The 69,954-nt window shown below is 47.0% G+C and overlaps 1 protein-coding gene and 1 non-coding gene across 2 annotated transcripts; both read right to left on the bottom strand.

Moving 5' to 3' along the window:
- Window positions 1-12,941: 12,941 nt before the first annotated feature.
- On the bottom strand, window positions 12,942-46,156 carry HSPA9 (heat shock protein family A (Hsp70) member 9). Its single transcript, XM_075009440.1, has 17 exons — window positions 45,976-46,156; window positions 43,764-43,822; window positions 40,855-40,942; window positions 40,568-40,749; window positions 38,279-38,403; window positions 35,049-35,122; window positions 34,839-34,945; window positions 33,402-33,564; window positions 32,587-32,679; window positions 29,412-29,621; window positions 24,772-24,999; window positions 23,287-23,391; window positions 22,060-22,177; window positions 18,637-18,731; window positions 16,240-16,332; window positions 14,522-14,662; window positions 12,942-13,674 (listed from the first exon to the last, which is right to left on the bottom strand). Exons 1-17 carry the CDS (start codon window positions 46,054-46,056, stop codon window positions 13,612-13,614), a joined length of 2,025 nt encoding a protein of 674 aa, XP_074865541.1. The 5' UTR covers window positions 46,057-46,156; the 3' UTR covers window positions 12,942-13,611.
- LOC142021418 (small nucleolar RNA SNORD63) lies at window positions 23,707-23,777 on the bottom strand. Its single transcript, XR_012647684.1, has one exon. It is a non-coding gene; the product is annotated as a small nucleolar RNA SNORD63 (small nucleolar RNA).
- Window positions 46,157-69,954: the final 23,798 nt, after the last annotated feature.

Raw genomic sequence — 69,954 nt, 5'->3', positions numbered from 1 at the left:
CAGTGGAAATCAGCCAGCGGGGAGGCGTATAAGTACCTTTGAGTGGCTGGAGGTGCACACACAATTCTAACACAGAACCATGTTCTGAATCACACTGCTTCAACAGCCTGCTGCCACAGGCACAGCACTCCTTCCTAGAACGTCGTTTTACTCTCATTAGACACTACCTCGTATCATTAGTCTTTCCCAGCAGCTTCAGCATGAAAACCAGAGTGCTTGTTGCTTCTTGGTCTGTGTGGCGCTAGTCTCCCTTGCCTGAAGCCATGTTAGTCAAGATCGGAGGGGTAGCCGTGTTAGTCTGGATCTGTAACAGCAACGAAGGGTCCTGTGGCACCTTATAGACTAACAGAAAAGTTTTGAGCATGAGCTTTCGTGAGCACAGACTCACTTCAGTCAAGATGGAGCCCTGTGCTTTGTGTGGTTGTATCCTGTGGTTGGCCAGTGGGATGGATCATTCTATTCTGTTCATTCTCTCTGAAGCACCTGGTGCTGGCCACTGTCAGAAGTCAGCATACTGGGGTAGATGGACCATTGTTCTCACCAAGTATGCCTGTTCTTGTGTTTATAAGCATCCCCAGAAGTGTGCCCCTGACTCTTTGGCACTCGGTCACTGTTACTTGGAGAACAGCTAGTAAAGGGGCAGGAACTGTAATCTGACAGGGACATAGCTGCACCAAGTTTCCTATCTGGAAATGATTACATGCAATAGCTAGAAAAACATTATCCTGGCACCACACATTCATTAAGAGTAGGCGGAACTTACTACAATCATTTAGTTTGATACTGCATCATACAGGTCGGAGGCTTCATTCAACAATTCAGCTGTACTGTAGGAGTAAGAGGAATATGCAGCAAGGTCTATATTTTCCAGCAGCACATTTCAACCGATGCACACCCTGAGTGACCAGCAAAAGGCTGTCCTAGTCAAGCTTCCTTGTACAGGACTGTCCCTTAAATTTGTTAAGTGAATGAGCATAGCAAGAGGAAACTTGGTTTTGCAGTTAAGACACTGGCATGGGTGTCAGGAAATGTTTCAGTTCCTGCCTCTATCATGCACAAACTGCACAACCTTTCACAAATCTCTGCCATTCTTCGCCAAAGAATGAATGGACACAAATCAGACATTAGGAATCTGAATGCACATAAACCACTTGGTAGGACACAGTACTGATGACTGAACGGCCTGTGTTTAAAAACAAAGAGATTTTTAACACCAGATTACAAAGGGAGACATCTGAATTGGAATTCATTTTCAAGTTTGATACCTATCACGTGGACGCAACAAAGATCTCAATTATCTTACACATTACAAGGCCACTTTCCCCACCTTTGATGTTCACAGAGCAGGCAGACATCCTACTTAATTTAATAGACACTTGCAGAGGTTGTTTTTTCCCCCTCTCCCGGACATACCTTCCCCCATCTAGCTGATTCCTCAAGTTTTTCTTCTAACAGAATTTTTTTCTCCTGACAGTTCTTTTTCTCTCAGCTATTCTCCGGCTCTGAAGATGTGGGTCTTTCCCACAAGCTCACCACCTGGTAAATAATATTGTCAATCTTTAAGGTGCTGCAGGACTGCTTTTGCTTGTTTGCTTTCACAAATCAGGCTACGTCTTCCCTGGAAACCTGTCCCACCACTAGCAGAACCAGTGAAAAAGCACTGGTGTTTGTACTACCCTTGCAGCATACTTGTTACCACACAATCTGCTTTGGGAGACAGATGGTTGCAGTTTTGACCCACATCCATCATGACGCTGTGCTACACTATGGCAAGCACAGTGCTCAGAGGCTATGTCTACACAAGAGGATTTTGTTGGCAAAACAGCTGTTTTGCTGGGAAACCCCCAGAGCGTCCAGTTTCCCAAAGGTGTTCTGTCAACAGAAGGGCACACTTTTGTCAACAGCTCTACGCTTGTTCGCAAGAGGAATAATGCCTCTGGTGACAAAAAGCCAGTCTGCATGTTTGGGGCTCCCTCTATTGACAGACAGGGCTTCTGGGATGCCACGCAGCCCAGTCTGCTGTGCTTCCAGTTGGCTGGTTTGCCAAGAGAGCAGCCGAGCAGTCCAGCCACTCTCTGTCACAGAGCAGACAGCTCTGCGATCTGCTTGGCAGGCTGGCCGTGATCTGGCGACAGAAGTTTTGCTGGAAGGCAAGTTCCTTTAATCTGGACATAGCCAGAGAGTTCTTATTCCGCACTTCCTATTACAGCTCCCAGGCGCAGTGGCTTTGAGAGAGTCTTGGAGAACTCAGGCTGTGTCAAGATTAGAGCGACTTGTCGCCAATGCCTCCTCTGCGAGATGTGCCACACTGGACCCAAAGATGCCCTGGCAGTTGGGAGTGGGCACTCCATAATGGCAGCCACTTCTCTGGCCTCCTTCAAGTCCTCTCTCTTACAATGCTGCGCTGCTGAGAGGCCTACAGAGCACTGGGCAATGTCTGGGCAGTCAGGAAACAGAGACCACTGCTGGCCAGGATCAAATCATTGCTCCCCTCTGTGTGTTGTATCCAGGACCCCATGCTGCTCAGGGGCAGTAGGAGCAGGATGTGGCAGCAAAGTGGGACATTGTGCATGGACCAGGGCATCATCCGGTTGAGTGCTGAAGTTCGCCTGTGGTAGGCGTCTCCCGAACGGCCCACTCATTTTCTCAGCGGCGTGGGGGTGGGGGGGGGGCGACGATGCTGCACCCAGGTTCTGCGTCTGTTGTGTATGACACATTGTCTGTCTCTCACAGCACAGGAGCAGCTTTTCCAGGCTACATCACAGCCTCCACTTACCAGCCAGTCCTGCTGAAGTCTGACATGCAGTTCCCAGCTAACCACCGCTCTTTACAGTTATTTCTAGTGTTCTCAAATGTGCTATTTTTAAGGTGAAATTTCTTGGGCCAAGGAAGTGTGTGGAGTCCCTATCACCGAGGGTTTTAAAGATAAGGTTGGACAAACACCTGTCACAGATAGTCTAGTATTAGTTAGTCCTGTCTTGGGTGTAGGGGCCTGGACTATATGACCTACTGAGGTCCCTTATGGTTCTGCATGTTCGGTCCACCACACATCTAAGTCCATTCCAGCTACCCATCGGGGGATTTACTGCTTTCACTCAAGCAGCTTGTGCATTCATGGCAGGTAGCCTGGCTTGGCCACCAGCGACTGCATGTGGGGGCAGCGGTTACACGTGTTGGAAAGCCATTTCCGGCACCACCTCCTTCTCAGGCTGAGTTGTGTCTTGCTGCGTTTGAGCTGAGCCCCACAATGGGGCGCACACAGGTATGGAGCACAGTGTGGGGAGAGTGTACACAGCAGCGCATCCTGTGCCATCCCACAAGCATGAAAAGAAGGAGCCGTGAATGCTACTAGCCTATCACCAAGTGGGGGGCCTGATCCACCCAGGGCCTCCTGGTTTCTCCAGGAATGTGAAGCCCAGCAGAACCCAGGCTGCAGTGCAACCCACAGGCCGGTTTGAGGAGATGCTCCAGAACTGTCGTGCCTGCTAACCAGCCGCTCTGCTCACATGGCAGCCCACAGAGTCCGTCTCCAGGGCAGCCAGCGGCAGGACTTGCAGCCCCTGTAGCCGCTGGGAGGAATGGCAAGATGGACCTGGCAGAAGAGCCTAGTGGGCTTCCTCACATGCCTGGCTGCAAGTGTTCCATGGTCTAACCCTTCTTACACACAGGGCAGTGTCCTCTGCCTAATTCCATCCCCCTTTGCTGCACGACAATAGCCCCAGCACAGGTGCATTGCAACCGAAGGCTGCATCTGGCACAAACGCACGCATTTGATCCTGAATCGGCTCCCAGCACTAGCTCGGGTCAATGCAAGGGGAAGATAAATCATGGGACCTTCTGGCGGCCTTCCAAGCAGCTGAGTGCCTAAAACAGGACAAGTATCACAAAGGGAGCCGTGTTAGTCTGTATCTTCGAGAACAAGAAGAAGTCATGTGGCACCTTAGACTAACAGATATTTTGGAGCATCAGCCTTCATGGGCAAAGACCCAGTCTATAAAGTGCCACAGGACTTCGTTGTTGTTCTAGAACAGGACAGTGCCCCGGCCAGCACAAAGTGCTCTGAGTCCATCTCTGGGCCCACCGGACAGCCCACTCCACCCTCACCCTTTTAAAGCTGCCCTTTTTGTTGGCTAGCTCTTTTATTTCTCCAGGGTGGGTCCTTCCACTGGCAGCTAAGTAGGAGTAGAGCTGAGAGATAAGAGACTGTCTTAGCCAGAAGACAGACACGTTGCAGCCAGTTCTGGAGTGGAACACAGCAGTTGGTTACCAGGGCACAGCCACACCAAGCAACTTCTTGGTGCAAGATGTGAAGCCACTTGGGGAAGGAGGGAGGCAGGATGTAATTACCCACTCTGGAAAACACCAATGTATTTACTGATAATGCTCCCTCTAATATTTTTCCATCTATGGGCAGAATGCATTTTGTTACATGCACCAAACCAAATCTGATGTTGGTCAACAGGGAGAAATGTAGAGTCCTACACTAGGGACGGAAGAATCCCAAGCATTGTTATAGGCTGGTGACCGACTGGCTAAGCAGCAGTACAGTAGAAAGGAACCTAGGGGTTACGGTGGATGAAAGGCTGGATATGAGTAAACAGTGTGCCTTTACTCATGAAGACTAATGATATATTAGGATGCATTAGGAGGAGCATTTTGAGCAGATCTAGAGAAGTGGTTGTTCCCCTCTACTTGGCACTGGTGAGGCCACATCTGGAATATTGTGTCCAGTTTTGGGCCCCCCGGTATAAAAAGGGTGTGGATGTGCTGGGGCCGGTTCAGCGGAGGGCAACAAAAATGATTATGGGGCTGGAGCACATCACTGTGAGAAGAAGCTGAGGGATTTGGGCTTGTTTAGTTTACAGAAGAGGAGACTGAGGGGTGATTTAAAGAGCAGCCTTCAACTTCCTGAAGGGGAGCTCTAAAGAGGATGGAGAGAAACTGTTCTCAGTGGTCTCAGATGAAGGTACAGAGGGAGAGCTGTAGGTTGGATACTAGGAAAAACTACTTCACTAGGAGGGTGGTGAAGCATTGGAATGCGTTGCCTAGAGAGGTGGTGGATATGCCCTCCCTAGAGGTTTTTAAGTCCTAGCTTGACAAGGTCCTGGCTGGGATGGCCTAGTTGGGGTTGATCCTGTTTGAAGCAGGGGGCTGGACTAGATGACCTCCTGAGGTCCCTTCCAGAACCTCGGATTCTATAATTCTATGACTGTGGATGTGCACCGCCAATAGAAAAACATGCTGCTGGCTGCGGGTAGCTGAGGATGCTCTGCTAATCAGCTGGGTGGCCACCCAAGCGCTCAGCTTACAGGGAACACTGCTACTGACCCTCTCCCTCCTTCCAATTTTCTTTTATGCAAAACCCTTCCATTTCTCCAGCTGGGCAACGGGCTGGGGACCCCGAGCAGGGGCTATTATTTATAACTGTCAGCTGACGTGGAGGAGTTCTGTGGGCGCTTTTGTAAATAAATGAATATTTTAAAATGACAGCCAGGCATTGGTAGGCCCAATCCAGAAAAGTATGTGTGTAATGTAAGCTCCAAGCAGTCCCCATGGCGTCCTGTGAGTCCAGTTATGTTCTTATTTATGGTTTGCTAGAAGGAAGCTTTCAGTTCTAGAAGTGCCTGGGTCCTGATTCCCTGGTATAAAACAGGAGTGAGTCTGCTCAAGCCCAGACAATTGGCAGCATCACTTGAACCAGGAAAAACGAAATAAACCTTCCATAGATGATAGTCAACGCCTGGGTGTTTCCTGGGTGCGTAATTACATCCTGCCTCCCTCGTTTCCACAAGAGGAGTCAATAGAGCACTGTACTGTCTTGTTCACTTCTTGCTCTAAGCAGTTGCTGTGTACTGGTGAACAATTGTCATGTCCCACCCCAGAGCTGACCGCATTTTTAAGGGTGGGAGAAAGCGATCCCTCTATCTATGGAGTTATCCAACTGCTTAAGGACCCAAGTCTGGTGCGTGGAGCTCTTAGAGCTGTCAATGGAGGCAGGGAGTTGTCCAAGTTTTCCTGCTGAGGGATGGACCATATTAAATTAATTACTTTGCTGTTAAAACTGCAAATATAAAGTGGAAACAGAGTGGAGATTATTTTCACTAGGTTCTACCCCCGATCTAAAAAAAATTGCCTTTCCTGAGACAGGTCAGCACACCGGCCATTCTTCAGCGAAGGCTTTCATCATAGCTAGGAGATCGGGAAGGGCCACCAGAATTTTCTGCATCTGCAATGTGTTTTGTCTGCTTCTGTGCCTATAACCTACACAGTAGCTTTGCATGTAAGAAATCATTTCAGCCAGCAAGATTAAGGCAGCACAGGTTGAACCTCTCTAATCCGGCATCCTTAGGACCTGACCACCACTGGAAGAGAGAATTTGCCAGACCATGGGAGATCATTATCGTCTAGCCACATTACCGACAGTTCCATTGCTTACGGGGCTCTTAGAAGACATTTGGGGTAAATCACAGCTAAATACCAGCACAGAACACTGAGAGCCAGGACTGGTGGCTGGAAACAAACTTCATGGGACCACAGGACACTTGGCCAAACCAATGATAAGTGGTCGTCCAGCTAACTAAACTTATGCCGGATTACAGATGTTGCCAGATGAGAGAGTTGCACCCGGTAAGGAGACTTTAACTGATGGTACACCCACTTCCAGAAAGACCTGCACTGCAGCCAGTTAACAGCACTTCTCAGTGGACAAAGCGGCTACTCGCAATATCACCCTCTGGTGATGGAAAGACAGTATTACTGCTTGGTCTCCTCCCTGGCAAAGGGGAGCTGGAAAAATCCCATCCAACCACATCTGCTTGCTTAGTGTTCCTTATCCTACCAGAATGAGTGAGGCACGTCATAGTGAGTGGCACACCAGGCGTTCTTCCCCGGATTGGCATGTGGCTGTCTCCCAGGCACCACACAGCCTTGGAGTGGGGAGGAGCTGCTCTTTCTGCAGCACACCTCAGACGGGAACTTCAAGGGTTCCGCCCTCCCTCCGCCTGCCTTCTATTTATTTATTTGGAGTTTAGCTGCAGTCGCTCACTGTGACTTTAAACCTGGGGAAAAATAAATCAAGGTTCAAGTGATCCCTTTGCAGAGTGCAGGATGCTAAGGCTGCATTCTCTGTCTTCCTGAAGGTCAAAGTAATGTACTAACCTTGCCCAGATTGGCTGGTGTATTTTGTTTGCTCATGTGTCCGCAGATCTCTGTGCCAGAAAATATTTGTATTAGTTAGCTTAAAAGCAAGCCACGGACTCGTTGTCAACTGTACAAGGGAGGTGCAGGTGGTTGCAGATGTATGCATCTCTGAGCATGCAATGGTAGGGCTGCAGTGACTCCCATCCATAGTCTGAAGCACCCGAGCCCCCAGCACAGCACGACCCAGGGGACTCCTTCAATGGTGAACAGGGAATTTGAGGGGAATGAAGTGCTCAGCAGAGCACTCAGGAAATGGGGGAAGAGGGCAGGTGCTTTCCCTCAGTCAGTGTGACTGGGGGCAGGCAGTGTGGGTGGGGAAGTCAGGGAGAGCCTCAGCGAAACAGTAGAGACAGAGAGGCACAAATAAAGCCTCCTATATTCCTCATGCTCCTAAGGAGATGGCAGGCAGGAGCCAATGTCCTGCAGTGGCAGAGTTTGGGGGCGAAGGCCCCAGCACAACCTGCTCTGACATGGCTTCTCTGGTGCTCAGAAACAACCAGCCGGAAGCTGTAGGCTGAGAGAAGTAGCTTCTTGCATTTCAAATTCCTCTTACTTTGCCTCCTCTGGTGTGAGGGGAAAGTTGGCTGACCAAACCTATCACCCTTACCTCGAGCTGAATAAATCATTGCCTTGATGAATATGTGAGGAAAGCGGGTTGTGTTACCAGTCTGTGAGCAGAACGCATTTGCTCAGACCAGGGGTCTCCAGGGCCACTTGCCTCTCTTTAAGGGCTTCTTTGCGGTTCCCAATGCTGTAATTGCAAAATTAATAACAAAAGCAGAAAACAACCCTCCTGATTGCTTCTGATAATTGATGAAAGCCCCAAAATGAACAACTGCTCTCTACACAGCAAACAATAAGTGATCTCGAAATGTTGGATAACTCCCCCTACCGTCCTCCAGGGAGAGAGAAGGTTCAGGAGTGAAAGTCAGGAAGACAGTGGTACTAACACACACAAAGTATGAGGAAATAAGTTAAAAGTTGGTGAGCGTCTGGCAGTAAACATGTATCACGTTACAAACCATTGTGTGCTCTGTTCTTAAAACGGGTTGCAAAAAGTAAGGGGTGACGTCACTTATGAAGGACCATCTCGTATTCACATCCATTGCAGCTCTCGAATTATTGAATTTTTAAGCGAATTGGAAAAAAAAATGGCTCTTTTTGCTATTTTGGTTTCTGACTCCTAGCTCAGATTAATTCATTCTTGGAAAATAGTCACCAAATAATTAATTCTCGGCAATGATTCACCAAATAATTCTGGGACTCCAGACTGCTGGTGAGCAATTGTGTGCAAGCACTGGCCAGTCACCACTCAAAATCCCAGCAGCACTGGTGACTTTTGCCTGGCTGTGCAGCTCAAATGGTGCACGTTGATTCCGCAGCTAGATGAGGCAAAGCTAAAGACTGAGGTTTATAAAATTTGCTCCCTGAGGACCTTCTTGGCTAATCACTGAAACCGGTTTGTTTCCACAATCAGTCCTCACCTGCTAGTAACTTCTTGCCTGGCTTAGTCTCCTCTACTGGCTTCCACGGGCACTGGTGTCTTCCTCTTGCTGACTCAGGGCTCTGCAGAAATCTGCCTGTCAGCAGATATCTGCCAGCCCTTCTCTGTCCCAGCAGTTCCTTTTCTCTGCAGGCCAGATTGGCTCACCTGACCCACCAATCACACAGCCTTCATTTTCCTCACCTGGGCAGGTGAATTAAGCACGTGGCAGGTGGAACAAGGCCCAGCTGTTCTTGCAGCACAAACGTGAAGAGAGTCACAAACCTCACTTGAACAGCTGCTGGTAGACCGTTTTCCCACAATGTTCATCCAGCCGTACGTAGTGCTTCCACCCTGCTTGACGTTTTCAACCTAGCCTACAGCCCTTCTCGTTCATGCCGTTATTCCTGGGCATTTTGCCTCTAACGAGTCCCTCAAATGAACACATGGCACTGCTGCCCAAAGCCACACAGCAGCAGAAGCAGAACGCAGCAGTACAGGCCCTCAAGCCCTGTCACGAAAACGTAGTCCTGACCTTACTCTTTGTCATCATCAACCACCACGGGCTCAGCGCCCATTGGTGCCTGATGCCACCCTCACTATTCCCCTCCATCTTTCCCTGTCCAGTGCAGAGTAGCTCAGTTTCTGTAGACTAGCTCCGCACCAAGCTACTATGTCATCTCCCCATTGTCTGTGGGGGCTGCCTCTCCTATTCGAACCATCCATTCTGCCAGAATTTGTACCTGTCTGAGGCAGTTGGACGAGAGCCATTCATTAACTCAGTGACTGAATGTCATTTCCCAGGTTGGTTCATCAGCCATAAGCCCAGTGACTTAAAACTTATTTTTAAACCGATGTGAAGCAGTGGCTCTGTATGTTAACAAGATGTTTATGATGCAGTAACTCCAGGCAGGGAGCCCTGGTGTGAGACACTGTGGTTTCTCTGACTCCTGTCCTGGTTTCCATGCTTGTTCTCTCTCCCTCTAGTAGCTGGGTAGGTAGGGTAGGTTTAACCTAAATTGGCATCTACACGTCTAGCGTATGGATGTAGATTATGGTACATTTACCAAACTGTAAATGTATTGTGATACACTCACAGAAGGGCTTGTTTGTCACAGCAAGCGCTTGAGGGGTAAGAATTCTGTTCCCAAACCCAGCAGCTAAATCTACCTGCCATGCAAATGCTGGTGGCCAGACTAAAGCCCGCTGCCCAGGAGATGCTGCCTCTGTTTCTCCAGCACCTGCAGGTCCAGGGAGCTGGACAGACAAGATTCTTTAGCTGCCTGCTGCTAGTTCCACCTAGTTCTTTGTCTACAGCATAAGCCAGAGAGCAGGGGAGTTTTCCCTTGAATGCCAGCCCCTCTGAGGAGCACGCGCATGAGGACTGATGTGCAGTTTACAAGGGAGCAGTGCAAGTTGTGGGCACTTTCCATCTCCTTAATGAAAATCAAGTACAACGAGGAGGGCAAGGCTCTGCTTTCACTCTCAGCCCTGTAAATCCAGCTGCATTCCATGGGAGCTGCACAGATACGCTTGAGTGTAACTCTGAGCAGACTCCAGCGTGGCATTTGAAGTGACGCAGGAGGCCCTGGTGCAACCATTCCTCCTCCCGGCGCTGTTCTTTTGTGGTCTGAAGCTAAGAGCAGCCCGCTGCTGTCTGTGCAGCCTGCGATGACCATGTAAGCTCAGAGCAGCATAGCTCCAGCCATGGCTCAACTCACACAGGCTCAGATCCCTCAGTCTGCCAGGGGACAGTGTGTTCAGATGAGAAGTGAGATGGACAACTTCAGTGAGGGCAAAAATCCCAGCTTTGGCAAACCTGGCCCTACAAGCATCAGTTTGGTCTGAGGAGAGCCAGAAGAGCATGATGTTAGAAGACAGCAGGAGCCCATCCATAGTACTTTGGTGACCTCCATGCCGTGAAGTTTGCCAGAGGGACAGATGGGAAGCCTGGAATGCATTGTCTGTCCAGTGAATCCTTCATCCTTTTCATCTGACCTAACAAATTTGCTAGTCTAAGATGCCACAGGACAGTTATTTGTGAAGCAACAGATTAACACAGCTACTTCTCTGAGTTTATTTTAACAACCCAACAGAGAATGTAAAATAAGCCCCCCTGCTGACATGTCTCCCAAGATCACTTCGCTGAAGCAGCTGGTCTCTAGGACAAGAGCACAAGTGGTCATTGGCTTAGCTGCAATGCTTGCCAGCTCAGCTGTTTTTCTGTAGCGGGAGTTGTTCTCACCCTGAAAGAAAAATCCCTTGATTCCATTGTGGTTTTTAATTTAGTTTCTAAAGAAAAGGCCTCAGCATTAAAAAATAGCATCTTTCCAGCACAGCACATGCAAGCAACCAGGAGCACTACAGTAAAAGAAAAGTTTAGTTCAGTAAGTAAACATCAGTCTTGATCAATCATTAAAATCCTTAACAGCTGCTTAGGAGCAGTGTCTTCTTCACATGCTTTTGTGTGATGGTCTGATTAACTGCAGACTAGACCCAGAGCAGGAGATTGCATGTGGAGCTCTCGAGTTCTGTTCCTGAGTGTGCCACAAACTGCGTAATATTGTGGGCGATTGCCTGTGGGGTGACAGCAAAGAGCAAAATCCATCAGATTTTATTTGAACCATTGATGTGTTCCAGCCCAGGATGTTTGGCTCAAACATGTGTCACTGGATTATTTCAGGCAAAAGGTGTAGATCAAATCTAGCCGGCAGGACTACATGTAAATTCCCTTTAACATTAGAACCCACCGAATTTCACAGACACCCTGGGCTTGAAAATACAGTAAGGACATTCTCAATTCTTGAGAGGAACCTGCTAAAATCTGTCTAGGCTTTTATGCAAGACCATGTGGAGACGAGAGCAGAGTGGCATATTGGCACACCTAGATCACCAAGCTCCAAAGGAAGGCGCTAGAACTTCACAGCAGACCTCTGTCTGCTCATATTGCCAAAGCCACCAGCATGCAAGGCCAGAGGTAGGGGCAGGAGCTGGGAAGTGGAGTAACTGAATGAGCAGGTTTTGCTGTTAAAGGAAAACAAAAGCATTGAGCTTTGTAGAGCAGATAGAGGCTAGCAGCAAGGGATGGAGGACACTAACCTAGACTCTACAGCTGAGTGGGAAATTTGATAATTGTCAACCACAGAGCACAGGCAACCTTAGGGGAAAACCAAGTGGCTGTGATACATGTTCTGATCAGTATCAACAGGTGCAGGAGGAGACAGAATGAGAGGATTTTGCAAGTGGGATGAAAATAGAAATTAGGGCTGCCACAGAAGTGAAACCACTGGTGGGCACTTAAAGCAGCAGCCTGGGAGTGGATAGATGGGATAGGTAATCACTACTTTGGGGCAGTTAACACAGCTCATGAGAGGAAGCAGTCGATAAGACAATTGTTGGTTGTGCGCCTGTTTACAGAAACTGGACTTTTGACTAAGTTTCACTAGATAAAAGCTTCTCTCATTCTCTCACTTTGCATTCAGCGTCCTCCTCTGAGCAATTCCAAGACTGCACCTCCACCAGACATTAACCTGAACAGTCAAAGGCAACTAAGTGTGTTATAATGTAGCAACAATGGGTAGGAACCAACAACTGATAACCTAGGCCCGTGAGAGTGTGGCAGGACTGGCCCTCCATCTCAGTGAGCTGCAAGACTGTTGTAACAAAGGCGATCTCCTGGCACCGGGTAGTTTTGTTAACTGTGCTTGCACACCTACAATTTACAGCATTGTCATGGCATGCAATAGTGACTGAACTGTATGCGCTCCTTCTGCAGCCAATCAGCATGCACCTCACTTCACGTGGCCCTTGCTTTAAGTGTGTCACTTCTGTAATAGTCAGGGAAAAAGCCAGCAGAATCTGGACACCCTGGGCATGAACCACACATGGAACCCCAATGGGCCCCACGTGGCCCCTGTAAGTTGCCCACCTCTGGTATAAACCCTGAATCTTCTTAACACCAGCTAACTGCATGCCTGAAGAAAGGTCTGTAATTGTGCATTATTGGGACTGGCTCCAGAAGAGTGTGCCAATGTCTGTCTCTGAGCAGGACGCTGACTGTACAAAGCACCATCTGAGCCAGCAGGACAATCCCTATGTTTCAAGAAGCACGTGCAAGCACCAGGCACATGTACCTCAACACAGTGCAGAGGTTTCTAGTGTGCGCCAGCAGCAGGTGTGCCCACCATGCCGACTCCCTAGAAGGCAACTAACCAAAAACTCAAGGGAAGTCAGAGGCTTTTCCATTTTTATTTAAAAAAAAAAAAAAAATCCAGAATTGACATAGTAAGAACAATTTTATTATCAGGGAAGTTGTTTTACCCTATGCAGAGAACAGACAGGGTGTGGAGCAGAAAGCTTAGACAAACATCACATGTAACTTCCATGTAGTCGTATTTATGAGGAATCAAGTTACAGTCAAATTAAAGTAACCCATTCTCTTGCAGTACAAGAATACTAAGCTAGCTGCAGATTTCATGTTCTCTAGCAATGTAGCTGGCCCTACCACTGAACCCAGGCCTGTTACGGATCAGTTCACGAGCAGCTGGGCCCTGCAAAGAGGATACATCAGGAATCCCATTCCCACCCCAGAATCTGTGACATGGTTTCAAACCTTTTAAAAACAAATGTAGTATTCCAATGCGTCAAATATCAGGAGTAAATGAGGGAATCCTCTGGCCACTCAGCCGACAATACCACAGGGCTGAATATTTAGAACTTTGCCTTGCATGAATTAACTTCCATGAAATGATGATTCATCTAGTAGACACATCACTAAATTTATACATTAAAGAAATTATATATAGAATACTGCAAAAACACAGTAAGACTGAATTCTGCTCATTTCTGCTCAGGAAGAGATCCCTTTGCTCCCAAGCTTCAGAATCTTCACCTTCTTCCTGTTGCAGTCTGTGTGCAAAAGTGACATTCTACTGTTTCTCTTCCTTTTGATCCCCAGAAGTCCCACCAGACCCCTCTCTCTCTGACGCCATCTGTGGAAAAAGACACCATCTGTTACAGAACACAATACCCACAGAGACATCCTGCCAGCTTGGAAGCGGCTACCCAGGTTTTGCCTGGATTGACAGCAAGGTAATGTTTGCCATCATTGAATGGCTTTTAATAATTACATTTGAACATCTGGACATGGTATCATTTCTACCCTCACTGAAAGGTACTCACTCATAGTTCTGCTTGAAGGTTTGCCTGCTGCCCATCTATCTTGACGTACAACAGTTAAGTACAGCTTCTAACCTATCTGAGCTCTCTCATGACTGCTTCTACAATGTAAATTTATCAGAACAAAAAAGGATTCCCTCCCCACTTCTGCCCCTCTGCCCTCATTCACTCACCTTGATCATTTTTATGATTTGTCAACCTTGATTCTCTGTGCCTTAAATATTGAGTCTGTTCTGGTATGGCTATGGTCTGAAGTGGGTCTGTCCCACAAGAGCTCATCACCTAATTATTTTGTTAGTCTTTAAGGTGTTACTGGACTGCTTTTTTGTTTTGATAGTATACAGACTAGCACAGCTCTCTCTGTTACTAAGGTAACTTTATATTAGAAGTAAAACAACCTGTGACAGATCAGTAGTAGGTACAAAATACTACATTATCTGGTGGCTCAGACTTCAGAACTCCAGCGACTGGCTGGACAGCTCCTGACATTGTGCTAGATGTTCAAAAGATGTCACTATGCAACAGCTGCCTTGTAGGGGAAGCTGACATCTGGCTTCAGCTCCCCAGAATCAGACAAGCCTCTAAGGGCTAGTTTGGATGAGCTGCTCACTCCCCTCCTTGTACAAGTACCCATGTTATCCCCAAGGCCTGTACACCCACCTTTTTGTATGCCATTTCGAAGAGTTTGAGGGATGCCTGCTGCAGGCTCAGCGCTGCCTGTCTGATGTTTTCTCCCGTTTCGGTATCTTTACGAGCCAGCAGCTCTCTCATTTTGGCAATCTCTTCCCTCAGTTTGTTGCACTGTGAACAAGGTACAAACCGCTGTTACTTTGCACTTTGTCCACTAACACAGAGCTCTTCCTTCTGCAGCACGCACACCCTCCCCCCCTCACATCAAAAAGCAGAGGATTTAAGACCCATATTAAAAACCCGCAGTGCCTAGCAATTTGTCTGGTTTCTAATGGCATGTATCCCTCATCACCAAGCACACCACAGCCAGCACTAGCTGCTCACCTTGTGGGCAGCCTCAGCAGAGAGGCCAAAGATTGAAAGGACCATGAAGACAGCACTGCTCCCTTTGCCCAAGAGCTGGCCTCACTGGCCGGTGACACTGCAAATAAGCAAGCCACCTTGTGCTACCCACCTCTGGTGGGTGAGAGGCATGACCACGCAAACAAAAGCTGTACGGTCCCATCCTGCCATCTGTCAAACCCTCCACACTGCAGCACACCTCCGTCAGACCAGCACTGCATTCAAGGCAGGACTGGCAATGTGAGGTTACCAGGGACAGCTGCACTGACTGAGCTGCCAGGCTTTGGGACACTCCCTCAGCCATTGCGAGAGGCTGAACGGGGGTAGCGCTGTCACTCCTTCACTTTCAGCCTCACAGGTTGGAAGGAAAGCTACGTTCTTGAAGCCTCACAACAGATTCCCCTTGCTCTTTGCACTGCCCCCTGCACCCAGTACAACAGAAGACTGAACTGGATGCACTTCCCGGGCAACTGTGGTTCAAAGGCGAAGTATCATTCACTTGCCTTCTCTGTCCCTACTACCAGGGAAACAAGTTCTACCCTCACTGGGGTACCCAAGCAGCTGGGGCAGCCACATGTTTTAGAGAAAAGCCCAGCAGCAACCTGAATAGAATGATCACATCTTTAGCTAATCTAAGGTCTGTGCCAAGAATCTCCACCCCCCGGCCCAGCCCGTAACCCACAATTATCCTATGTTTGAAGTGGATGTTTTATTACTTTTTCAGCTTATGAACTGTTTTAAAATGCAGCTTTTGAAGTTAAGGCTACAGAGATGAAGCAGCCACTAACATATTAAAACCCCTCTGACTAAGCATCCAACTCACACAAGGTAAAAAGATGGAAACAGAGTGACTGCAACCCGAGCTCCTGGGTGCTGTCCATGTGAGGTCACCCACTGTTCTGAGACTCAGGATGGAACAGAAGCTCTCTCTTCTTGCTTATTAACCTCACAGGCAGAGAAAACTTGTTTCATACGTTGCATCTTTAAAGAAGAGTCCTTGGGAAATCTGACATTACAAAGCTTTTTCTGATCAAGCGTACAGTTACTGAAAAGCTTTTCACATTATCATCTGCATAGATCACTGACACCTTGATGACAGTTGTAACTCAGGATTTGAAGCTAACTCTCTGCTTCAAGAAAATATCCTCCCATACAGCCCAGGGCTGTGCCTGTCATTCACTGCTAAGGATCCTTTTTGTACCCTGGAGGTCTGCTTCTTTATGAGGTCTTACCTACCTGCTATTTTAAAGAGGTAAGAACCCCTGAGAGATTACAGCCTAACCAAGTCCTCATTCCAGAGGGAAGTTACTGGAGCCCAATTAGCAAAGCCATCAGAAAATACTCACCTCATCTGCTGGCAGCTGATCCTTATACTCCTCCATCTTGGATTCTGTATCATGGATGATCCCTTCTGCCATGTTCACAGCTTCGATGCGTTCCTGGGCAAATTGACAGCTAGGTAAAAGTCTGTGCAATACAACACTTATAGCTACACAACTCAGCTGCAGTGGCCAAGGACAGGATGGCCTAGCAGAACAGCAACGGGAAGAACTCAGACAAGGCCTGCTGACTTCCCTCCCTCATGTTAAGCAAACAAGTCACTTATGGGTCCCTCTGTTTCGAAATCCAAATGAGCCATCTCAACTCTCACATCCCAGGAAACCCCCAGATGGTGAGACTAACCACATAGCATTTTCTGTGCATGGACTGTCCCAAGTGCTGGTAGCACCAACTAGGGTAAGCAATGTGGTCTGTTTCAGTATTTTGGGCAAGAAACATCGAGCCTCAGCTTTCCAAGCCAGCTATGGAGTTTCTCAGCAGCCAGATACTAGGAGCAACATGGTATATTGTGCATTCTGGGCATTCAGGCGTCCTTCAGATTTGTGGTGACCCAATGCTTTCTGCAACATTTCAATTGCTTTTGCTCATCAGGTTGGTTGGTCAAGAAATACGAGTCCCTACCAGATCTCCTGGTTTCAAGGTAACTAGCATGGGACCTCATGCAGTTCTGCCTTATTACAGGGCTGATGAACCATGGCCCATTGCTCAAATGCATTAATCCACATCACCCTGATGGCAGCCTCAAGCAGAGCAGGTCTGGATGTTTCCCCCATTTGGAAGAACACCCCCTAAGGCTCAAAAGGGCAATGGAGTTAACAAAACTTCTAACCACCCTCCTCTGTGGTTCAAAGTTCATAGTACCTCTACTCCCACCCCCCGCACTGGAGCAGATACATTCTGCAGAGAGGCCAAGAGCTGGAAAGGGTAACCAGAGCATGAACCACCCTCATCCATGTATGTGGGTCACTCCATTCTGTGGGCTAAGTACATAGACAACAGAACACACCTATGGCTGTCGGCAGAGCATGCTCTCTGTGGAGGGGCAGCTGCTCCAATGCAGCACTGCCACCTGGGACACTCGAAACCAACCAACTAGCTCAGTGGGTTAGGAACACAAAGTGACAAGACAAGGAGCTGTGGGGGGGGGGGGGGGGATTTTCAGCACTCTTTACACAAGCCCTATGTAGTCCCAAATCCAGCCACTATATGAATACAATGAGTTAGGCAAATAGCTGGGACCTGTAAATACTTTTTTTAGCCCATGCAGCACCCAAAAGCCAAGAACCTCAGGGTTTTGTAAGTATGAAGCAGAAGAGAAACCATCTCCTTTCACAGCATGCTGCTCCAATAGTCTAGCCTTTGTCTGTAGCAGAACCTCACCCTTCTGAGGATTAAGATTTACAAACATTGCCAAAACTAGACCACTAGCTCTGCATAGATGAGACCAGTGTAAAGCACTCATGTCAATTTCTGCAGTCTCTAAACATATTCCAGTGTCATATCCTACAGTATCATCTGCTCAGATCAATGTTCTATATTTAGAAGAGCATTTCATTAAATTTTACCCTCATTGAATCAATTAGTTCCTACCATTAACCCTATGAACATTACAGATTGGATCATTTGCATGCAGAATGCGTCACTCCTTTTTGACGAAGTGAGTAGGGACTCAGGTCATATTCCCTAGAGGGAATGGGGAACTCGTACGCACACAAAGCACAAATACCAAGACACAGACGAGAGCCAGCACTCAAGATGCAGGCGACCAGGATTTTAACTTGTGTGCTGTAATCGCACATTAAAAGGGGATTACATGTCACAGGAATTAGGACCAAAGTTTCAATGAGTTCTGTGAAAAAAGATTAAGCAGCTGCCTGCTGAATTTGCAATAAAAGCTGCAGCACTGCATTATTTCACAAGAAACTGGAAGTGAAAGATCTAGCTTCGTTATACAACATCAAATAAACGTAAACAAACAGCATCTGATGAAAAGTAGATCCAGCCAGATTTTTAAACTTCAGTTCACAGAATAGTAACACGTAGAGGAATTTGTATATGTATAACAATTCAATCCTTTTTATTCAGTCTAGAAAATAATTTTTAAAAATACTTTGCATGTAAATGTAAGGCCAAATATTGAATCAGTAAGCTTGGTATTTATAGAACTATTTTGGAGTTAAAGCCAACTGCATGTAGAAATCTAGCTGTAGCAGGACAAAGTTATCTAGGCAGCTAAATGTCCATGTGGACATGCAAACATAAGTGACCTATGACCACAAGCTGCCCCTTAAACATCCAGTCAGACACTCTCAGTAGAGGGCAGTTTCACAACATGGAACAGATTTCTGATTGTCTTGTAAACTAGGTACTGATATTGACTACAACATTCACCATCTTGTTACCTTTTTTCGCCTATCCTCCTCTGCGTACTTCTCTGCATTCTTCACCATGTTCTCAATGTCATCTTTGCTGAGGCCACCAGAAGACTGGATCACAACTGCATTGGAAAATAAAGTACAGTATTAAAGAAAGCTGCTTTGCATTTTAATTGCTTCCCCTACAGCAGAGGATGAAAGATGTGTCCTTTTGGTGAGTAAGTGCCTACACTAATGCTCTAGCTGCCCCAGCTAGTTTATAGTGCCAGGGATCATTTCTTCAGACTAGAGTTGCTAGCACCAAACATGTATGTGAGCCAATGCCAGAGGGACACCACAGATAATGTTCAGTATAAACATAAACTAAGTGCCAATCCCCTATGACATTCACTCCCAGTGCTGCATTTAATAATTGGTAGGTAAAAATCCACCTGCTCTCAAACACAGAGTGAAGACTGGCTGATGGGCACAGCATTCAGCTCTTCAGCTGAAACCAACCCTCGTGCACCTTCAAAGAGGCACAATGACTGCAGCTTCGTACAGAGTGGCCAACGGTTTATCATTCTGGTTGACGTATCTCTGTACTGAGGGTTACTAGGAAGTACAAGGACAGAAGCGTGCTAGGACAGGCTTGACCTAATAGACAAGACAACAGTCTGGCAACTCAGACAAAAGCTCTGTTTCCAGCTGCACCAGAAACCTCTTTGGTAACTATCTGCAAGTCACTTCAGACTGTTCTTCAGTTACTCCATGTGGAAAGTGAGCCAGGGTAAATGGCCCTCAGGCTAAGGGGGTATTCTGACTCAGAATGCAGGAGTCTTTATCAGGTCATGGAGTTTCCTTTCACTTCTGGAAAGCAGCCCAGAGCAATTCAGCCACAAGCTCCAATGCTGTTCCCAGACAAGCTCTCACTGAAAGCAATGGAGGGGGAGACCTGCAGCTAGCTTCAAACAAAAGCCACGTTTTCCCTGCTGCTGCCCTGTGAAAACTGCCTTGTTTAAGCCCCTGTGCCACTCTCCATATTTCAAGTGAGATGGCAAAATACAACTTCAAAGGAAAGCAAGAGGCAGGCACTATAGATATTTCACAACCCTTCAGGGAGGGAGCCAATTTTAGGTCATCATCTCATTAAGCACTTAAAATTGTTCAGAGCATTCAAGGGGTCAGCAAATCTAAACCCTAAACGTAACGGCACATAGTCTGTCTTGAACTTCAGAGACAACTGTGCCAGAACTTTATAATGAGACCATGGTCACAACCTTCATTATACACTACAGATAGCCAAAAAGTTGGGATGAGAACTCGTCCAAGAAGAAGTGTCTAAGCTAGAAAAGTGCCCCTTAGCTGTTGAATGCCTGCACCCAGCCAATACAAGGCAACAAAGAGGGGATGTTTCCACTCCAAAAATCAAGTTGGCATCAATGGTATTTGCTGCCAGTTACAGTAGCAGCACTGAGCCCAAAAATATCCATGAACTTAAAGCAAGTTTCTAATTAGGTTTGCATCAGATATAGCTTGCAAATAATTCCTTCAGAAATTCCATATGCTAGAATGAAGGGCAAATAAGCCATTTTTGCATGAGACAAAAAAGCAGAAGTCAAATTACCGTGATACAAAAGTGCTAAGGACAATTTCTCTTCAAGCTTTGCAGACATCCAGCAATCCACTTTGGCTGGGAGAACACATTCAAAGTTACAGGAGCCTACAGACTTTGTAATCCTTAATGGTTACAGCAGCAAGGGTACATCTAATATTTGACTGGTTAACTAAACAGCGATATCTTTAGCTCCCCAAACTCCTTGCAGTTTAAAGACATCATTTCTAAGGTATCTGGATCAGCTGGTTATCAGGAGAATCTGCTATAAGCCAGTGGATTTTAAAATCCTTGCTGCAGAGCAGCTAGGAGTAAAGTACAACCCCAGTATTGTGTTTGTTCGATCAGATGGTACTTGCGCCACATTTTCAAGTGCCTGGCACTCTGATGCCACAACTAGACAATAAGTTGCTAGGACTATTAGCATTTGACAGTAGCTTCTCTAAAGGACAGTGTGCCAAGGAAGCTCCAGCCTGGTCCAGGATCCCAGTTACAGATCAAGCCCCTGCCCTTCTTGCAAGCCAAAAGAAAGAAATGGACAGCCTCTGCCCCTTGAAGGTGCAAGGGGACTTTTCTCCTGCCTGTATCAGTGCACTCTGTGGAGCAAGACAGACTGCTTTCAATGCAACTTCCTATGCTGATGTGAGGACTTAAAAATTGGTCCTATTTCCCCACTAGTGAGGAGCCTCACCAAGGACTGCTCCCCTACAAGGCTCATTTTAAATGGAAGTTGGGCAGCTTTAAGGTAGTAGAGGATGGTCACAACAGCCACTAAAACCCTTTGCTGGGTTATGCTGAAACACAAGTTCGGGCATGAGCCAGGGTGTTTACGGTGCAGTTTTTACTGAAGCCACCAGCACTTCCTCAAACCACTCTGCTCCCCCATTACCACAGGTTTTGGCCCTGCCCCATGCCACCCATTTATTACTGCCTCTCCGCTGACTGTTGAGAGCAGACAGTCAACAGCAGTAGAGGCTGGGCACTGCTCTGCCAGTAGGGAGAAAGCAACCAGACCAGGGTGCCCTGGGACAGAGCTGATAGGGAGCCTGGCCCACGGCAGAGTCCGTTCATGAGGGTCCAATCGGAGCAGAGAACCAGTTCCGGTACTAGGGGCCTCATGACATTACAGCCCAGCTTCAGATGTGCCTCCTGACAGGCAAAGAGCATGACCCATCAGATTGGCACCAGGATGTGGGAACCAATGTGAAGGCAGCAACCAGACACTGGTGGCACAGGGAGGAGCCCCACCCCTGCTTCAGTGATGGAGAGGTGGCTGGACCATTAGGTGGCACCACAGCCTGACATGTTGGGTTCTGCGGCTCCCCTCACTTTAAGCACAGTGCCTGATGCTCAGATCAGGTGGGCTGTGCGCCAGGCAGATGGATGGCAGCGTTCCCTCTAACAGTACCATCCATGGGCAGAACAAATCTTATCTGCATGTGCACAATCAACAGAAACACATGCTGCCTGCCAGCACGCTGGCACCTGAATCTCTCCCAGACGGCCACCCAGGTGCTTAGCTGGTGGATGGGAGCTCACTTCTCAGCTGCTTCCTAGCAGGCTGAAGAAAACAACCTGGTGGGCTGGATGCAGTCCCCAGCCCCTATCCCTATTGCTCAAGTTTTAACATAGCGGAGCTGATACCAGTTATTCAGGAATAATGGTAACAAATACAATGGGTCCTACCTCTCCCCTGCGGTGCTATGTCTGACTCTAGACTGTAAACCATTGCAGGGCAGGGATCCCATCCTGCCCTGCCCTGAGACATCCTGCCCATTACTGGGGTTTGTGTACACAGATTCAGAGTGCACCCATTCATTTCCTTCAAACAGGGACCCTGCAATAGCTGCACTTACTCTGCTGCTCACGTCCTGTCCCTTTATCCTTTGCCGAAACATGAACAATGCCATTAGCATCAATGTCGAACGTGACCTCAATCTGGGGCACTCCACGTGGCGCTGGAGGAATTCCCACCTGCAAGCCAGAAGAGCTTAGCTGTTAGTGTACACAAGCCTTCAGTGCTCTGCGCATTACCACAGTGAGCTGACAATCCAAACAGAACAGCCTCAAAGCACATCCCAGGACATGCCTGTCAAAACTCATGTGGCAAATTAGTTCTGACAGAAGTAATGGGGCAGACCAAATTTAATGCAGGAATGAACATCTACCTAGAAGTTGGGAAAGCTGCTGTAAATACCACAAGCAGAGCTCACACGTTTGGCTTGGGAAGAATCTTACAGCAGAAGCAAAGGCTGTTTTACAACTTAATGCCAATACGTCACTTTCTCCACTCATGAATGGCAGCAAGTTCAATTTCCTTTGCTCAATTAATGCTCTATTCTGGGGAGGCCCAAGCCCCAGCTTGCTAAGTACACTCCTTAAGGCTACCAAGTTTAAATGGTAAGATTCACTAGGCTTCAGGAGATACACAGCCATGAGCACCTTCTAGCAACTAGACTTAACAGGCTGTCAAGCAGGAAGCGACCTCTTAAGAACTCCCGTATAGATTTGAGGTGGCCCAGATACATTTAGTCCCTATTCAACATGACCACCCTTTAAAGAGACTGTCAACAGCAGACACCAAATTAGATCAGTAGCATCCACGTGGATCAGGAGAACACATAGCCTGTACAAGCTAACCACTCATGAAAAGCATCAACCAAGCAGGCATGCCAAACTGCAGCAACTACATCCAATACACAAATCATCCCTTGCTGTCTAACAATCTAGGCTGCTCCAAAGGGACTTGGAGAGCAGGTAACAGGCCAGCTACTGGTTGCCCCATGGACTAATGTAAAACATGGGATTTAAGACTGAGTTACATCTGGCCACAGGATGCAACATGCAGTTTCATGGGTACAAAAAGTAATGCCCCTCCTAAGAGCACAAGGCTACTAAACACAGGCTGACAGTAAGGCCTCTGATCACTTTGCACACACTTTTATTGTGCATTTGTACTACAGGTAAAATCAAATAGCTTTGTTGAGTTTCCACTTTCAGGGGGTGTCACACAAAATGGAAGGAGGCTTGGAACTTACAAAATAAAGGCAGTTCAAGGCTGCGAACATTTAGCACAAACGTACCAAAGTGAACTGGCCAAGAAGCTTGTTGTCAGAAGCCATCTCTCTCTCTCCCTGGCACACTTTAATCTCCACTTGAGTCTGCCCATCAGCTGCAGTAGAAAACACCTGGAGAAAGGGGAGAGACCCAAAACAGCCAGCAGCTTACAACCCCTGAACTAAAAGACAGAACAGCATAGGCTGCAGGGATAAAGAACCACTTTACGGGTGCATTATCCCTGCATGCCTCACATGCTTTGTAATACAGTCAAGATGTTAAGGCAAAAAGAAAAAGATTCTCACACACCAGCACGAGATTTCAGCAAAGGCACCTGAAGTGTTTGTACATGGTCACAGAACCCCAATCTTCCCATACCCTTGCAAAATGGGGAAGGGCATTTCCTCTACAAGTCCAGATCAGCAAGGGCAGCTTTGGCTCTGCGTTGTGCTCAGTTATATTAAGTCTCCGCACCAGTTCTCTTCAGAATGATGTGTTGACAGTAACATCACAGCACACACACACACACAGAGCCCTGTTCTAACCCACAATGGACGATGGGATTTCTGACACTTTCCAAAGAGGGAAGCTGTGCGTGCTAGGTTGATAGCCACCTCCGCCCCAGCACAGAACAAATACTCAGACATCTGTCTCATTTGGGGCTTGACTTCAGTTTCTCATTCTACTTGGAATTATGTCCAGGTTTCTGGAAAGGAGAGAAGACTCTCCTGGCCTCCTCCCCAAAGCCTGCATATTGCAGGATCCATGATTTGTCAGCTGAAGAACCCCTCGGCCTCATATGGTTGCTAGAGAGCAACACGAGGCATCCCTCATCCTGTGTCATGACGATGCATCTGAGTCTAAAGTGCTCCCACATGACCACTCCTAAGCCAGCTGGATCTCCGCTGGGTGTGCTCATCCCTCATGCCCTGTATCTGTTTTCTATGTTGGGTGTCCCACCTTCTCCCTCCCTGGCCCTAGGGTCAGGCCCGTTGCCACCTCTGCACAGCACTCCTCCAGTCATGCTGCCACAAGCAGCAGAGTGACACCATCAAGTAGTCGGCCAGGATACGGGGGGGTGGGGAAGCACCAGGGATGTTAAAGTGCAACTGGTTAACTGGTATGGGCTGCAGAAGACCCCTGCCCACTGCAGGTGGGGGGGAGGGGGTTGCTCCAGCTCTGCAGGACCTCTCCCTGGGGACTACTGGAGCCCCCCCACCCCCGCCACTGGTACTCCCAGGCCAGGTTGCTGTGGATGGGAGCTGCTCCAGCCACACAGCAGCACCACAGACTACCATGTTCCTGCTGGGCTGGAATAGCCTCAATCCCCAGTGCGCCACGAGTTTAACTGGTTAACCCATTCAACAGGAGTTAACATCCCTAGAAAGCACTGAGTGGCACGATCCACCTGGGCAGCATGGGACAAATCCAGGGTAAGGGAGGGTCTAGAACATGGGGCACCGAATGCCTGCAGCTGTAAGCAGACTGTTCCAGAGGCGTCTGACCCTCACCTGGCTCTTCTTGGTTGGAATCGTCGTGTTCCTGTTGATGAGCTTAGTGAAGACGCCTCCCAGAGTCTCGATTCCCAGGGACAAGGGCGTCACATCCAGCAGCAGCACGTCTGTGACATCGCCAGCTAACACGCCGCCTTGAATAGCGGCCCCGATAGCAACAGCTTCGTCGGGATTCACTGCTTTGCTAGGAGCACGGCCAAACAGATCCTGCACAGTCTGCTGCACCTGAATGAACACACAACACAACCCGTGGGGGGCGATGGCTCTTGCTGTCACAGCTCAGCCACCAGGCTCCCCCACCCCCGGGGGGGGCACTATGAGGAAGGACCCCCATTATCTGTCCTCCAACCAGACCACTCACTTTTACAGTCCCCTTTCCCCACTCCTCCTTGTCATCCAGTGACAGATGAGACCGAGCTTCAGGCCCAGGACTAGCTTTGACGCTTGCCCTCCCTCAGTCTGCACCTCCTAACACCTGGCTGAGTGGACTCAGGAACACCCATATCTGCCCTATGCCCATGCTGTGTAGGATGCCCAAAAACAGGCAATTCCCTCTCCTGGAGCACTGCTTTCAACCCAGCCAGCCAGCTGTGATTTGCCCAGGAAGGGGATGAAGAACACAAGCCCCCCAGAGTTCAATCCTCCTACCCACACCCACCCGTAGCTCACCACACACAGCAGTAACAGCGCAGTTCTGCTAGAGCAGCACAGGGATCACTTATCCCAGCTGGGCACAAGTCTAGCATTCTTTCCCCACTAGTTATCAGCACATTCCAAGTTTAGTCTCTGCAGTGCTGGACACCATCACAGGGACTGACATGCAGTGGCAAGCACGGTACTAGGGGCAGGTCAGAAAAGCCCCAGAAGAACAGGGCACACAATCTAATGCTGGGTGTCCCAACCTATGGGTCACGATTAGATTTGAAAAGGGTGGCCAGCTGGGCTGGGCAGCTCTGCAGCTGGCTGTTGACAAGTCATTCACACTGAAATGGTAACAACTCCTTAATTGACTTAAGTCACCAGGCCATTAAACCAATCAATTGAACTGAGTACCACTTCAGCCCTGCAGGGTAGGGAACTGCCCACCAGCATGTGAAAGAGGTACAGGGCAAACAGCAAGGAAGCTAAAGGAGCAGCACCCAGCTCAGGTGAGGTGTGGGGGGGGGGGGGGGGGGGAGAAGCAGAGGTTGGGAGGCTTAAGCCTGGAACTAGGGACTGAGAGTTGGTTTGGACTCTGCACCCCAGCCACAGGGGTTGAGGATCTCCTCTGCACCCAGCTGGGGATCCTGTGACTGGCACTGCTGTGTCAGGGCTCTGTGCCCCAGATGGCTTCCAGCTGCAGGGCCAGGGATCCCTGTGACTCCCCTAGCTCCCTCCAGCCCGAGTGTGACTCCCCAGCCCCTGTTGCGGGGTTCACGCTGGGGGGAGCAGTTTGGGGATGAGTGTCTTTGAACCACCACAGCTCTAACTATAGGAAATGTAGTGTTTTTATTAATGTATTTTCCCCTTTTCTATGAAATGCCTTATGCACATATAGACATGAAGGGAAACAATTTTACATTCATGCCTGAGGTGCAAAATTAGCTAATTACAGCACTGCTCCCCAACCCCAATTTTTGAACGGCCTTGGGTCACCCAAGTCTTCCTGAATGATGAAAACGGGTCCCTGCCTGGAAGAGGTTGGGAACTGCTGATCTAATGTATTCTACCATCAATGAAGCCACTGGAGGGCCAACGAATAGCGGCTCTTATCGAATGTGCTGTTACAGATGAGACATTCTGCACTTAGCCCTTTCACAACAATAGGCTGATGACTACATTGGATCCAGACCTGATGCACCAGACAGTAACTGCTGGGTGTGTGAACACCCTCCAGGGCTCTCAATTCCTCTCCCACCAGCCCACCTTCACTGCCAAGAAGTTAGATGTTGAAAGCTCCCCCTGAATCTGCAGCTGTGTTAATGAGTGCCATTTTCTACACGGGTGAGAACCATGCTCCTGGGGAGTTGTGAGCTCAGCCCCAACTCCTCTGCCTTTGAGCACTCCTTGCAGCTCAGACCTGCCTTGACACAGTGAAACATGCAGGAAGACTAGCTTCCCCCACCAAGGGGGATGTTTTAGAGTGCAAGGGGAAGCTGTACTGGTCAGAGACTGACATTTCCCAGAACACTGGCTTGGTGTGAGCAGTTTCCAAAGACTGTCCGATCCCACCCAACAGTGCAAAGAGGAGCTGGGCAAGAAGCTGTATAAGAGAGGGAAAGCTGTATTACTGTGTGCAATCCACAGGCACAGATCTCAGGGTGTCTATATGCCCACTAGGCCTGCAGTTAAAATTTGAGTGAGAGCAGCCAGAGAAGCATTATGTAACTTTGCAAGGTCACATGCTGCTCTGACATTTGTATAACATCTTCTACCAGTAAAGGATTTCCAGTGTTTCAGGAAGGACTTCCCACCATGTGGTGGAAGGAGACAGCTGTCTAACAGCATATAATACAGCAGACCCTCAAGTTACGCGAGGGATCTGTTCCATGCACCCTCGCGTAACCCAAGTTTCACTTAAGTGGGGGCCTGGCTTTTCCCCTGGCAGAAGGCACATTCTGCAGCTGGGGAAGGAGCAGAAAGATAAGTGCTGGGGTGGTGGGGGGGGGAGGGGAGGGCAGTTGGTGAGGGTTAAGCCTGGCAGTGGGCTAAGCCTGGGATGGAGTTGAGCTGGAACCCTGCTAGGGTGGTGAACTGGACCACACGTGGAGGTTTGAACCAGGGCAGGAGGATGGAACTGGAACTGCATGCAGGGGGGGTTTGAACCAGTGTGGGGGCTTGAACCAGAGCTGCACATGGGGCAGGGGGTGGCGGTGGTTTGAACTGGAGCTGTGCGCAGGTGGTTTAAACTGGGGTGGGAGGATGGAACCGGGGCCACACTTGGGGGGGGGCAGGGGGTTGAGCCAGAGCTGTGAGAGGGGTGGTGAGCCAGAGGTAGAGCCACATGCAGAGGGGTGAGCCAGAGTCACACCTGAGGGGTGGTGAGCTAGAGCCAGAGGCAGGCAGTGAGAAGGAGCTGTATGTGGATGCTGAGCTGAGGTGGGGCTGTGCAGAGCTGGGGGGGCGGTGGGGACTGCACATTTCCAGGGTTTACTGTAGGAATTGGGGGACAGCCATGTAAGAGCGGGGTCACATACTCAGACCACTGTACCCCATAACAGGCTCAGAAGTCAAGGAAAATACAGCATCCAGTGCCAACTGCAGGGCCTTTAGCAAAGGGGAAATATGATCACTGGACCTTCGTCTGTCCTGCAAACCTGTGACTCACATCCCAGAGATATGTCAACACAGCATTTGGGAGCTAGCAGAAGCAGCTCTCCAGCCTCATCAGACAGCTCAGTCGAACTCCAGTTAGCACTCAAAGCAGCTGTGCAGACAACCCCTTGAAGGAATTGCCCAGGCAGCCCTTCCCCAGCAAGGTACTCTGGATCCTGGTGGCTGAGAGTCACCACCAGATAGCGAACACCTGACTGGTACCACAGTACCTAGAGAGTAGAGCATTCTTTATCCCTCTCCAGAGGCTGGGAGAGAACAGCCAAGGTTAGGCCCACCCTGCCAACAAGCCCACGGTTAGTGAGTTTTAGAGCAAAGTCAACTGACTTGGTGGTGCTGCAGGCAGTGCAGGCATTTAGCTTTGGGTTGGTGCTTGGTCCGATATGTCCCCGCCATTGCTACCTCCTATTCTACTACTGCCATGGGTCTTTCTAAGCTGTGCAGATGCAGTTTAAGAGACACCCAGCAGCAACACTGTCCAAGTTTTGCAGACACCCTGGCACAAACTATGGTCCTCAGACTTTGGGGAGCTGAGCAGTTTTCTGAAGGCTGGAATCTGAGACCCTGAAATCAATAGCAGGTGGGCCCTAAACTTCAAGGCACTGCATACTGGCAGAACAAGTCTAAGACACCTGTTGGTCCTTATCACCCTATATACAAAAGTCAAGTATCTGAGCCAGTACTAAGAGCTTAAGGCCAGGGAAATATGCTCCTGGCTCATCGGATGAAGCAAACACATACCCAATCACACATTAGCAGCAGGTGACAGAATGGCTTTGCTGACAGCCAGAAAACCAGCAAAGCTACAAGATCCCTAGATGGCAAAGATAAGTTGACAAGGAGTGAATTCCAGAGAGGTCATACATCTGGCAGCAGCATACTGACCACACAGCTGCCCTACCAGGCTAGAGAGAATACTGTACGTTCTTATGTCTCAACAGTATCGTCTGCAGTCAAGCCCACACAAGGCAGGAGCCAGGACCAGAGAGTTGTGGCTTCTGGTCAGGTTAAACTGCCATTAGCAGCATCTGATGGACAGGCCCCTCTGAGTCAAACATCAACACAAGCAGGTAGTGGCAACTGTTCTACTCATGAGTAGACATGGCTGATCCTGCTCCCTCTCTCCTCTCATCCTGCTAGCTACATAGGCAGCCCCTTACCTACAGCATCGTCCAAGTTTCCAGAATTCAAACTTGCCTTTATTTGTGTTGCACAAAAGCATTTTAAAGGGAACCTACGAAAGGCAACTCAATCCTCGGACAAAGGCAACTCAATCCTTGGACAAAGGCATTACCCAGTGCAAGTCAGAGGGGAACATGCCCTACCTTAGGCATTCTGCTCATGCCACCAACCAAGATGACTTCACCAACGTCGCTCTTACTGACTTCAGCATCCTGCATGGCTTTCTGGCAAGGCGCTATCGTCCTCCTAATCAGATCTCCTACAATCCCCTCAAACTGCGAGCGACTCAGCTTCATGTTCAAGTGCTTCGGTCCAGAAGCGTCCATAGTAAGGTAGGGTAAGTTAATGTCTGTCTGCAAAATGAGAATTCACTGGGTATCAGAAGCAGGAAATCAAGACAAGCAATTGTATGGCTTTCAGTTATGCACAGATTGAGCTGCTCTCATCCAGCACTCTTGGGACCTGACCGGTGCCAAACAAGAGAATTTGCCAGGCCATGGAAGGTCATTTTCTAGCACGTTACCAACACTTCCACTGCTTAGTGGGCTCTTAGTTAGGGATACATTACAGCGAAGAACAGCACAGAACATTGAGAGCCAGGACAGGTGGCTGCACACAAACTTTATGGGACCATGGGTCACTTGGCCACGCTCATGATCAGTGTTCCTTGTCCAGCCAACTATAAATCACATCAGATTATGAATGTTGCTGGATTAGAGAAGTTCAACCTGCACTTAACTGTGACAACTTGTCACTTAGAGATGAAGCCAACAGGTTCCTGTAAGAATCCCTTCAGGAAACTTGAAAGACTTGTTTTGCACACACAAGATTTCTACACAACTCTAGCCCATATCTTGTAGCCTCAGCCTAAGGAGGCCGAGCACACGTATTAAATTTGCAGTTATGTCTTATAAAGGATGAATTAATGTATAAGCAGGTTACAGACCAAATCTGTTTACATCGGCTGTTTATAACCCATAAGCAATCCACATCTGAATGGAAACAACATGAGTGCAATCACAGAACCTCCATGGTTCACACAAATCCCAAGAATTCTTGCCCATGTCTCTTCAGTGGTTGACCTTTTTTGTACATTTAACCTTTTGGAATTGTATGAAACTGAGCCAGGCGCTGCTCACAGTTAACTCGGCAGTGCTGTGAATTGTTCACTAATAAATTTATCTCAAAAAACACACAAGAATGGAAGACTAGAAACAAAAACCCAGTAGCTCCTTACTCCATGCAATGTGTTTGATATCAAGGTCTCTCTCAGGAGAGGCAAAAACCCCACCAGGTAGAAGAAAGTAAATCTCCAGAAAGGACAGAACACACAGGACAAAACTGGATTTGCTGTTAAGAGTCTAGACTATTTCACCAAATACCTCTAACATCTAATTCTTTTATATAAAAGACAGGCTGTGTCAGTGGTTACAGCAGTAATCAACTGCTTCCTAACAAGAAACCCTCTATTTTATAACATTCACATTTTAAAGCAAAAGGAATTGATTTTAAGCAATAATTTCCATTTAAAATTAAGAACCAGACATTAATAGTTTAAAATGTGTTGTGCAATTACTTATGCTAGGCTTAAAATCCAGCCTCCCTGCTTGTAATGCCACTGCACTATTTTAAAGCACATCAAAACAATGGCAAAAGTGCTGAGTCATGCTGACACTACAAATCATTACCAAACATTAACGCCTCATAGACACAGAGGCTAAAGCAAGTTAAAGTCAAAATGTATCCTTGTTCTAGCCTAAAGTCAAGCTTCTTAGATAGCAAAGTCAAAATCACCCCAAAAGACTTGCCTGAAAGCTGTTGCTTATTTTGTTCTCACTGGCACAGTACAGAAGCACTACGTGGTAGAACAGGGAAGATTTTCTAAGCTCTCCTATAACCTGGCAAATCTGAGTCTCTTAAGCTCTTGTCAGAACTATTTATCCATCATGACCGGCCTAAGGACCATGCTTCCTGTGATCTCCCCACTTTGACAACCAAAGAAAACTCCCATCCTGAAATAACTGTGCTTAACACTTTTCAGAATATGAATACTGGATATTGAACAATGACTCCAACCAGACTGGTGGATTTCAACCACACCTAAATGAGACTGCTTCTTTCACTGAAGCAGCTGTTAGCCCTGGATGAAGAGGTGGATCTAGGGGCTTCTGATGGTGCAGAGGGTCAGGGAGATTTGAGTGTTTAGTGCAGGACTGGGGAAACTAACTGATTCTGGTTCCTTGATTAATTTCAAATTGGGCCCACACCAAGTCTTCTGTATAACAGGCTGGAAGCTGAGCTTTGGCAGTCTTTTTCCAGAAGCACGAATCACAAGTGCTAGTTCACCCCACTGCAGAGGGGAAAGGTAGGGCACCAGGCTGATCAGCTGTCCCAGGCACAAGGACAATCAAGGAAGCTCAGTCAGTGTTCACCTGCTCCTGCAACTCCCACTGGCCAGGAACCACAGCCAACGGGAGCTCTGGAGGCAGCAAGCCCAATGTAAACTTGCCTGGCCACATCATGGCAGCTTCTGGGAAAGGCACCCGACTCGGGGCAGGGGAGCTGCCTGTCTTAGCCTCACTGTGCCGTCCCTGATAATTGGGAACTGCTCGAGGTCGGGGTACCCAGTTAGAGCCTGCACCCTCTCCCCACAAACCAACCCCCCCTCAGCCCCAATACAGAGCTCCCTCCCACACCCTGATTCGAGAAGAAGCCCAGAGCCTGCTCCCAACCACTCTACTCTGCAGAGCCATGTGTGGCCCATGTCTTTTTTTCTCCTATGGGTCAAAGGCCCCCGACAGAAAAAAGGTCCCCCATCCCTGGTCTTGTGATTAGCCCTCTCGTGTGAAGCTTTTAAAAGAATTATTTTCTCATTGTCATGCAAATAAGTAGTTCAATGAGTGGCTACACTGAAAGCTACAAGATTTTGAAGCCACAATGTATCAGAAGCAGGGTTGTCAGAAATTCACTTCCTTCAAGTCTCCTGGAATAAGAGCTGAGAAGATCTGATATTCCTAGAGGTGAAAGAGGCCAGCTTTTGGGGTCAAATCTAGAATTAATATTCCTATCCAGAAGGGAGAGAAAGCTGTCGTTCTAAGCAATTTTCTTGCATCACCTAACAGACATTCAATTTTCTGATTCGTCATACCAAAACCAGCCTGTCAAAGCATTTCCCCCAGAATGACATTCTCCGCACAAACTCACATTTGTTTTACCAACTGAAACGGCTTCTTAGCTCACCTTTACCTGGTGAACAAAATACGCAACGGGACATGTCAGAGAGGCCCCATAGCGCACTTTAGGATCCAGCCACCTCACCTGCACAGATGAAGAGAGCTCACACTTGGCTTTTTCTGATGCTTCTCTCACCCTCTGAAGAGCCATGTTGTCTTTAGTTAGGTCAATGCCCGTCTAATGAAGGAGAAATGTGCATTAACAAGAGACCTGTCAGTCTCCTAAAACCCACAATCCAACAGCTGCCATTTGCTGTATAATCACCCCCACCCCACTGCACTAAAGACATGCAAAAACTTGCAGCCATAATGACGAATACACATACATTAGCTCTAAACACGAGAGGAAGTAGCTTTGTAGTCATATCTGCTAATTATTAAAAGACCTGGGACAGACACTGGGCTTTGCTGAAAGTAACACTGGATCAATGACAGAGTTAACATTAGACTGAACAATGTCCCGGCTGCCTCACTTGCATGCAATTTTACGATGTAAGTAGTGCATTTATCTGGCCAACAGCCTTACAAAGTGAAAGGGGGTGAATTATCTGTAGGACAGTTCCCCTTGACCTTGTCTCTGTGGACAGAAGAAGTGAAGAGTTGCTATTCTGTTTGACCTAGACTCCTGTGAGTTTTTAACTCTTTAGATGGTATTTGTCTTCAGCCAAATAGGGGGCAGAACACTAAACACCAGCCCAACAATTTGTTTTAATACCTTACACTTTCAGCCTTTAGGTTAACGGCCAACTAAAACTTACACACACAAATACAGAAGAGGATCCTCAACCTTGCAAAGTACTTCGGAGTTCCCTAGACCTTAAAGAACTGGTTTTCGAAGCACTCAAAGGAACATTACCAAAATCTCACATGGCATGTTATCTATGCCAACACATTATTTACCTCTCTCTTGAATTCCTTAACAATATGTTGCAGCAAAGCCTGGTCAAAATCTTCACCACCCAAGAAAGTGTCACCATTGGTAGATTTCACCTCAAAGACTCCCTTCTGAATTTCCAAAATAGAAATATCAAAAGTGCCACCACCTAAATCATAGACTGCAATACTAAAAGAAAACAGACTGCATGTCAACACCTTTTAAAGGCAAGGTCTTTAAGCATGAACAGTTTCAAACTTATGAGACGGTGCAGATAGTCATGTGAACCTTTACATAGCATGCATAAGCTACTACCCACAAAGGCTGATAATAGGCCTGATACTGCATTCCATAAATACCCAATTCCCCAAATGGGGACATCTCATTCCTATTTAAACAGAGCTTGGGGTGCACAAGGCAGGCAGGATCATGCCCATTATTTTATTTTAGCACTTGGTTTATTGCAATATTCAATTTTTTCATCTCCCAGAGAACTGCTGAATAGGAAGTTTCCCCTGAAGAGGACTTCTCCAATAAGGGAGTTAAGACTTTCACAATAGGCCCATTCCTAGCACCCTTCGAATTCCTGACTTCAAATGAAGGTTCTGGGTGCACATGGATTACATGACTGTACCATTTTATAACCTTGGTTATTGTTGCCATTTGCCTTCACAAGGAAGGTTTCTTCAGGGGAACTCCATATTGACCAATGCTCTCAGCCTACAAGTACTGACTAAAGTAGAAAGAATGGCACTAGTCACTGCAGTGAAACCAGACTTAAATGTTCTTTCAAAAGAAAAGTGCATTCACTGCCTGCCCCATATAAATGCCAATGGCAAAATAAGGTATGACGCTAAAGCCCCAGCAAATCACAGCCAAAGACAAGCTTTTCAGGAAAGCAGAGAGCACTTTCACAGCAACAATCTACAAAAAGATCCCTTTGGTAACAGGTCAGCCATCACAGCAAAACTGAAGTGATGCTGACAGAGGATAATAAAAATAAACGTCTTAATAGGTACACAGGGAAACAAATGCTTTCCAGGGAAAATATCTTGTAGCCTATATGCCAGTAAATCAAAGACTGGCTAGAGAATTTTACACAACATTTAAGCTTAAATAAGGAATTTCTTAACCATTTGGAAGAGCTATGCCAGAGCTATTATGCCAACCACAACTGAGTGTACTTAAAATAGCCTCATGTAGTTGTGCTGCTGGGGAGCTCCTGCTAACTAATCAAAGATGCTGTTTAGGAATTAACATCTGAGATTCAGAAGAGGGTGTTAAACCGTTAAGACTGGAATAAAGCTCAAAGAGCAACTACATAGAGCAAGTTATTCTGTGGTGTTATCTTAGCAATGAGATATGAACTGGTATTTTAAGAGGCACAAAGTCTTAAATTATTTACAAAACAAAACCCTAAAGTGCACTGGCTAAGAAGGTGGAGAGTATCAGCAGATATTTACATTTTGTCTTCAGACTTATCTAGCCCGTAAGCCAGGGCAGCAGCAGTTGGCTCATTAATCACCCTCAGAACATTGAGTCCAGAAATCTGCCCAGCATCTTTAGTAGCCTGAAAAGTAAAAAAACACACACAAACAGAAGAAAGTTGATCAGTGTGAGTGACATTAACTCCCCTGCTTACAGACAAGAAATCCAAAGGCTCAGGACCCTACCTGCCTCTGAGAATCATTGAAGTAAGCAGGGACAGTGATGACAGCATTCTTTGCTGAGTGTCCCAGGTAGTTTTCTGGGAAAGAAAAAAATCGAATTATTGTAGTGAGTAAAAGCCTCATACCCTCTCTGTAAGGTGTCGGCACATTATTTCTACTCCTTCAGCAATTAACAGAATAGGGGGTCCTCAGTCTGGGCTTTGTAACTACTCTCCCTTTAGGGAGAGATGGCACATGGCCCCAAAGCTTTTCTCAGTTTTAAACAGAGGGTGGGGGGAGGGGAAAAAAAATCACAGTACAGGAGAGCCTGTGACCCTTCAGAATAGCAGGTCACCTCAAGGACAGTTCTATGTCAGTCAATGAGTTAGTGGGAATTCCCCTATAAAATTGGCAGAATTCCATGCCTTTATAGGGTGCAGAAAATCTTGTGGCTACGCTTTTACCTTTGAATATATTAATATCTGGTCAACAGACCTACCCTCTTAGCATCATTTGTTATGATCTGTTTGTCTAACTTCACTATTTTCCACAGACGGTTGATACGCTGCAGATTCTTGGTTGCAAACAAAATGTAATTTATGACTAATCAGAAGAGCTCCTATTCTTCTAGCACATCCCTATTTAAAAACACCACAACTTGCTTTTCCCTTTCAAGCAACACTGGAAGTAGAAAAAGTCACCACTAAACATAAGCAAACCTGTGCAAGTATTTGGAGGCATGTCTCACTGGAGACTTCACAGTGCTTTATTTTGTGTTTTTAAATAGCCTTACAACATTCTATCCCACCTCCATGGTGACTAGCCTATCTGGGGCATGGGTTGGCCTGCTGGACAAAGGTGAAGAAAGCCATTTCCAGAATCTGCTAGCAATTTAACTCCCACACATCCCAATTCCTTCTTTTAGGCTTCGGTAACTACTGCAGGAGTTGAATAATCTGTGTATAGTCTTACTTGCTGATCACGATATTGGGGTGCACAAATGATCTCCAACCCAAACTGAGGGTGAGTAGCAAGGGTTCTAAAATTAGATGTCAAACTATCTCACTGCACAGTAGGTGAGGAATTTCCCTGATATCACAGTATGGATCTAAGGGGAAAGAACCTTCAGCTCTGTGCCCCCTGGCACAGCTCCTCAGCTACCATTAGCCAGGGAGAAGCACCTCACATGACATCTTTCACATTTCCTCTCTTGCTGATGGAAATCAGGTAGCCACACAAGAAACACCCACCATTCACATCAGTCTGACTGCTGCATAAAGCAACTGGACAGAGGTCAACTCCACAGCAGCAAGCTTAGGATGCTAACCTGTTAGTGCTAGACAGGCAAAGGACCTAACCCTTCTGAATAAGCAAAACAGTTGCTGTATAGACCAAGTTAGCAGGTATTTGTGGCTAGCACTTGCCTCCTGTGGCATTGCAAGTATCTGTGACAAGTCTCCTAATACACATTCCTTTATGTTGATCAGTAACAGAGAAAGCCATGCTATACCGCAGAAACACCAGTCCTGGGATTTTTCTTTGCAACAAAGCCCGCTGCCAGCTCTGTCCACATATCTATTCTGGGGATACCATCACTGGACCTAACCAGGTTAGTCACAGAATCACAGGCACGTTCTCATGTTCCTCAACTAACATCACATATGCCATCATGTGCTAACAATGCCCAGATGCTTTGTATATTGGACAGACTTCAAACTCTCAGACAGTTAATGGGCACAAGACAGACATAAAAACACTCCTGATCCACAAACCAGTCAGCCAACATTTTAATGGAGTGGGCCATTCTGTTAATGACTTATGAGCCTGCACCTTACTGAAAAAGAATTTTTACACTACTTTGGAAAGAGAGGCTGCTGAACTTCCTATTAGATTCAAATTCAACACATTAACACGTGGTTTGAATTGGAATAGGAATTTTCTGGTCATTATAGGGGCTCTTTGGGATACTTGGCTTAATCTAATTCTTGACTCTCCCTCACCCTGCCCTTCTCTCTGATTTGCTCACCTAGATAGTTTTTCTTCCTGGTTTGTCAACCTTGATTACTATTTTTGGTTCTCTGTGCCTTAAATACTGAGTCTGTTCTGGTATGGCTATGGTCTGAAGAAGTGGGTCTGTCCCACAAAAGGTCACCTAATAAATTTTGTTAGTCTTTGAAGTGCTACTTTACTGCTTTTTTCTTTCCTTTATGTGTTCACATGGAAAATAATAAGAATGCACAGAAACTTGGAGGTGAGAGGAATGTGCAGTACTTCACAACTAGCAGAAATGACTGGCACTTTGTTTGAAACACTCATGTACTTCAAGAAACTGCAAACAGACTTCAAAATACTAATCAGGACAGAATTTCAGGCAAAAATTGTCAAATACCCTAACAGGCAATACAAAATTACAGTTCCTTTGCTCCCCATGTAGAGAGAGCATAACCTACTACACTCTACTACCTCGGTATACGAGCACGATTGGTACCTAACTTTTTGCTCATTGGTGAAAAATCGTAAGAGGGACACTAAATTCCTGTTAAAATACGTATAAGTCTGATTGGTTCCAAGTGCTCAGAGCAGCAGCAGATGGCACTGCTTTTGAAAGGTAAGTGAACCTGAAGTTGTGGGGAGTTAAAGGCTGGGGGCAGTGTGGGGAAATGAGTGGGAGAGAGGGTTAAAAGATAGTGGCAGGTTGAGTAGGGTTGGGGGGGCGGGGTTCAGGCTGCTAAAGGTTGGGTCTGTGAGGCCAGCGGGGGTAGGATGGGAGGAGGTTACAAATGCAACAGTTTTGGTCTGGGGGGCCAGCGGTGTTAGGCTGCAGCCGTTCGGGCGGGCAGGCAGGGCCAGCGAAGGGTTTAAGTTGCAGCAGTTCAGGTGTGCAGGGGCCGGTGGGGAGGTTTAAGTTGCTGCGGTCTGGGCCTGCAGGGCCGGTGGTCCAGTTGCAGCAGGTTGGAGCTGCAGGGTGGGGGTAAAGTCTCGTATTAGCGTGGGGAGTTCACTCATCCAGTGAACAAAGAGGTGAGTATGCGTGTTCCTCGTTTAAGCGAGTACTCGTAAATAAAGTACTCATTTTACAAGGGATAAGTGTACTTACTCCTACGCAATCTGATAGAATTCAGACCATGGTTCAGAAGAGACCTAAAGGAAGGACGTTTTAACAGCGTGCCCAATATATTTATCAAACACGCTAGTACCAGCAACAAGGATAAACGTGCTCAAGTTGAAAATGGTAAACACTGCGCTTTACCAACCTGCAGTCTCTTTCATCTTCATCAATACAAAGGCACCAATTTGGCTTGGAGAATACATCTTCCCATGTGCCTCTACCCAGGCATCTCCGTTGGAGGCACGCACAATTTTAAAAGGAACATTTTTACTGAAACATAAGAATTTCACATTGAGTCAAGCTTGTCTAGATGACACCATGCATCATGCAAGCCTTTAGATCATGATTTGAGGACTTCAGTTACTCAACTGTAAGTTTGGGGTTCAGACCCTACAGTAAAACTAATTTCCTCAGGTGTAACTGAGGCACCTTGAAATCCCACTTAGAGATCCTAGATACAAACCACCAAGTTTCTCCGAAAGACTCACACCAATCTGTTTGATTCAGCTTGGACATATTCTGGTACCAGCTACAGCCAAGGACCCTAGGTAATCTCAGGGTCACCCAATCTCATCCCTCCCAAAAGGGCCTCCTGATGCTGTCAACCTTTGACAGCTCTCTCTGCTGGACTCTAGAGCCCTCATTCACTGCACTGCAGTCAGCAGCTGCTCCCCTTTCACTCCTCCTACCATTGCAACTATTCAGCTACCCAGCCCATCTTAACAGGCTGTAAGCTCCTGGCTGTTGTCCTCCCAACTTTTTCCACCTACAGCCACCACTCCCATGATTCTCCTCTCCAACTGAAGCCTGCCAGAATGCCCAGTTTTTAATCACATACTTAGAGCTAAAATGTGCTATTGCCAGAGAAATCACAACTAGAACCCAGTACACATGCACGTTGCCTCACTCGGCAGCAGTTTCACTGTAACCTGTCCTTTCAACATTGGCCAGCTTGGTTACTTTTCCTTATACCCATTTGTCACGTCACCTTCTTATTTTTTTTCCAGAGTAAGCTGTAAATAGAGCCCTTCAAATCTGCATTTGTGGATGCAGCTAGCAGCAGCTCATTTTTGAAGACAAAAAGATGCAGCCATAAATGTTGTATCTAGAATCCTGCAAATTTGTGGCTACCTACTTTGTTGATATGTGCAGCTCATTTTTGCAGCTACAGCTGCAGATACCACTTTTGTGCCCACACAGGGCTCTACCTATAAGCTCTCTGAAGACAGACAGCGTCTGAGTACAGTAAAATAACCATTAATGCCCCCTCTCAAGTCCAAAATTAGGCAAGCCTTAGATCATTAAAAACCCAGAATATTTAAAAGCTTTCACACTGATCTGCGCAGGATAGAGTAATTTTGCTTAAAACATCAGCCTAAAATTGTTTTCTAGATATAGGTGCACAGAATTTTCTGCAACGTGTGTAGAAAACACTGGATTAAAGATCTACAGTATGTTAAATTGCCCATACAGAAGTGCATCTGTGCACACAATAAAGTCATTGAGTACTGAAACTGGACACCCATTTTCAAGAACACCAGCAATAAACTGTGCAGTGACAGCTTTTGGGAAAAACAGTTTTTTTTTTAATCCAGAAACTTAGGTCATGCTACAGAACTGTTGAAGATCAAATCAATGATCCCCACAATCCAGAAGCCATCCTCCAACAGTGGCCAGTACTAGCTGATTCAGAGAGATGCCAGAAACCCAACTGGGGGCAATTAAGGAACAACCGTCACACACAAGAGATTTTTATAAGCTCCCACTTGCTGGCACAAAGAGGGCAGCAGCAGCTCCTTACAGGGCTGCAGGTTAAGCTTGGGAGTCTGGCGCAGTTCCAGTTTGCAGCAGTTTGTGAGTGGATGGGGTGCCTGGAACCAGGGGGTGGGGGGAGAATATGCAGCGATTTATTCAATTGCTTTTGGACACCACTGCACTAGAAAAGCAATGCCAGGGAGAAGGGGCCACTCCCGTTCCTCTTCCTCCCGTGAAACAGAACAAATTCTTCTGCATCCCAAACACAGGCCACTTGCTCACACCTTTTCTGATAGACACCCCTAAAAAGTACAATCTTCCTTGTGATTCAGTGACTATTAAGAATGCAGGCAACTATCAGAAGTCAGATGCAGGAAACTCTCAGGGTACCACCAGCACTTGATCCATTCCTCTTGCCAATGCACGCAGCACCCTCTATACTGCTTTACCAAACACCCGATTACAGTTCTGTCTCTGCCTCTGAAAGGCTAAGAAACATCAGCAATAGCTGCAGTCAAACAGGCTCAACTTTGGAGGAATATAAGCAACACCACACTATGCACCAAGTGCCATGTCCCACCACGTGCAAAGAGCACTTTGTCTGAAACCCTGTCTGAGACCTCTGAACTCTGGCAATCTGTTCAGAAGGGGAGAATAGTTTTAATTATGTTTTACTTACATATCTTTCTGTACTTCAGGATCATTATAGCGCCGTCCAATGAGACGTTTGGTAGCATAGAACGTGTTTTGTGGATTAGTTACCGCCTGTCGTTTAGCTGGCATCCCAACCAATCGCTCGCCATCAGCTGTAAACGCTACCACAGAAGGGGTAGTTCTGGCACCTTCAGCATTTTCCAGCACCTACATTACAAAAGGTAAAGTTATAATCTAGGAAAACTACCTGCGACAGCACCGATTCCCTCTTAGAAACAGACAATTCTAAATTAGTAGTTATCAGTTACTCACTTTTGCTTGTTTCCCTTCCATAACTGCTACACAGGAGTTAGTTGTGCCCAAATCAATACCAATAACAGCACCTTTGACTGCTTCTGAGCTGTAAAACACATTAAAAACAAATATCAGGGTTACCTCTAAAAGAGGATGCAACTGGTGAAATAACTGGAAACCCTTCTCTGAGATGATGATGGGGAGGAGGGGAAAAATGCTTTTCAATCAAATCCTACCTGTAACTGGGGAAACAAATCTATTTTCCACTTGAAACTAAGGAAACTAAAGACCAACCCAGCTTATGTTGGGAATCAAATTGTGGCTCTATATTAGATTTGAGCCGTGTCTACACATGCACGCTACTTCGAAGTAGCAGCACTAACTTCGAAATAGTGCCCGTCACGGCTACACATGTTGGGCGCTATTTCGATGTTAACATCGACATTAGGCGGTGAGACGTCGAAGCCGCTAACCCCATGAGGGGATGGGAATAGCGCCCTACTTCGAAGTTGAACATCGAAGTAGGGCACGTGTAGACGATCTGCGTCCCGCAACATCGAAATAGCGGGGTCCACCATGGTGGCCATCAGCTGAGGGGTTGAGAGACGCTCTCTCTCAAGCCCCTGCGGGGCTCTATGGTCACCATGTGCAGCAGCCCTTAGCCTAGGGCTTCTGGCTGCTGCAGCTGGGGATCCATGCTGCGTGCACAGGGTCTGCAACCAGTTGTCGGCTCTGTGAGTCTTGTGTTGTTTAGTGCAACTGTGTCTGGGAGGGGCCCTTTAAGGGAGCAGCTTGCTGTTGAGTCCGCCCTGTGACCCTGTCTGCAGCTGTGCCTGGCACCCTTATTTTGATGTGTGCTACTTTGGCGCGTAGACGTTCCCTCGCAGCGCCTATTTCGATGTGGTGGTGCGCAACGTCGATGCTGAACATTGACGTTGCCAGCCCTGGAAGACGTGCAGACGTTATTCATCGAAATAAGCTACTTCGATGTAGGCTTCACATGTAGACGTAGCTTTGGTCTTGCAGAGCATTTACCATGTCTAAATCCTCACTTGTTTTCTAGGCTCTGCTATGAAATCCCCTCAACTTTTATTGGCCAACATCAACCTTTAAATACTGAAGAATCTGTATGCTATCTATGAGTGTGTTATTTCAAAGACTGATGTCAAGTGAATGTTAACATGTTAGCTAAACATCAAACCTTTCATTTGAAAGGCCTTATTTCTTCTACTCAAGTACAAGTAAGCTAAAATGGGTTAAACTGGGCCGAATTCTACCTGCAGCTTTCTATTTACATTCAAAATAGTTTACCCAATGCATGGTTTCGATTACAAATCCCAACGTGAAAGAATATTCTTTGCCTTCTAACTTGAAGAATCTGAGATTGATTTATTCGTCTATATGGCAAGAATTCTAAGGGTTTTTTTTTTTGCAGTCAAACTGAACATCCATTTGTATGTAGTAATTCAGACAGATACTAGTAATCACACCAGCTTGAAAGCAGCTGGTTGGAGGACCAAGGATAAGAAAAATCTTTAAGATACATTTAACAGGCAATTCTCACTATGGAAAAGTGCACATCTAGTGATAAGGAAGATTCACCAAGGCCTTGTTGATGCCCTGTGAACCTGCAGTACTTGGAGTTACAGCTAGCTTTCTTTTCAAGATAAAACATGGAGACATTTTTAAAGCCTTGATTCTGGGGTGACATGACAAGTGGTATTTCGGAATGCAATGATTTACAGGGAAGCTCCGATTTTAGCAGAAGCTAAATATTCCATCTCCTTTGGGTTCCCTTGAACAGACTTGCCTTAAGCAGCAATTACACCAATTTACTGAACACGCAATGAGAAGACAGGGAGGTAGCCACAGGAATGAGCTTTTCTTCTTGGCTGTCATCCCATTCCCTGCCCCAACATCTCACTTTCATGAGTCCAGTACTAAACAGTTTACATCAACTATGCTGTTTTGATCAAGTTATATAATAGACCAGAATCCCTGATGTTTTTACCTTGGACTAATAAATTAAGTGAAGCTACAGAATATCTCCCAAGGGGTCAAAAACTGCTTCAAAGAAGCAAAGTGATCTGATCTTGGAGTCTTGGAGCCCTCTCTCATAACAGAAAATATTGATAATACATCAGGATCAGACGACTAATCTGTCACAGCCATTTAAAATACAGCATTTAGAGCTTTCAGAGCAGATAAGGGAAAAAATTTGAGTCAGTCTTTGAACAAGAATTTGCAAAACCTGGTGCCAGTACATTAATCACCCCCACCACCAAACATAATGGAGGAAAATTAGATATGTTTTGATTATGCCCACAAAATGCATTTTTGCTTCAGAAGGACTTTCATTGGCATCCATGAGAAACTGATGGATTACATGAAGTTAACTTAAATATTTGTGGTTCTTTATGTTCAAATATTAGAGCTGTTTGGAATTTTATTACTTCTAAGAATTTCACACACAGCAGGAAATTTGTTGCCACATTTAGAGATCTACATTAGGCATGTTACAGTGGCACAGCTGGAGAAGTACAGCAGGGTGACAGAGTTTCTGTGGAATCACCCTCAGCAGGAGAGCTCTACCGATGGCACAGCTAAACCACCACAACAATACTTTTTAATAAGCAACATTCATGCCTGTCAGTGCTGTGCTTTTTCTGCCCCAAACTCTTCAGCAGCAAAAGTTTTAACAAAAGTGACAGTGTAGCCAAAGTTTAAGTATCTGACTACACGCAGCATGAGTGGCTGTTTTGTTTCCTATATTTACCCATACGTACATCTAACCAAGGATTTCAGATGATGAAGCTGAAGTCAATTTAGGCATTAAGACTGTATAAGACAGTTCTTGCTTTTCTTACTGTTCAATTTTTTCCAGTCCAAAAAATAAAAGTGAGGAGGAGAAGGGAAGAAATACTTACGCATACTTCCTACTTGACACTGTTCTGAGAACATCTTGACTTAGAGTCTTCCAGACTGCCTGTAAAATAAAATCAGGATATTACAGAAATGACACTTCTTGCATCTTGTTTTGGGTAAGATAACCTCAAACCCTCCATTTTAAAGGGATCTGTAGCTTTGCCACCCTAAAATAATAAGAAATGATACACCTAATACCACACTAGCCTTATATTTAATACTCAAAATTCCTTTTTACTTTTTCCTTCCGTTAACCTTTACTGAAAGCCAAGAGCTCAAAAATATTTCAGCATACCATACAGCCACAGAACATTTAACTTAGAAGCTCTATTTATTGCTTAGCATTCTGTATGATATGTGAACATTTTAAAACCCATACAATCTTATCTGAGCAAATTTGCGGTTATAGAAGACCCTTGCTACGAACACTCCCACTAAACTTGTTGCAAAAACTGTAACAAGTAAGCTGGACCTTTAAAATGACATAAGCAGCAGCAAACATCAACCATGTTTCTTGAAATGTCCTCAAAGAGTAGACTAGGTGACTAATTTAGAGTGTCATTCTTCAGATGAGGTTTAAGAAACAATAGCTACCTTTGGTCTTTGTGGGTGTACAACCTCATGGAATATCATAATACAAAATGCACCCCACTAAGATAATGGGGCTCTGCTTTGTGAATGTTTGAGAATATACACCCTTCCTGCTTTAACACAGGTGTGAGTGATTAAAGGAGACCCTTGAGGCAAAAATGAAGAGTAATGGCTTAAGATCTAGTTTGCACCTAAAAATTAGATCAACCTAGACAGATTAAAAAAATTACAATGCTGAGCTGTAATCATGGTGACCTAATACCCAGTGTAAATACAGTTAAGTTGATGGATGATTTCATCCACTGACCTAGGGATCACCTCTTAGAGAGGTAGATTAATGTTGACAGAAAAACCATTTTCATCAGTGACTGAAGCATCTACAGTAGTTGGGCCACTGTAGATCATTCTGAGATCTTGCCAGAAGTACATCTATATACATAGATCAGAAAGTTCAGAAGGGAGGCCACTCTTCGGAATTAAAAAGCATTTGCAATATCACAGAATACTAGGATTGGAAGAGACCTTGTGAGGTCATCTAATCCAACCCTCAGCTCAAAGCAGGTCAAATCCCAACTAAATCATTCTAGCCAGGACTTTGTCAAGCCTGGACTTAAAAACTTCTCAGAATGGAGACACCATCACCTCCTGAAGTAACACATTCTTCACCACCCTCCCACAAAAGTAGTTTTTCCTAATATGATCACCATTATTATTGAACTGCTGAACCATCTGCACTTCACAGTTACCTCACCTGTACTGTGCACATATATTTATTTCACAACACAGAGTACAAACTTAAGGAATTTAGGTTCCTCACTACAAGACCAAAACCAATTCACATTAAACCCAAGGACAGTCAATCAGCTTCAAATCCACCAAATTAACTTTAAAATCTCTTTCGTGTTTGTGAGCAAGTCAACTAACTCCTTAACTCTCTACTGATTCTTGCACTAAAAAGCACAAAGCTCTTTTACTTTTAAAAGTAATTCTTAGAACACGTGCTTACTTCTATTACCCAAAAACCAGAGTGGTACAGCTGAACCCTGGCACTGTATTCCGCCAGCACAATGAAGGTCAAAGGAGGAGTCCCGCGCCTCTGGGTTGAGCCGCCTTTATCAGATACCCCCCCCCCCCCCACGAGGCCGGTTGTTCGCACCAAGACCCTTCTACTCCTACAGTTACCTCCATTCCAAACGCCCACATTCCAAAGCAGCCGCAGCCGCAGCCGCAGCCGCCCGGGCGCTCCCCCACCACGGCCGGCCGAGCGGGCTCACGGACTCGGCTCCCCGGCGGCCAGGCCCCACGGGGGGATGGGGAAAGGACCGAGAACGCACCAATCGTTCCCGGCGGCTTAGGGGCAGCTGGCGACCCAGGCTGGCGAGTTACACAACCCAGCAAGATACGGGGCCCGGGACGTCCCCCACGGCGGCTGCCCCGCTTAACCCCCCGGCCAGCGCCCCGTTTCTCCCCGCGGCCCAAGCGGCCCCTCCCCTCCCAACCTCCGGGGGGCGCCTCACACAGGTGCTCCCGCCCGGCGCTGACTCACCCCCTTCCCCCGCAAACGGCTTCGAGGCCTACCCCTCGCTTCCCACCGCCCCAGCCCCACCTGGCCCGAGCACGCACCTGAGCGAGGCCGGGGCTAGCGGCGGCGCCCCGGCGGGGCAGCAGGCGGAGGCGGGCAGCGGCGCGGCTGGCGCTCAGCATGGTTCTGGTACGGCGGGGCCAGAGGCTGTCACGCGGGGAACGGAGAGCAGGCTGCGCGGCGGCTCTTCTGGAAACCTCCAACCACGTGAGGAGGGGACAGCGCACCACCCCGGGGCTGCCCGCTGCAAAGGCCTGACCCCCGCGCCAACGCCTCGGCGCCCCCGCCCCGCGAAGAACGCGGCGGGGCAACTCCGCGCGACGCCTCCGCGGGCACGCCACGCTATCCGCGCTAGGGACCGACGAGCCTCCCGTGAAAAGCTGCCGCCGTGGAGGGCGTCCACACAGGCACCGGACGGGCAGCTGGGGTCCTGACAGGGACTGCGCACTCAAGGTCGGACGGCGTGAAGCGCTGGGAAATTGCGGCGGCCTTGCGTCAGGGCGCCTGCACACTGCGCTTGCGCCAGTTGCAGAGCAGGGCGCATGCGCCGCCGTGGGAGGGCTGCGTCATACAGGCACATGCGCAGAGGAGCTGAAGAGAAATGTACGTTTCCGCGGGCCTTGCTGCTCATGCGCGGTCAGCGGGGAGGACCCACGTGCGCTTTGCCTCTCGGGGATGGGGGAGGCTGTCCGCTGAATGAACGGGGCGGTTCCGGGAGCACAGCCCCGCTCGCACCCCGATGCAGGGGGCCGGGCGCCTCGCTGGGCTGAGTTAATAGGGATAGTCCCATATTTGGGGTTTTGTGTTCTGTAGGTACCTGTGGCCCACCCCAGCCTTTTGCTCCTGGTCACCCTGTTAGGAGACTCCCCACTCCTGGCTGGCAGTGTAGAGTTATGAGACACGCGTACACGCTGACTTGTTACCCTGCTGGGCAGGGATACTCTTAGTGTTTATGGAAGTGGTGCGTCTGTGCCTGACAGTAGCCTGGGGCGGGGGCTGGTGATTTTTGAGATAGGGGAGCTAGAATAATTTTTATAGTGGGGGTGCTGAGAGCTGTTGAACCAAATGGGAAACCCTGTATATAATGGAGACCACTTCAACCAAGGGGGTCTTGCACCCATAGTTCTAGCACCTATGTTGTTAAAGATGTGACTTTAAAAACTTCAGCTACATACTAGTGACAAATTTTTGAAACAAATTATAAACTAAGGATCTGGCAACTACTAGTCAGTTCAGAAACTGATATTCTCTACATGGGATTGGCAACTTCCTGTTACATGGCTTCATTAACACAGGTTCAGCGTTATGCAAATAGGTCGGATGGGCTTTTTCACTTTACGTTAACTAGATCCTCTCCAGAGGAAGCAGGGCCACAGAAGAGGCAGATGGGTGGAAATTAGACTGAGCAGTGCCTTAAATTTTTGGGTGCCCTATGCAACTGTCTATTCTGCATATGGGACAAGACGGCTCTGCTGATGGTTCTCACTGATGGGCAGTGCCTATCTTGCAGCTCCTGCAGCCAGGAGGCTGCTTCTTGGGGGCCTGGGCCACGTGGTCCTGAAAAGGTGTTGTTTCCTTATGCTACGCGGATCCTGTTAACTCATCCCACCCCAAGCACTTCATGCGCACACAGGCACTGTCCTTTGCCCCCAGGATGAGGATCTCAGCCATGGTGAGGGCTCATACAGCACACTGTGCCTGACATCAGCATTTTCAGAAGTGTTCCCTGCCCAAGTGTTCCCTTCAGCCACTTGGGGCCTGCTTTTCTGAGGTACCGCGTGCAGCTACAGTCAGTGGAGACTCTCATTGGTCAGAACTGCTGCAAACTGGGCCCAAGATGTCATGCTGGGCCTTGTTGACAGGGGTCTGGGACTTTGATATGGAATAGTGTTTTAGCTGTAGGCTCACCAGCCTGACCTGAGACTCTCTAGGTTTGCCCTCCACCCTGAACTACAGCTATTAAGAATGTCAAGAGCTCTGTCTCTGGAGGTTGGCCTTCACCACAATTTTATTGCAACTGGTATTAAAATCACACACACTAATATGGCTAGGGTGATGAGCACATAAATGTTAACACGTCCCTGTTACTAATGGAAGGGCAACCTAAGTATAATTACAAATGCCTAGTACATATAGCACCTTAATCATGCTCCTCCTGAAGACTCGAGTTGAAGGACCAGCCTTACTCTTCTGAGGGTGAGAGTCAGTATTTTAGCGGAGGAAACTAAGATTTAAAGAGGTACAAGTATTTGTGGACAGAAAAGATAGAGAATTTGAGGAAGAAAATCCTCTCGAGGAAGAAGGACAATGACTGACTCTATCTACTGTGAGGTGTTATATGACAATGTTTCTTAAACTATGTTCTGTGCAGGTGTGCCACAAGTTTGGAAAAATACACTGATGGTATATATTTTCTGTTACATTAAAACCAGACACTATGTTATTTCTTTACTGCTACAATACCTGATTAAATTACTTCATTTTTTTGCTGTGTATGTTGCTGGTTGTTTGTTTGTTTGTTCCAGCAACAATTTTTTTGAAGAAAATTTTCACAGGGGTTCCGCATAAACATATTATTGTTCGGTGTCCTGTGGTCTCAAAAAGTTTAAGAAACACTGTTATAGGCCTTCCTGCATCACTTTGGCCAGGCCTCCCAAAGCCAAAACTAGACTTTGCACCCTAAGATTTTGAGAGTACACACATTTGATTGGAGGATAAGACTGACACCCCTTTCAGTATGCATAAGATGTCACTTCATGTCCCAGTGGATAAATTCCTAAGATGGGCATCAGTGGTTAGGATGCTGAGATGTACCACACGATGATCCCTGCCCCTACTTGATGGTAAAACAGGACGTCCACTCTGACGGCCATTGTATTTTTTGTACCGTCAGATATCATAGAATCATAGGGCTGGAAGGGACCTCAGGAAGCCATCTAGTCCAGTCCCCTGCCGCAAGCAAGATCAACCCCAACTAAGTCATTGCAGCCAGGACTTTGTCAACCTGGGACTTAAAAACCTCCAGGGATGGAGAATTCACCACCTTTCCAGGCAATGCATTCCAGTGCTTCAGTACCTGCCTGGTGAAGTATTTTTTCCTAATATCCAACCTACGCCTCTCCTTCTGTAACTTCAGACCCTTGCTCCTTGTTCTGTTATCTGACACTGAGAACAGTTTCTTTCCATCCTCTTTAGAGCACCCCTTCAGGAAGTTGAAGGCTGCTATTAAACCACCCCTCAGTCTTCTGTTCTGTAAACTAAACAAGCCCAGATCCCTCAGTCTCGCCTCATAGGTCATGTGCTCCAGCCCCTTAATCATTTTTGTTGCCCTCCACTGAACCTGCTCCAGCACATCCACGTCCTTTTTATACTAGGGGACCCAAAACTGGACACAATGTTCCAGATGTGGCCTCACCAGTGCCAAACAGAGGGGAACAACCACTTCTCTAGATCTGCTCACAATGCTCCTCCTAATGCACCCTAATATGCTGTAGGTCCCTTTCCCCTGTACTGCTGCTTAGCCAGTTAGTCCTCAGCCTATGACAATGTTTGGGATTCTTCCATCCAAAGTGCAGGACTCTACACTTCTCCTTGTTGAACCGCATCAGATTTCTTTTGGCCCAATCCTCCAATTTTTCAGGTCACTCTGGATCCTATCTCTACCCTCCAATGTATCTACATCTCCCCACAGCTTTGTGTCATCCACAAACTCGCTGAGGTAAAAGTCCGCCAGACTCCATCTTGCATTACCTAAAACACCATTTTGAATAACTGTTACCTGTAAATCAGACACATAAAACATACAAATATATCCCACCACACTCTCACCCCACCTCTTCCCACTGCTGCTCTGTCCTTAGCCTCTGCTCTGTTGCCATCTCCCCAACCTCCTCCACAAGCTCCTTCAGAGAGGGCTGCCTGCTGGCTCATTAGAAGATTTGAGGACTGGCACGGGCCCTAACGTAAATGAGTTTGAGGACTCTGCTCTAAGATAACAAATTCTACCTTGGGTCATGTCTGGAAGCTGACTGGCAGACCCAGAAAGTCAGGGAACAATTTTCAGTTATTGAAACCCTGCATTCTGTAGGATCTTTATTCTATCATGGGTCTCAGATACATAATTAATTTAGTTGGGTGTACAAACAATTTACACATGTGTGCTGCTCTCTCACATTACCAGACAGGGGCAGCAGACTGCCATGTGAACGCTGTGGCTCTTTCAGACTGTTCTTGTGAATTATGAGCAGTTTGAGAAAGACAACTTAATTCAAATGACTGACAAATAACTTGCAAGTATTGGCAAGGCTGCAATTAAAGCAAAAGTGCTCTTAGAGGGAGCTGTCCTGACGCATTGTCTGGAACATCACACACACGCTCTCTCTCTCTCTGCCCCCCTCCGTTTCCTTTTCATCTAGAGAGTCAATGATAGAACAGCTCTCCAATCCTGCCGAAAATGAGCCTCTAATTCTTGGCTCAGTTGCACTAAAAGTAAAGACAGCTACCAACAAAGCAGTGGCCAATTCAACTCAGTACGTTGCAAGGGTGGTAGAATAAATGAAGAAAGCAGCTGATCTCAACACCTAACATTTCCTCTTTGTCACTGCTGGGGTCAGAGGCTGCAGTGGCCTGCAGCTGCAGTGGTACAGTGCCCTCGCAGTGCCAGTGGTTTAATATTTTGGGATCTAGTTGATTTTAGCCAGGAGTGTACACCCAAAAAGTCAATGCCCATATTTGCAATTTCCGGATGTGGCCTTGCAGTGTTTGGTGTGGACCCTGGGGTGCTGCTGGGCTCAAGGCCCAGTGGGCAGTCTGAAAACCATTGCTGAAATGTCACATGTCTGTCTTCCTCCAGACTAGGTAGAAGATCTCCTGTGTACAAAATGTCCTGGATTAACTTACTAGCCTCCCCACCTTTTTCCCCTCATCCCTGTCTCTTTACACTCCCCTTTGTACCACTGCCTCTTTTCCCATGCGTCCCTACTCAGAGCCGGTCCAATCTCTGTCTATGCGATTCCCTCCCTGGCCTGCTCTATGCAGATCCTACCCATGTCTCCTCCTCCAAGTACCTCCTGACCACACACTTGTACTGTGGAGCCTGTAAACATTTGTCCTCCCCACATGAGAACAAATAGCTGAGACAGACACTTCCAGACTGTGGTATTCCCCTCATCACTCAGTCGCTCTGACCCCATCCTGCAAGGGGTGAGCAACTCCCAAAAAGTGCTGCCAACACCCCTGGAGTTCACAGAGTATGGAGGATGCTTAGCGTTTTGCAGGATCAGGCCCCATATTTGCAGTTTTCCAGATCTAAGCCCTTCTAGGGAAGGGTGCTGGGGTGAGTGAGGACCATGAGGAAGAGAAAGGGACCCACATTAGCTTTATCACAAGCATCTATTTTGGGGGCTGTGCAAGATGAGTCCTGAAGCAATTGGCCCCTTTGCCACCTCCTTTGGTGGTCTGTGCTAAGTGGTATGGCAAGCGAAGACAATCAGCAACATTTCAGGACCCAATTGTTCCTGAGTCACTTCACTCTCTAGCCTTGAACTGAACTGGTTGGCTAGTGCAAACATAAATAAAAATTTCTCTGCCGTAAGGCCTACTGCTGCTCCTATGGACATTCATATCAAAGCATTCCTTGACTTCTGTGGGGACAGCACTGGGTCCTGACTGATTCTGCACATGGGTTAAGTCAGTTTCAGTTTGTTTTGGGAAGCGTCGTTAGTTCTACCCACAGTTGTCTTAGGCAGATTCCTCCGTAGCTGGCAGCATGCAAGGCTACACGCAGTCTTCAGCGAAAAGAGTATATTATAAAACATCTGTCATTGCCAAGGCAACTGCAATCTGTAGCCAAATGCACCAAGTTCTGCAGGAAGCAATGTATTAGCAGCGCCACAGTAATTTGTTCCTGTCTTCATTGACTGCTTGCCAGCTCTTAGGTGTGTGTTATGCACAAGCTGCTGCTGTGTCCTACTACAAAAGGGGCTTGAAGAGCAGCCTTCGGAGTCAGCTGCTCTCCTACGCACTGAAATGAACACCTATGGAAAAGGCACTTGCTGATCAAGCATCACAGAGCCTAAGTCCATCTGGATTGAAAGGCCCACATGGAGAATAAGGAGCCAAATTCTGCTCAGTGTGTTTATTTCAGTGAACAGGCCCGTAGGAAACCACAGACATTCAAATCAATGGGAATAGTCATGTGCTTCATGTTGGGCTTGCTTGGATCGGGGCCTGAATAGGGCCAAGACGTAACGGTGAGAGCAGTAGACAGACAGGAGGTAGGGAGGAGAGTAGGGAAGATCAAGGTGAGGTCCATAGCTGGTATGTTCATCTTTGTTAAGGGAGCAGCAGAGGTTAAGGAATCACCGACAGGGCAATTGCTTAGCTGTTATCATTAGGAACTTTATCACAGGGCATGGACAGCTTCCCAAGTTATTTGGCGGAGGACAGTAGTGGCTACATACATTGATGTGGGATGGGTGCTCGGCACATACACGGGAGACATTTGTACCAGAGTCATCACTTGGGTAACTCAATTGACTTCAAGAGTTACTCCAGATTTTCACCAGCAGAACTGGTGACAGAAGCTAGCCCATCTAGCGCAGCCTGGGTCCTTATTGACAATCATCGTGGTACATTTTATCAGGTAAGTGGATGCAAATTTTCTTACTTGATCCTCTTGGCAGTCACTTGATAATGAGTAGGATTCATCACGTCACCCACCTATTTGTGAGTCCGTTGATAGCTGTCCAGCCCGAATCTAGAGCCACAGGTCTCATCACAGAAGGGGCGGGTGCTGGTAGCTGTTGGAGGGATGCAGGGCAATTTTTGGCGCTCTTTTCTTCTCTGCCCTTCTCCTCTGCATTGTGGCAAGACCTCTCAAGTAGTGCCACCCCCTCACGGATTCCCATTCTCCACTGAGGAAGGTCTTGGGCAAGGTTCTCCCAAACGTCAACACTGACACTGCACTTTTTCATGTGTGCCTTCAGCATGTCCTTACACTGCTTCCGCTGGCCCCCAATGCTCCTCTGTCCTTCCTCCAACTCGGAAAACAGATTCTGTTTTGGAAGGCCCTGATCAGACATCCAAACCACGTGACCAGTCCAACAAAGCTGTTAATGAATGATAATGGCTTCAAGGCTGGTCCTGTTCGACTCTTCCATGACGCTAGTGTTCGTGTGCCTACCCTCCCAAGAGCTATTTAGGATTCTCCTGAAGCAGCACTGATGATACTGTTCAAGTGCTTACAAATGACGCTTGTATGTTGTCCCTGCTTCACATGTGTACTGTATCACTGGAACAACCACTTCAAGGTATATAAGGAGTTTTGTCCTGAGATAGATATTCCGGTTCTCGAAGACCCTTTGTCTCTGGTGAGCGAAAGCAGAGCTTGCACAGCTCAGTCCTCCTTGCTTGATCTAGGCCAAGAGGGAAACTAGAAAGTCATACGGAAACAACAGAACAGGTGGACAAAAAGCTACAGCTGTTTTAGAGTCTGTTAGTAGCTCTCTCTCTCTCTCACACACACACACACACAAAACATTCCTTCCCACTGTTAAGTGTCAGTGATTTGTCACTTGTGCGAAAGATGCAAGCCACAGAGTGGAGCAGCAAACCACATTTCATCCTTGTACAATTGCAGCTATTGTGATAGGTAGACGAGGAGCCCCACAGGAATCAGAATAATGAAGGCAATTAGCAAGTTACAAATGAAAACCTCTCCATTATACATTCTGTGGATTGTTTCCCTGATCTGAAGCTCTTCACAGGTGAAAAAGAAAACAACAAAGAGAAGGAGGTTCCAGAAAACCTAGTACAGCTCGGTGAAGATGGGGTCTATGTAGAAAGAACCAAGTTCAGAAAAGCCTAGTGGTTAAAAGCGATGGAGGTAAAGGATGGGGCCAGCCTAGCCCGAGTCCATCAGCTCACAGGTGCAAGCTCTGAACAGGTAAGATCTCTCATTAAGCTTCAGTTTGTTGCGCTTTTAAAGCGGACCAAGATTTCTGTGCTACAGCACATTTCAACCCAAAGTAAATATTTGTGGTTGTGGCAAGATGCTGTCATGTGCCAGCAATGCCCCTCTGCCATGTACCCTGGACAAACTGGACAATCTCTGTGCCAAAGGATAAATGAACCACAAACCAGCTATCAGGAACAGTAACATTGAAAAACCAGTAGAACATTTCGATCTCCCTGGGAATACAGCAACAGACTTTGGTACCATCAGAATGGGTCTGAATAGGGACTGGGAATGGCTCTGTCATGACAAGTAATTTCCCCCTGTTGATATTCTCTAGATCTGATGAAGTGGGTCTGTCCCATGAAAGCTCATCACTTAATAAATAACACAGTCTTTCAAGTGTTACAGAAATGCTTTTTTTCTTCTTATCACTGTTGGAAGAGGGCCACATCTACCTTGATTGAATAAGCCTCATTAGCACTGATCTTCCATGTAGTAATGTAATGTTCCACCCTTGTCTGTGTGTATACATCCCTGCCACCTGAGGCTTCCACTTCAGGCATTTGACCAAGTGAGCTCCAGCCCACAAAAGCTTATACTCTAATCCGTCTGTTAGTCTTTAAGGCACTACAGGACTTCTCATTGTCATTGCTGAAATGGAGTAACATGGCTGCCCCTCTGAAACTTGCTGTAGCTGGTGCGTGGGGTTATTCCTATATAGAAGCAACTGGCCAGGGAATACAGCTACTTGTGAGATGGGTGGTGTGCCTGGGAGCAGGAGGACAAGGCTCAGTCAACATATCTCCCCAGTGGGAGAGCCTGAGTAGGACAACCTGTGTTAAAGACACAGGCCATACCAGAATGTCTGTCTGCTCAGGGGCAAACTCCTATGGAGCAGAGCTGTACTCTGCAAGGCGTTCTATTAATACAGGGGAGGGCGAAAGATGGAGGCGGTTTGACAGGCTTAGTCCCTGGTGGGCTGCCGGCACTCTTCTCACAGCTACCTTTGGCCAGGAGTGGTGATCTGTAGGCCATACAAGTAAATCTTCCAGCGGCTGGCCAGGTGCTAACCCTGGCGAACTGCCTCCAGCCCTTAGGCCACTTTCTTCTCAGTGCGTAAAGGTGGTGGAATCAAACCCTTCAGGAGTGGGAGAGACCAACTGCATACCTCCAGGGAAGGGAAGGGCTAGATCTGCATTACAAGTTTTACCCACCCTTCGCCATGGAAGCGACTCTGGCAAGGCTCTAACTCTGTGAAATTGTTTTACCTCTTTTAAGCAGCTGGGCAGCTTCTTCTGAGGTCATGTCTCTCTAGAGCTACTCATGAGCACCTGACTAAGTCAATACCTACACAACGGTGAGGTACAATGTTATTGCTCTATTGATGTTACACAATGCTCAGTAAATATTATCAGGGATTCTGAAAATGAGGAATCTAACCTCAGTTGAGAAAAAGTTACACGGCCTAATAAGGAATCAACATCCTGTGTGAGTCATAAATTACTACAACTAAAAATAACGCATAGAACATAGCTGGCTATAGTGGAAGTAGAGATAAAACGGAATTACGAACCCATCTAGATCCTGTAAGGAGATTTTTTTTGTTATGAGTGGTCTACAAGGTCTCCCTCTAATGAGAGCATACATCAACACTTTGAATTATATGCAGTCTTGGGGCTTTACAAATCTGCGGAGGGATGATGCAGAGGTTGGAGAATCACCCTGGTATGCATTAACCTGAGTTCAGTTAGCTGCCCTGCCACAGATTGCTTGGGTGATCTTGGAGAAGTCACTTAGCCTGCCTGTGCCTCAGTTTCCCTTCTGCACACTGGGGATGCCATCACTGCACTGCTTTAAAGGGTGGTGCGAGGAGAAGTATGTGAGTTTCTGAGCATCTCACAATCTTTACAGAAATGGGGGCCAGATAAATATCTAACATGGATCAATTCCTGGCTGGAGTCCTGCAATGGCCTATGGTCAGGGCATATGTGGAAACATCTGCCATGTGCCTCTTTAAGGCGGGGAGGCTGGCATGAGCATGAGCACAAAACACAAGTGCTCATCATTGGCTCAGCCTGCTTCAGGCTGCAATTTCATTCGAATCCATACAGCCCTGAATGGCCCAGGATTTTGCTGGCTTCCCACGGGCATTACACTTTTGAAGCAGAAGAGTAAGACCACAGCTCTGAACCCTGCTGCCCTGTAACCCATGGACGTTCTCTCACTTACTTCATTGAGGTTAGGACTGGGCCCATGTTGGCCAGCTGGTGCAACCATTGCTAGCAGCATTGCTAGGGTACGGGCCATGTGGCCATCTCGCTGACACCCAGTTTGCTCTTGCTCAGAATGAATATACACCTGTCAGAAGACTTGTGCTACTGCATGCAGCGTACCCTGCCGTGTGTAAAGCTGACAGTAGCCCAGGGAGACGATGCTGATAAATCAAGATTAAGGCATCATAAAAGTCCTGTGAATTGCATCTACCACCAGGAAACCCAAGGCTGCACAACACAGCACCTTGTCAAACTGAGCCCTCAGGGAGCAGGAACAGCAGCTCCTGGCTGAGCTCGCGATCGACTGCCATAATCGTTTGCCACAACTGCAGAAACAAGCAGCTCCATATCAGGACTTGGTGTATCATTCCCAGGCTGGCTCAGTAAGTCACTCGCCGTGCGTCCAGCAACAACTATCAAGGCTTGCCAGATTTCATAAGCTCTCCTGGATGTACCCCGGGCTCTCATTCGCCATTGCCACTCCACTTTTTGCTGTCCCACGACAGCTCACCTAATAAATTATTTTGTTAGTCTTCAAAGTGCTACTTTACCGCTTTTTTGTTTCAATGAAATGTGGTTTGACGGGTTACCCGCCCCACCCCTGGCAGACGAGCCTGGATTTGTCTGTGTTGTATTGCAGTCTCTTATTTTCTACCCGTACTTCTAAACTGTCTGCCCTGGCTGCTGTCATGGAGGTTGAAAACATGCCCCAGCATCCCATTGTGACTGTTTACTCCTTCTTGCAAATGAGTCTTGACCTAATGCTAACTCCTGCTGTAATCCATAGGGCATTTCCCTCATCCTCCCAATACCGGGCCCTTGATCAGCACCCTTTGTTTGCACCTTTGGCTGTTTTCTGTCTGCATGACAATACTATAGGGCCAGTCCCTTTGCCACGCCGTGCCTCAGTTTCCTTGGATGTAAAATGACTCTGAGCTCTTTGGTGATGTGCTTTGAGGTCTGCTGCTGAAAAGAGCTCTAGTGCTGGCTGGTGTTATTTATCAGTCTTTTCGAGTTCAGAGGGAGTGCCCATCACCAGGGTATCCGAACCCTTTCCTTCCTAGTCCATTTAAATTTCTACTTTGCACCAGTCAGAATTATCCACTGGAGGCTGCATTTCAGGCAAGCCCTGCTGGTTGTTGCTGGATGCCTGGCGAGTGACTTACTGAGTCAGCCTGGGAATGACACACCAAGTCCTGATATTAAGCTGCTTGTTTTTACAAATGTGGCAAGTGATTACGATAGTCATTTGTGAGCTCAGCCCTGTGACAGATGCATGTACATTGAAAGGGAAGGTTTAGATTTAGCGTGGGAAAAAGGCCACCCCAGATTCCAACAGAAAAAGAACAAACACTCATTTGTAGTCACCCTGGTGCTACGAGGAGGGTGGAGAAAAAGAGATCAGAATTTCAGAGCCTCCCTCTGCAATTCTGTGTTTCAGAAAAATCAATAGCAAAGTGTTTTTCATAAACACCCGCCCACCCCTGCCACCCCCACCCTGCACGGCAACTCCCGCCTGTGGAATGGTCGTGCCCCGCCAAGAGCAGCCCTCATCACTTGTTCATCACGCAAAACTCCCCCGAAGATGGGTGGGAATTTTTGGCAGGGTTCTAGATCCCTGATATGAGCCAGTACTGCTGGAGGCTGACTGCCTCTTTCAAGTCAGTGAGAGCTCTCAACTCTCACTGATTCCAGGGGAACTCAGGACCCTGACAGCCTGCTCCTCTGACATGCTAAGCATCTTCAGCACCCCTTTAAATCAAGGGGAGTGGAGGAAGTGCAGCTCGTTGCTGGTGGTGCTCACCACCTCACAGGATTGGGCCCGACATTGAGGGGAGTTGGGGAGGATGTTAAAAGAAGGGTTTGAAAAATTGCAGCTGATCATGCTCCTTGGTCAGTTGCTAATTGCTGCATGATGCTCTGTGCCTGTGTGGGTGCCCGGAAGAGGAGGGAACAAAGAGATTTCCATGTCTTGCATCTCTGCTGGCACTTAAAAGAACCAGATAGTTTAAAAACTGCTCTTAGACCTCTTTAATGCTAAGTGCTGGGAAAAAGCCGATAGGAGTGGAGTGGCACATGGATGGGACAGAGACATCTATTAGGGGAGGGTCTATGGAGAAATTCTCTATATTCTAGTAAGGAGGACAGCATGGCAGGTGATAAAATATGGATAATATTAGATGAAAAACAATGCTAGTCAAACACATCAGGAAATGGCAGACAGCTAAATAGTGACAAATTTTGAAAGTATTTATACACAAACACTAGAAGTCTCAATAATAAAATGTGTGAACTAGAGGCTATTGATAGAATAGGTATCACAGAAACTTGGTGGAATGAAACATGGAACACAGTCATACCAGAGTGTAAAATCTACGGGAAGGAGAGAGCAGGTCATGCTCGTTGGGGAGCGGCACTATATGGGAAAGAAAATGTAGAGTCAAATGAAGTAAAAATTTTAAATGAACCAAAATGTTCCATAGAAACTCTGTGGACAGTAATTCTACACTCTAATAATATGAAGGTAACAGTAGGGATATATTACTGACCACCTGACCAGGATAATGATAGTGACCATGAAATGCTAAGGGAGATCAAAGTGGCTATAAAAACAAAAAACTCAGTAATAGTGGGGGATTTCAACTATCCCCTTATTGACTGGGTACGTGTCACCTCAGGATGTGATGCAAAGATAAAACTTCTTGATACCTTAAATGACTGCTTCTTGGAGTAGTTGGTTCTAGAACTCACAAGGGGAAAGGCAATTCTTGAGTTAGTTTTAAGTGGAGCACAGGATATGGTACAAGAGGTAAATATAACTGGACTGCTTGGCAATAGGGACCGTAATATAATAAAATTTAACATCCCTGTGATGGGAAAAACAACAAAGCAACCCAACACTGTGGCATTTAATTAAAAAAGGGAACTACCCAAAAAGGAGGATGTTGAACAGAAATTAAAAAGGTACGGTGTCAAAAGTAAAATCCTTCCAAGCTGCGTGGAAACTTTTCAAAGATAACATGACACAGACCCAACTTAAATGTATAACCCAAATTAAAAACAAAACCAAAAAACTGTCAGAGAACCAAAAAGTGTCACTGTGGCTTAACCACCAAGTAAAAGAAGCAGTGAGAGATAAAAAGGCATTGTTTAAACACAGAAGTTAAATCCTATTGCGGAAAATAGAAAGGAGCATAAACTCTGTCCGATTAGCTGTAAAAATACACGGAAAGCCACAAAGGAGTTTGAAGAACAACTAGCCAAAAATTCAAAAAGTAAAAGCAAAAATGTTTTTAAGTACATCAGAAGTAGGGAGCCTGCTAAACAACCAGTAGGGCAACTAGACCATCAAGATGCTAAAGGAGCACTCAAAGGTGATAAGGTCATTGCACAGAAACTAAATAAATTCCTTGCTTTGGTATTCGTGGCTGAGGATATTAGGGAGAGTCCCAAACCTGAGTCATTCTTTTTAGGTGACAGATCTGAGGAACTATCCCAGATCGAAGTGCATTAGAGGAGGGTTTGGAACAAACTGATAAACTTAACAATAACAAGTCACAGGAACCAGATGGTATTAATCCAAGAGTTCTAAAAGAACTCAGATGTGAAATTACAGAACTATTATCAATGGTTTATAATCTATCCTTCAAGCCATCATCTTACCTAGTGACTGGAAGATGTGATGCCAATATTTAAAAAGGGCGCTAGAGGTGACGCTGGCAATTACAGACAGTACCGGGCAAATTAGTTGAAACTATAGTAAATAATAAAATCATCAGACACATAGATGAACAAAATTTGTTGGGGGAAAAGTCAACATGGTTTCTGTAAAGGGAAATTATACCTTACTAATCTGCTAAAGTTCTTTGAGGGGGCAATAAGCATGTGGACAAGGGGGATCCAGTGGATATAGTATACATAGATTTCCAGAAAGCCTTTGATAAGGTCGCTCAACAAAGGCTCTTAAGTAAAGTCCGTTGTCATGGGATAAGAAGGAAGGTCCCGTTATGGACTGATTGGTTAAAAGACAGGAAAACAAGAGTAGGAATAAATGGCCAGTGTTCAGAATGGAAACAGGTAACTACTGATGTCCCCAGAGGGTTTGTAGTGGGACCAATCCTATTCAATATATTTATAAATGGTCTGAAGAAAGCAGTAAGCAGTGAGGTAGCAAAATTTGCTGAGCAGTTTAGTATTATCTAGATAAGTAAGAACAGAGCAGACTGTGAAGAGCTTCGAAAGGATCTCACAAAATTAGGTGATTGGGCAGCAAACTGGCAACTAAATTTTAATCTTGATAAATGCAAAGTAATGCACATTGGGAAAATAATCCCAAAATGATGGGTTAGCCATAACCACTCAAGAGAAAGATCTTGGCATCATTGTGGACAGTTCTCTGAAAACATCCACTCAATGTGCTTCAGCAGTCAAAAACACAAACAGAATGATAGGAATCATAAAAAAAAAGGATAGACAAGAAAACAATAAGTTATCGCTGCTATATAAATCCATGGTATTCCCATGTCTTCAATACTTCATATGGATGTGGTTACCTCATCTCAAACAAGTTATATTGTCATTGGAAAAGGTTCCAAAAACATCAGCAAAAAGATGAAGGGGTTGGAATGGGTGCCATATGAAGAGATATTAAATAAGACAGGGATTTTTCAGCTTAGAAAAGACGAGACGAAGGGAAGATATGATAGAGGTCTATAAAATCTTGACAGGTATGGAGAGAGTGAATAAGGAAAAAAAATATTTACTTGTTCCCATAACACAAGAACTAGGGGTCACCCAATGATATTAATAGGTAGTAGGTTTAAAACAAAACAAAAGAAAAACAAAAGGAAGTTTTTCTTCCCAATCACACAGTCAACCTGTGGAACTCCTTGACAGAGGATGCTGTGAAGACCAGGACTTTATCAGGGTTCAAAAAATAGCTAGATAAATTCATGGAGGTTAGGTCCATCAACAGTGATATGCTGGGATGGGTAGGAGCGGTGTCCCTGGCCTCTGTCTGTCAGAGGCTGGAAATGGATGACAGGAGAGGGATCACTTGACGATGAATTGTTATTTTCACTCCCTCTGGGGCACCTGCTATTAGCCACTGTCAGAAGTCAGGATACTGGGCTAGATGGACCTTTAGTCTGACTCAGTACGGCTGCTGCTCTTATGTTCTGTCCGCAGGGTTTACCAATGGACGGTAACCTAGAGGCAAGCATGGGAGTTGCATTTGCACGCCTGACCATCCAAGTTGTCCATCTAATCAGCCATTCTGCTCTGGACAGTGGCCTGTAGCAAGTGCTTCAAAAGGGAGCTGGAAATCCATCTGCACTTGACCACTTGTGCAGCTAGGAGGGGGCTGAGATTTATTCTTGGCTTAGCTGGCATTTGGCTTACACCCAGAGGATTCTTAAATAGCATTTCTTAGCACTCACGTCTCCTTTGGGTTAGCAGCATTATCTCCATCTTCACAGAGGAGGAAAGTGAGGTAGGAAACTCCAGCTTATCGAGGGTCTCACAGTAAGTCAGTGATATAAAGTGCATTGTCCTGACTTCTGATCCAGGGTTCTCCGCACTGCTTCTAGCTGCTGCCTTAGTAACCAGTTGAATTTTCAACCCTGTTAAGGTCACTATACTAGACAGTCTTGCTGAAGACAAGCAAAACCCATTTTTTCAAGCAAGCTTAAGTTATTTCCTTTACCAGCAACCTGTGGAAGTGAGTTCCATGGGTTAATTACATGCTGCTTTAAGTATATCATTTTCTTTTATATCCACTTTGACTGAGTGGCACAAAAAGTTCCCCACGTGCGGTTATCTTCTCAGCCGATCATGTCCCTAAGGCAGGAATCTGACTGAGTTTGCTGATGAAAAATAGAACCGGGCACACAAAAGTGGGCAGAAAAGAAAGAGATTTAGATTGACAAAGCTCTCGTGATTTCTAAGGAGTCACTTAGGATGCTCTCTATTACTGTGCCTTTCAAACAGAGGCCATAGTTTAGTACCGTGATTCAAGTGACCTTAGCCATTAACCTCTGTGGTTTCCCCCCCCACTCTGTGATACTGTACAGCTTTAGCCATTTAATCATTCTGGTATGAAATATGTAGTTTTAAGACATTCTTCTGAGAACAAGTGATTTTGTCTGTTCTTTTTCCTTCCAAACTTCAGCAACGAGAATACATAAATTGTGTGACATAGTTGCCTTTTCATCTGACATAAGACAATTCATGTACCTCCACATAATGAGGTGAGTTTTATAAATCATAAATCTTCACTTAATATGCAGGCGGTGTTTGCTGCCAGGTTTAGGGAAACTGATGTAGTTGCCAAGTTCATGAATGGCATAAATCATTCATGCTAAGGTAGCTTGCAATTGCTTAGGCTGTTGAGGCAGACCAATTTCAAGGTGGTTGTTCAACACACAGACACGGTCCTTGTTGATTGTTTATACAAATATCTCTTTTCATTATTTTCTTTAACACACCTCCATTTTGTTCCTCTTGAGGTGAAAGGAGTTGTGCCCTGAAGAATCTACAGCTAATGATGTCGTTCTTTTTAGTCTCAAAATTCCACCAAAAATACATTACTTGATGCATAAAAATCTGTAGATTTGTGATAGAGAGAGTCTCTCAATGCTCCAGTAATTCTGCTCAGCTGGCTCAATAAATCTTGGTGCAGGTGATTAAAAAGAGAAAAGATGAGGAAGAAGAAGAAACCCTCTATTCTTAGCAGGGTGGTTTTTGGTTCGCCATATTTTCCAAGAAATTGTCATTAATTAAAGGGGCACCCATCTCCACAGGCTTTTGATCTCTGATTGAACTGCAATGGCTGTATATGGAGAACTGGTAAGCAAGCAAGCCAAAGGGTATGATGGGTACAGCTCTGTTTGGTTTGCATAACAATCCAGAGGTTTGTATGGTGTTACCAGGATCTGTTGGATTTGCAAAATACAGGGGGAAATGTAATGAGGAACCGGCTGTGATATGTCATGTCACAGGGGTTCCCTTGGGGTTGTCACCCAGTGTGCTAATCAAACCACTGATGCCCACACAGAATTGGGATTACCACCCACCCTGCAGGGCAACACAGATGCTGAACCAGCTCAGCACTGGGAGGAATCAGCTACAAGGCTATTGACAGCCCCCAGGAGCCCAACCCCTGCAAAAGGGACCAAATCCCCAAATGAATTTTACACGGAGAAATCTCATAAAGATGTTCAGGCCCCTATCAATGAAAGGGAGATAAGCACCATGGCTGCTTCCCCATCCCCAGGTAACAATTATTTACAGAGGCTTGATAATAATAATACAAAAGTGCTTTATTATGAATAAAAAGTAGAATTTCATTTATTGCAAGTGAAAACAGACAGATCAAAGTATGTTACTAAGCCAAAATAAGCAAACCACACTAGCTAATTCTAATTCATTACGAGACTTATCACATGCAAGTTCTTAGCCTACACAGTTCTCACCTCAGGCCAGACCTGATCTTTTCCTGACCATGCCCTAGCAGCTTTGCCTGCCTCATTTCACTACAGTATATTGTTTCCAGGTCTCTTCATGTGAATCTTCTCAGGCTGTACAGGCAATTTCAAAGTCATTAGAAGACAAAGACTGATTCCTTTCCATTCGTTGAATAGACTGCCCCCCTTTGTTTAGTCTCCTCATCCCTGTGGAAAAGTACCAGAGCCAAGATGGATTCCACTAACAGGTGGCATGGCCACATGTCTCTCTAGGACCAACCACAGTTTGGTGTTTCAGGAAAAATGAAATCATTCATGGGTTGTTGCTTTGAGTACTGAACCATTTAGCTTCTAAAGTATCACTAATGGCCCTCATTAGCACATGTAGAATTAAAAACAGGCTCACACTTCATATGTGCATCTACATTAGACAGCAATGTTGAAGCAGCAGGCACAGCTTCGAAACAGTGCATGCCACATTTACCCATGCCACGTGCTACTTCGAAGTTGAAGTCAATGTTAGGTGCGGAGATGTTGAAACCACTATTCCTATGAGAAGATGGGAATAGCACCCTACTTCGACATCTAACGTTGAAATAGGACATGTCTAGATGATCTGCGTCCCACTACTTCAAAATAGCGGGATCTGCCATGGCCCTATGATCTCTGCACACATCGGCTCTTAAAGCTCCATGGACCCAGAAACCCTGTAGTAGGAAGCTGAGACCATGCAGGCAGCAGCTGTGCCATGAGGTGCCCTTGCATGGCCCAGAGTGGGGTCATGGCAGCCAGCCAGCCCCGCCGACCACTCCCAGGGTTCCCCCTCCGGGCCATCTCAGGGCTCCCAAGCCTCCAGGTGGTAGGGCAGGAAGCGGGGCCCCTCCTGGACGGGCACTGAGCTCCATGACCTGTTGGGGCTCTGGGCTGAGAAGGAGGTGCTTCACGTAAGGGGAAGCAAGCAGTGGAATGTGGATGCATTCGCCCAGCTGGCCGAGGGCCTGACTGCCTGGGGTCACCTTGTCTGCACTCCCGACCATGTAAGGAGTAAGGTCAAGGAGCTGCGGCAAGGTTATGTCCAGGCACAGGACTTGGCTAGGTGGTTGGGGGCTACCCCCCCCACCTCCTTCCCCTATTACCAGGAGCTCAGGGCCATCCTGAGCCCCTGGGACACCTCCTTCCCACCGGTCGTTCTTGACACCGTGGCTGAGGATCCCCAGCAGGACATGGAGCTGGAGTCAGGACTGGAGGCCATCCCACACTCCCAGGGCCAGAGCTGGGGCCAGCCATGGACCTGCCAGAGTGGTCCAGCGAGGAGGGGGAGCTTATGATGGACCTCCCCTCCCGCAGCTCCAGCCAGGCGTCCACCCGACAGGCTGGCCCTAACTGCAGCGGTGGACCCTCAGGTACGTACCCCACAGGGCACACACCCCTGGGGCCTGGGGCAGGGGCACCATACGTGGGCAGGGGCTCCCCACACCCCCATCAGATCCCAGCTCACCAGGGCCTGAGCAGACCCACAGCCCCAGGATGGTGGCACAGCCGCCAGCGCCCATCAGCACCAGCACTCACGAACAGCATCGTGCCCAACCCATGGGAGGAGGGGCAGACCACACAAAGGGACTGCCCACAGGGCCACCGCGCTCACAGACAGGGGATGAGGGACAGGGACCCAGTGCCCTCGGAGGGATGGGAGGTGTGGGCCACGGGGCAGGGTTTGGTACTCAGTCTTCCTCTGCCTTCCTCCTGTTTCTGCAGCTGCACCAGCCAAGGGCCAGGAGAGCCTGGCACCATCCATCATCCTGGACAGCTCCCCAGGTTCCCTGGACCGTGACCACCTGGGGGCACCATCAATGTTGGGACGGGCCCACCTCCGCTGGAGCCAGGGGCAAACTGTCATGGACCCCGAGGTGGCTGCCGCTGTCTGGTGCGAGGCAGTCATCGCGGAGCAGCAGCTGCTCTTTGAGGAGTGGGAGGCTGCCTGGCACTGGGGGGCCTTTACGGCCACCTTTAACAGGGTGGCCATCTACTTTGAGGAGCTGCTGGCTGCCACCCCGCCCCGCTGCTCTTGTGCTGCCCCACCTGCCAGCCCCCCGGGACAGGAGCCTACTGGGGCTGATGGCTGGGCCGACGACCCGCCCCAGCTGTACCTCCCAGTCCTCCTGGCTCCCAACTGGCCTTTCCGGGGACCCCAGACGATGGTGGGACATGTGACCCAGACCCGGTGGGGGTTGCACCCATCCGCTCCGGAGCGATGGGCTGACAGCCAACCCACCCACGTGCCCCCCCACGTATATAGTTGTGATAATTGTTGTTCCAAAATCATAGTCAACCAGTTCATAGTTACCGATAATTCACAGTTTTATTTTTCCCAAACCCCTGTGTGACATGTGTGAGTGGTGGAGGCAGTGGGCGGGTGGTGGGGCAGTGTGCAGAAGGCCCACCGGGGTGGCTGGGGCAGCACTCACTGGGACCCTCTTTCAAAATATTGCCGCAGTGCATCCCAGACCCAGACCCACTCCTATTCACCCACCACTATTCAGCAGATAGGAATAAGGGGATTTCAAAGTTCTCGGGATCCTTTTGAAAAGGACCCCTGCCTGGACGAGCCGCACGGCTGTTAGCCACGGCAATTTCGAAGTGCCACAGCCGGCAGCATGCTAATGAGGCGCTGAATATGTATTTTGGCACCTCATTAGTAATCTTCGAAATGGCCATTTGCATGGCCATTTTGAAGATTTGGGCTAGTGTAGACACAGCCTAAGAGGCTATATGAAGGTCTGCAGTGTGTTCAGGCCACCTCACAAGGTGCCAGAGAAGGGCAAAATATCACTGTTAGCTGCCATTTGTCATACATTAGTCAGCTAATTGAGTGGAACCTACCAACAATTGGTAGAAACCTCAGCTCTCATTCACCTGGGAAATGGAACCATCAGGAAGAATGCGGAGTCTGGAATAAATTGCCTGGGGTGGTTGTAGAATCTCCATCACTAAAGATATATAAGAAGAGGTTAGATGAATATCTAACAGGGATGATCTTGATCCTGCTGTGTGGGCAGGAGCTGGACTTAATGATCTCCTGAGGCCCCTCCTGGTTCTAGTGTTCTATAAATCTATGCTTCCATGAGCGCAATGCAGGGGATTGATTCTGTCAGGGCAGGGGAGCTGCTGTCGCTCACAGCTCCTGAGATCTGCTCGGGAGGAATGAGATCAGGCCTTTTACTTCCTCCTCAGTTGTACAGATGGGCTGCCCATCCCTCGCAGCTGACAGTGCTGAAGGCAGAAGATAGGTCTATACAGAGATCTTTGTGCTGTCCTTGGCCACTAGATCTTCTATCATCACTCCCAGTGCCATCTCCATAAAATCTCATGAGATCTCCCCTTGGCTGAGCTTGTGGGAGGTGCACCATTTTGAATCCAAACCATGAAAGAGGTTTTGCTCAGGGCACAATGCTAACCCAGGGCATGTCCAGACACAACCCCACCCCCTCACCTCAGCACATCTCTGTTCTAAACCACAAAGAGTTCTGTTGTGAACCAACACACAGTTCCCAACAAGGAAAGCTAGAGCCGGCCCATTAAATCTAAGACAAGAGAGGTCACATGGCCAAGGCTCAGTTGCCTTGTTTCATTGACTCATCTGAAAACAGGTAGCTTTAAATATACATATAAAGGCTCATGATAAATTATGGAAAAGGATACGGATATTTCATAGACAATAATTTTGATAAACGGACAGAAAAAAAAGCATTGGAGGAGTTCTAAACAGAACAATCTGATATGAATAAACAATGAGCACTCTTTGCCAGGATGTAAAGTCGGTATGGAAATGAGCTCGAAGACCCAGAAAGAGCCTGACCCAACATTGTTTGTTCTCAACATTGTGCTGTGTGCATCTCCTCTGCTCAGTAATGGATTGAAGATCGGCCCTTGATGTTGGCACTATTGACACTGAAAAATGAGATTTGATGTTTACCCTTTGCAGATCATTTAAACATTAGGCTGCTCCTTAAAAATATGAATGAGCTGCCTGCTAGTGCAAGATGAAAGTCTATCTCCATACCAGTGATTTTTATGAAGATCCTTTTCATCTTGGGCTGCTGGAAGCTTTGACAGAAAATTGATTGCATTTTCCCCTCTAATAAAATGTGATTTTTATATAAATGTACATTTATTTTTGAGTTATATTGTGTGACAGGTCCTAGCTGCAGTTAAACCTGCCACATGGAGGATAAATCTCATTTCTCCCTCTGTCTCTCAAGTTTCTGGGGCCTAATCCTTCTGCTGCAGGGTAAGAGTAACTTCCATTGACTTCAGTGAAAGTTACTTGAATCCTGGAGCGAGAGAACAGGGCCCCAGGGATTAATTTGCTGTTGATTAAAAGCAAGAGACTAATAGCGTTAGGCATACTGTTGTGTGGGCAAGCACTGCAGAAGCTTCCCACACGTAGCTTTGTTCGATGCATTGACTTGCAAAAGCACAGCTATTGCAGTCCCAAGGGCTCCTCGCAGCTCTGTTAATGCACCTTGCTTCTGACCCACAAAGCCTCTCTTTCCAATTCTCACCCTCCCCAACCATTCAGCCTCCTTGATTCATATAGACAACCTCCTGTTCTAGCTATGGTGCTCCACAAAACTCTGCCAGAGTGCCCCTGGCAGCTTTTTCTGCAGGACCAAACCATCTATGAACTCAGCACAATCTGAGCCCACTGTGCCCTACACCTGCAAACACCTCTCTAAGGCTGGTGCAACTGAGTCCTTCGTCACAGCATCCAGGTCCGCTAGTCTCAAACCGTGCCTCTCCTGAACAGAGTTTCTGTCTGCCAAATTGTGTGGTGCTTGTGTGACATGATCAGGCAGTCAGCGGATGTGCAGAGGGAACTTTGTAATAGTGACCCGCTGTATTCCCTGTAAGCTGAGCACTTGGGTGGCCACCCAGGAGAGAGTCAAATGCTGCCGATTTGATTGGCAGAACACCCACAGCCAATGGTGCACATAACAAGATTTATTCCACCCACAGATGGAAAAAATTAGAGGGAACTCTGGTGACCTGGCCTGCTTTGCAATGGGGTCTTCAGAAAAGAAAGAGAAACGCTGTATCCGACTTTTTCCTCTGACCTCTCTCCAGAACGGTACCTACTGTTGCTTCTGGTTAAATAACCCATGTCTGAAGGAAACTGAAGGAAATAACATGAGAAGAAGGAAGATGGCAATGCCAGTGAGATTCTTGTTATCTTACTGCAATGGTGTCTAGCAGCATCATTGTGCAAAGCCTCTATAAATACATGGTAAGACGCAGTCCCTGCCCCAAAGACAAAGAACTATTATTATTCCCATTCTGAAGATGGGAATGGAGTCACAAGAGGCAAAGGCTGAGATTTTTCAAAGCAGTCTGACACTCGACACCCATTGACTATATGCCTGTGAAGTCACCAGCCAAACCTTCTTGCCCAAGGTCACCCAGAAAGCATGGGGCAAATCAATTAACTGAACACAGATTTCCTGAGTCCCAGATGAGTGCTTTAGCTGCCTGACCATCCACACACATTGATCTGATTGAACATAAGAAGCTATGCAAGACTGAGAGACAACTTCCAGGAGACCTTAGGAAACACACCATCAGCACAATTAGAGCTGTTCTCCTGGGAAAGAGACACGACGAGAAGATGGGAAGATGACGGGTGATGGAACTGTAACAGATGGTCTTTCTCAAGGAGAACGATAGGACAGTAATTACAAGAGACAAGAAAAGAGTTACTGGCATCCTTACAAAAATTTGTCTAAACAATCACAGAAAGCATTAACCTTCCAGGAGAGCAAGGAAGAGAGAACTCAAGAGGAAGAGATTTGCTTGAGTAATACTAAGGGTGGGGGAACTTTCAAGTCTGCACCAAGCAAGGGGCAGCCGATAGCTGCATGGCCAAAGGAGGAGACTGGAGGGGAAGCTGCAGCTGGAGACTGACAGGTCTTAACCTGCTCCCGTTGGGTGGGGACTGAGCTGTGTCGTTCTTTCCCCTGGAGCAGCTTTGCTGTCCCTGTGGTTACCAGGCTCTCTGCTCCAGCTGCTGAGGAGGGAACCTGGAGCTATGACTCCAACCCTTCCCCACCACTCTCCAAACACACACACCGTCTTCAGAGCCGGAACTATGGAGTGAGGCCATAGGGGTTTCCACGACACTAAACATGAACATCCTTCAGCAGCAGAGCAGACTGGTCAAAACACGCCCCCCATCCCACCTGCTGGCTGAAACCTAAATGAACCACCTTGGCTGCAGCAGCAGTCCGGCTGACACAACACTGCACCAGTGACCTCACAGCCTGGGACTCACAG

This window comes from Carettochelys insculpta, chromosome 15, assembly GCF_033958435.1.
Source record: "Carettochelys insculpta isolate YL-2023 chromosome 15, ASM3395843v1, whole genome shotgun sequence".
NCBI lineage: Eukaryota > Metazoa > Chordata > Testudines > Carettochelyidae > Carettochelys > Carettochelys insculpta.
This window is presented reverse-complemented; position numbering and strand designations above follow the sequence as displayed.

What these genes read in the sequence shown, in the direction of transcription:
- HSPA9 (XM_075009440.1), bottom strand. Translation starts at nt 46,056, where the DNA reads ATGCTGAGCGCCAGCCGCGCCGCTGCCCGCCTCCGCCTGCTGCCCCGC. An exon ending in AGCTCTCTTCATCTGTGCAG is followed by an intron (nt 29,622 to 32,586) that starts GTGAGGTGGCTG and finishes CTCATTTTGCAG; the next exon opens with ACAGACATTAACTTACCCTA. An exon ending in TTCCAACCAAGAAGAGCCAG is followed by an intron (nt 23,392 to 24,771) that starts GTGAGGGTCAGA and finishes CCCTTTCTCCAG; the next exon opens with GTGTTTTCTACTGCAGCTGA.